This window comes from Triturus cristatus, chromosome 6 (assembly GCF_964204655.1).
Source record: "Triturus cristatus chromosome 6, aTriCri1.1, whole genome shotgun sequence".
NCBI lineage: Eukaryota > Metazoa > Chordata > Amphibia > Caudata > Salamandridae > Triturus > Triturus cristatus.
Genome location: NC_140589.1, coordinates 1,646,072,253 through 1,646,144,341, shown reverse-complemented (window position 1 = coordinate 1,646,144,341; position 72,089 = coordinate 1,646,072,253).

The window sequence follows — 72,089 nt, the reverse complement described above, 5'->3', positions numbered from 1 at the left end:
GTATGGAGCGTACCCCCACCCCAACAGTGTAAGTACGGACCGTACCCCCACCCGTGTATGCATGGAGCGTACCCAGACCCGCGTATGTTCGGAGCGTACCCCCACCCGTGTATGTACGGACCATACCCACACCCGCGTACGTATGGAGCGTACCCCCACCCCAACAGTGTATGTATGGAACATACCCCCACCCCAACAGTGTATGTATGGAGCGTACCCCCACCCCAACAGTGTATGTACGGACCGTACCCCCACCCGTGTATGAATGGAGCGTACCCAGACCCGCGTATGTTCGGAGCGTACCCCCACCCGTGTATGTACGGACGTACCCACACCCGCGTACGTATGGAGCATACCCCCACCCCAACAGTGTATGTACGGACCGTACCCCCACCCATGTATGCATGGAGCGTACCCAGACCCGCGTATGTTCGGAGCGTACCCCCACCCGTGTATGTACGATGCGTACCAACACCCCACCCGTGGATGTACGGACCGTACCCACACCCGTGTACGTATGGAGCGTACCCCCACCCCAACAGTGTATGTATGGAGCGTACCCCCACCCCAACAGTGTATGTATGGAGCGTACCCCCACCCCAACAGTGTATGTACGGACCGTACCCACACCCGCGTATGTATGGAGCGTACCCCCACCCCAACAGTGTAAGTACGGACCGTACCCCCACCCGTGTATGCATGGAGCGTACCCAGACCCACGTATGTTCGGAGCGTACCCCCACCCGTGTATGTACGGACCGTACCCACACCCGCGTACGTATGGAGCGTACCCCCACCCCAACAGTGTATGTATGGAGCGTACCCCCACCCCAACAGTGTATGTACGGACCGTACCCCCACCCATGTATGTATGGAGCGTACATGGCTAGACACAGGAGGGGTGTGTGCAGAGTCCTCCCAGCAGTGCCCAGACGCAGGCGGGGTGGGTGTAGAGTCCCCCCAGCAGTGCCCAGACACAGGAGGGGTGGGTACAGAGTCCTCTCAGCAGTGCCCAGATGCAGGAGGGGTGGGTGTAGAGTCCCCCCAGCAGTGCCCAGACACAGGAGGGGTGGGTGCCTATCACTCCCAGCAGTGCCCAGACACAGGAGGGGTGGGTGCCCATCACTCCCAGCAGTGCACAGACACAGGAGGGGTGGGTGTAGAGTCCCCCCAGCAGTGCCCAGACGCAGGAGGGGTGGGTGCCTATCACTCCCAGCAGTGCACAGACACAGGAGGGGTGGGTGTAGAGTCCTCCCAGCAGTGCCCAGACACAGGAGGGGTGGGTGCAGAGTCCCCCCAGCAGTGCCCAGACACAGGAGGGGTGGGTGCAGAGTCCTCCTAGCAGTGCCCAGACGCAGGAGGGGTGGGTGTAGAGTCCCCCTGCAGTGCCCAGACACAGGAGGGGTGGGTGCCTGTCACTCCCAGCAGTGCACAGACGCAGGAGGGGTGGGTGTAGAGTCCCCCCAGCAGTGCCCAGACGCAGGAGGGGTGGGTGCCTATCACTCCCAGCAGTGCACAGACACAGGAGGGGTGGGTGCCTATCACTCCCAGCAGTGCCCAGACACATGAGGGGTGGGTGCCCATTACTCCCAGCAGTGCACAGACACAGGAGGGGTGGGTGTAGAGTCCCCCCAGCAGTGCCCAGACACAGGAGGGGTGGGTGCCTATCACTCCCAGCAGTGCCCAGACACAGGAGGGGTGGGTGCAGAGTCCTCCCAGCAGTGCCCAGATGCAGGAGGGGTGTGTGCCTATCACTCCCAGCAGTGCCCAGACACAGGAGGGGTGGGTGCAGAGTCCTCCCAGCAGTGCCCAGACACAGGAGGGGTGGGTGCAGAGTCCTCCCAGCAGTGCCCAGACGCATGAGGGGTGGGTGTAGAGTCCCCCCAGCAGTGCCCAGACACAGGAGGGGTGGGTGCCTATCACTCCCAGCAGTGCACAGACGCAGGAGGGGTGGGTGTAGAGTCCCCCCAGCAGTGCCCAGACGCAGGAGGGGTGGGTGCCTATCACTCCCAGCAGTGCACAGACACAGGAGGAGTGGGTGCCTATCACTCCCAGCAGTGCCCAGACACAGGAGGGGTGGGTGCCCATCACTCCCAGCAGTGCACAGACACAGGAGGGGTGGGTGTAGAGTCCCCCCAGCAGTGCCCACACACAGGAGGGGTGGGTGCCTATCACTCCCAGCAGTGCACAGACACAGGAGGGGTGGATGCAGAGTCCTCCCAGCAGTGCCCAGACGCAGGAGGGGTGGGTGTAGAGTCCCCCCAGCAGTGCCCAGACACAGGAGGGGTGGGCGCAGAGTCCTCCCAGCAGTGCCCAGACGCAGGAGGGGTGGGTGTAGAGTCCCCCCAGCAGTGCCCAGACACAGGAGGGGTGGGTGCCTATCACTCCCAGCAGTGCACAGATGCAGGAGGGGTGGGTGTAGAGTCCTCCCAGCAGTGCCCAGATGCAGGAGGGGTGGGTGTAGAGTCCCCCCAGCAGTGCCCAGACACAGGAGGGGTGGGTGCCTATCACTCCCAGCAGTGCCCAGACACAGGAGGGGTGGGCGCCTATCACTCCCAGCAGTGCACAGACACAGGAGGGGTGGGTGCAGAGTCCTCCCAGCAGTGCCCAGACGCAGGAGGGGTGGGTGTAGAGTCCCCCCAGCAGTGCCCAGACACAGGAGGGGTGGGTGCCTATCACTCCCAGCAGTGCACAGACACAGGAGGGGTGGGTGCAGAGTCCTCCCAGCAGTGCCCAGACGCAGGAGGGGTGGGTGTAGAGTCCCCCCAGCAGTGCCCAGACACAGGAGGGGTGGGTGCAGAGTCCTCCCAGCAGTGCCCAGACGCAGGAGGGGTGTGTGCCTATCACTCCCAGCAGTGCCCAGACACAGGAGGGGTGGGTGCAGAGTCCTCCCAGCAGTGCCCAGACGCAGGAGGGGTGGGTGCCTATCACTCCCAGCAGTGCCCAGACACAGGAGGGGTGGGTGCCCATCACTACCAGCAGTGCACAGACACAGGAGGGGTGGGTGTAGAGTCCCCCCAGCAGTGCCCAGACGCAGGAGGGGTGGGTGCCTATCACTCCCAGCAGTGCACAGACACAGGAGGGGTGGGTGTAGAGTCCTCCCAGCAGTGCCCAGACGCAGGAGGGGTGGGTGTAGAGTCCCCCCAGCAGTGCCCAGACACTGGTGGGGTGGGGGTATGCTCCATTCATACACGGGTGGGGGTACGGTCTGTACATACATGGGTGGGGTGTTGGTACGCTCCATTCATACACGGGTGGGGGTACGGTCTGTACATACACGGGTGGGGTGGGGGTACGTTCCGTACATACACAAGTGGGGTGGGGGTACGGTCCGTACATACACGGGTGGGGTGTTGGTACGCTCCATTCATACACGGGTGGGGGTACGGTCTGTACTTACATGGGTGGGGTGTGGGTACGGTCCGTACATACACGGGTGGGGTGTTGGTACGCTCCATTCATACACGGGTGGGGGTACGGTCCGTACATACACGGGTGGGATGTTGGTTCGCTCCATTCATACACGGGTGGGGGTACAGTCCGTACATACATGGGTTGGGTGGGGGTACGGTCCGTACATACACGGGTGGGTTGGGGGTACGGTCCGTACATACACGGGTGGGGTGTTGGTACGCTCCATTCATACACGGGTGGGGGTACAGTCCGTACATACACGGGTGGGGTGGGGGTACAGTCTGTACATACACGGGTGGGGTGGGGGTACGGTCCGTACATACATGGGTGGGGTGTTGGTACGCTCCATTCATACACGGGTGGGGGTACGGTCCGTACATACACGGGTGGGGTGGGGGTATAGTCCGTACATACACGGGTGGGGTGGGGGTATGGTCCGTACATACACGGGTGGGGTGGGGGTACGGTCCGTACATACACGGGTGGGGTGTTGGTACTCTCCATTCATACACGGGTGGGGGTACGGTCCGTACATACACGGGTGGGGTGGGGGTACGGTCTGTACATACACGGGTGGGGTGTTGGTACGCTCCATTCATACATGGGTGGGGGTACGGTCCGTACATACATGGGTGGGGTGGGGGTACGGTCCGTACATACACAGGTGGGGTGGGGGTACGGTTTGTACATACACGGGTGGGGGTTCGGCGCGTACATCCGCGGCCGGGGGGCATTTTGCGCGTACATGCGGGGTCTGTGGTGGGGTGTTCGGCGCGTATGCGGGCACGTGTCTCCATGCTTGCTATGGGTGTTCGGTCCGTTCGGTGTTTTTTGCATACAGTTGTGAAATCGAAAGGACGGGAGTGATCGTACTTGCGCGGTCGGACTTCATTTTTCCGATTCGTACGGTAAATCGTCCGGGGATGTGTCGGACACAATTTCCGACCCGAGGACGTGTCGGGGACTTTTCCGGATGTGATTCGTATGGAGTTTTTCCCATGCGAATCGTACTTGGCAGTTTGTACGGTACTTGTGCGACTCGTACGTAAAGAAATACGGATGCGAGTCGTACGGTATTTTTTTTTACCGGATCGGAATCGGCACCTTAGTAGTAGTAAAGTTAGGAGTCCTAACTTTAGGACTCCTAAACTGAGAAAAATCCTAATTTTAAGACTTTCGGTATTCACAGAAGGCATTTAGGAGTCCTAAAGTTAGGACTCCTAACTTCTGTGAATACCGAAGTGAGTAAGTGTCTTCTGTGAATACCAAAATGAGTAAGTGCCTTCTGTGAATACCAAAATAGTAGTAAGTTTAGGATTTTGTCTTAAGTTAGTTCTGTGAATCGGGCCCATCCTTTCCCCGCTGGTATTCCATAGGGGTAGCTGACTCATCATACCACTGCTTCTTCACCTCCTGGCTGGCCTCTAAGTTCTTAGAAGCTGTCTTCCAGATCTTGACCATCTGGTTCCGGAGGGCTAGCATGTAGCTAACCACATTCTGCAGAGGTTTCTTGGGAGCTTGCTCCCACCCAACCCTAACCAGGCAGAGCGGTCCTCTTAGAGGGCGGCCATACAGAGGTTTAGAGGGGCAAAATCCAACTCCCTTCTGTGGTACCTGCCTGTAAGCAAAGAGCTGGCATGGTAAGAGGACGTCCCACTCCCACCTCAGCGGCTCAGGTAGGCCCATAAGCATGTCCTTCAAGGTCTTTTTGAATCTCTCAATAAACCCATTGGTTTGTGGATGGTAGGGTGTGGAAAACATGTAAGTAACTCCACACTCCTTCCACATTGAGTGCATATATACATACAAAAAATTTGGTGCCCCTGTTAGACACAACGTCCGTGGGGAAAAACAGTCTGGTAAAATCCCCATAAGGGCCATTGCCACTACAGGTGCTGGTGCCGTCCTCAGAGGTATAGCCTCTGGGCATCTTGGGGCCTGGTCCACCAATAACATGATAAACTTGTTGCCAGAGGTGGTCTGAGGGTCCAGTGGCCCTACAATGTTGATGTCTACCCTTTCAAAGGAGGTGCCAACAACAGGCAAAGGGTTCAGGGGAGGTTTTAGCTTCTGCCCTGATTTCCCACTGACCTGGCAGGTCAAGCAAGTTCTTCAGAGGGTTTCTGAGGAAATCTTAATTCGGAACCAGTAAAAGTGGGAGACAAGCCTGGCAAAGGTCTTGTCCTGCCCCAGATGTCCTTCCAGGCCAGCCATAGTAGGAAGTCCTGTAGTATTGGGGAAGTACCAGTGCCTTTGTTGCCCCATGTACAGGTGTCTTAGGCTCACTATACAGGAGGCCATCCTCCCAATAGGTGTGCTGGTCTCCAGAAGCATCAACAGCTGCCTGGACTTCAACCTGTTGCCTCATGCCCTCCAGGCTTGAGCACTCTTTCTCTGCCTTACAGAACTAATCCTTGATGGGGTCCTCTTTTCCTGTCATCCAGTAAGCTCAGGCAGGTCACCAAGGGAGGCAATGTCGTCCCAAGTGGGCTCCCATGGGGGCCTCCCCTGGTGCCTCATCCAAACCATCTGTGGGGCATTTAGGGCCTGGTTTTTCACTGAGAGTCCTTCCATAGGTCCAGTAGTGAACTTAAGAGTGGATCTGAAGGTCCTATTTTTATACCCTGGTGCCCTGTTTCTAGAAGGGTGGAGAAGTTTGTGGAAAGGTTCTTTGAAGTGTGTTGAATTTCTTGCCTCTCCTGCCCTGGCTCCAAGCTCACTGTAGTGATAATACAGGGTCTATTGTGATGAGACAGGACACAGCCTATTCAGGTGCAAATGGGGCTGTGCTCAGATCCGCCTCTCCATCCTGTCAGTGATTAAGGCACACCTATGCCCACTTTCGTGTGACTGTCTGGGAGGAATTCACAAAGTCTAATTGTCAGCAGCACCCAGTCATGTGACCCAAAAATGCCTGTATGCACAAAGGCCTGAGGGAAGCAAAATGCCACCTTTCTAAAAGTGGCATTTTCAAAATTGTAATGAAAAATCCGACTTTACCATTAAAGAGGGTGTGTCATTACAGTCTTAAACGTACCAAACATGACAAATCTCCCGCTGCTCAATTATGAACTACAGCTTATTAAATGTAACAAGGAATCCCCAATATTATCCTTAGGGTGGGGTAGGGCTCATAGAAGTGAAAAACGGATTTGGGAGTTTTTTAATACCAGGACATGTAAATCTTAAAAGTACATGTCCTACCTTTTAATTACACAGCTCACTGCCCTACAGGATACCTAGGCCTACTTTAGGTTCTTAGGGGTGACTTATATGTAATAAGAGGGGAGTTTGAGGCTTGGCAAGGGTTTTTAAAAGCCAAATCGACATTGCAGTGTGACACTGCAATGGCAGGCCTGGGGCAAGTTTTAGGGTGCTACCTTGGTGGGTGTCACCATAAGGTCTGCAGGCCCACTGGTAGCATTTAATTTACAGGTCCTGTGTATATAGTATATCACTCTACAAGGGCTTACAAGCAAAATAAATATGCAAATTAGGTATATGTCAGTCAAACCGATTTTTAGGGCATGAGCACTAGCATTTTAGCACTGGTTAGCAGTGGTAAAATGCTAAGCAAAATTGGAGGCAAGCAGGCAGAATGTTTGGCTGAACACCACCCTAAGGCTGACAGGTCTAACATCAGTCATGTCCCATTGCTTGTAAGCAACAGAAAAGCTGTATACAAAGGGCAGTCTAGAGACAACGAACTGTCAGGAAAAGCAAAGGAGGCTATGATTGAGTTATGTTTGATAACATTACAATCAAATTGAGTCACCAGCATTTGACATTGTAGAACACTTGCTCTCACTAAGGATTACGCTGGAGATACTGGAGTGTATATAACCAGAAAACTGTAAGGATGTGTGGCATATAAGGGATTACATATAAGTGATTACAATAGCACAAAGCTATTGCCATAGATGGGAAATTGTGGAGGGCTGTCTTTTTCAGTTAGTGAAAAATACCTAAAGGCATATATACCTACAATGTTTTTCTAATTTACCTTAGTCACTAATTACAAAATGGCCAATGAGTAGCCAAGAAGATGGATCAGCCCTCTCTGACAGGAATTTTTGTTTACATTTCTTTTATTAGTTTTCAACATGGAGAAAGGACGAACGAGCCATTGTGCTCTGCAGTCATCGGGGTACAACCCGGCAGTCGTAGTGCTATGTTCGACAATCAAAACAGAATGAAATAAAGAAGAAACATCCCCCTACCTCCCACCCCCTCAACCTCCCTGAAAAAGGACCCACCCCTATTAGATGGAAGAACAAGGAACAATCTAGGAGAGGATCGTCCAGAGCATACTAAATGGTGGAAGTGTTGGGTGTAGTCTGTTTAGGAGGGTCTGCGAGTCTCAGTAAGCGTAGGTATTTGGGGCAGGTAAGCTTCGTAAACTCTGATGTCAATAGCGTAAGAAAGGGAGCCCACAGGTCATGAAAGGAGGCACCCGGGTGAGTCAAAGAGAGAGAGATCCTTCCCATCCCCAAAATGGCCCACAACCTATGAAGCCATCCTAGGCGTGTAGGGACTGTCTTGGTACCCCAGTGCATCAGAACATTTTGGACTGCTACTCCCAGAGCTGTAAGAGCGGACCCAAAGCGAGGTCAGCATTCTAGTAGCTGACCCATCGCCTTGCAGCCACTTCCTCTCACCGGTATAAATTACCGGATGCTGAGACCATGCAACTGTTTAGATTACCTGCTGGCCATGCGCTGTGAGTGCAGGTCCGTTTTTGCTGTGCTTTTAAAATGTATGTATTGTAAATCTATGGTCTAATTCTGTCTTTTTAAACAGTGTGTGTAACTTTTTAAAATTAAATCTACTCGCCTTTTTGCATATCAGTTATTTCGGTGCCCGTCTTTCAGAGCGGACCCGAAGCGACGTCAGCATTCTAGTAGCTGACTCATCGCCTTGCAGCCACTTCCTCTCACCGGTATAAATTACCGAATGCTGAGACTGCGCACCAAAGGCAAGCCCGTCTGCGCCCATCGGCGCCCGGAGCGCGACCAGCGCCAGAACCCCTGTCCAATTAGTTGGGCGCTGTTATTCGCGAAGCAAACTGATGAGTCTAAATACTGGTGAGTGCTCTACTTATAAATGGAAGCTGGATACTGCGAATGGTAGACTCTTGCGGTGCAATCAATGTGGATTGAAGGCCCTAGATGGTAGTATAAACCTTATTGACAAGGTCAGGGTAGGTTCCAGCCAAAATAGCACTTATCTACCATCGGTAATCACTACTTCAATAGCCTCCAACAAAAACTCTAATATAATAAGCTGCATCCTATTTAATACTAGATCTATGGTCAAACACAAATATGACCTTCAGTGTCTGATTCAAACTGAAACCTGGGCCACAGAAACTAGCAAGCCAGATTGGAACATGGCGGTCCCAGCGGTCTATCTTGTTGCCAACTGCGACAGGGTGGGTCCGAAGGGGGGAGGGGAATAGCGTTGATCTACAGAGCCTGCTATGGGGTGAGGATTTAACCTGAGCCCACTTTGGAGGCTGAGGCGATCTCATTCAGTGTTAAAAAAAGCGACGTAGAACTTTTTCAGGGGCTACTTATTTATAGACCCTCAGGGTCACGTACATCTTTTACCAATTCCCTACAGACACATCTGGAATCCTGCCTGGACTCTACTTCTGTGACAATATTAGGTGATCATAATTATCATTCAGAGGCTAAGAACAATTATGATATGACATTTTTGATAGACACTTTAGCTAGTTTTGGTCTGAAACAGATCGTCTTAGAGCCCACCCATCAAGCTGGTCATACCCTTGATGCTATCTTTACCAACAATGAGAACATTGTAGTAAAGACTGTGTTGCCTTTACCCTGGTCTGATCATTTTTTAGTTAATTTTGAGGTTAAATTCCACCAACGAAGTTGGGTCGTAGAAGCAGACCTGGGGTAACTAGTTTTCATGCCTGGAAATCGGTTCAACAAAACGATCTGATCAGAACATTACAAGTGAAACCTCCAATATTGACCGCCACTAAGGAGGCAGCTACTAATTTCGATAAGTGGCTAAATCAGGTAGCCAACACTTTGGCACCAGAAAAAAGCAAATACTCTAGAGTGATGCAGGTATCTTCCCCTTGGTACACGTCTGATTTAAAGCTGATTAAAATTAAATGCAGGCATAAAGAGCGTATCTGGAGGACTGATTATAGCTCAGCCCTCAGGAAGAACTACTGCTTAGCCCTTGAGGAGTATAAGACTGCCATAATACAGGCCAAAACAGCATATTATACTCAAAAAATCCAGGAGGCCTCTAATTCCTCGAAGGAGTTATTTAAAACTGTTAATGCCCTGTCTAGCTGCCCGAGAGACGCTGTGTTTGCTCCGGATCGGAACTTTGTAAATGAGCTGGCTGTGTTCTTTCAAAGCAAAGTTCAGAACGTTTACAATGATTTCGCAAACACAGCTGTAGCAGGTGGCATTATTCATCAGGGGGATGTATTAGAGAATTCACCACAAGGAAGCTTCACACAATTTTCTGTGTTGGAGAAAGGAAATGTCCATGAGCTTTTGCTTCAAACAAAATCCGGGCCTCCTCTCGACCCTTGCCCCCCATTTATTCTATATCTGGCTGCAGAGGAGATTGCTCTCTCCCTGACGCCACTGATAAATCACGTTATTAGTACTGGAATCTTCCCATCTGACTGGAAAAGGGCTTGTATAAGTCCTATATTGAAAAAACCATCGCTTGATCCCCTGGAAGCCAAAAACTATCGCCCTATCTCGTGTCCTCCTCTGCCATCTAAGGGTCTGGAGAAAGCCATGAATGTCGAATTAACATCATATCTAGATCATAACAACTTACTAGATTCCGCTCAACATGGCTTTAGAGCCCGGCACTCCACTGAGTCTGCCTTGATTCTGGCGACAGAGGAAGTTCATAAAGCAATGGATGGGGATGGGTGGGCGGCCCTTATCCTGCTTGACCTTACAGCTGCCTTCGATATGGTAAATCACGAAGTGCTGATACATAGGCTCCAGAAGGTTGGCGTCAGTGGAAAAGCCCTAACCTTACTATCATCTTTTCTGTCAGATAGGGAACAGTTAATACATTGGAATGGACACCGGTTCACTCTACCGGGTGGAGTCCCTCAGGGCTCTGCTCTATCTCCCACCTTGTTCAACATCTATGTGACTCCTTTAGCCAGCTTAATAAAGAATCACGGTTTCTCGCTTGTGTCCTACGCTGACGACACTCAGTTAGTGGTGTCTGTAACATACAGCATAGACGCTACGGCGGAACGTTTTCGTAACTGCATCACAGACCTGATTATCTGGATGAACCACAACTTTTTAAAGCTAAATGCGGGTAAGTTGTGGAATTTGGCACAAAAGCATCTGTTTGGAGTGTACTATGGTGGCCCCCTGAAGCTGGAACGTGTCCGGTGCCGGCACCCAAAGCAAGAAATTTGGGTGTCCTGATAGACAAAAACCTTACTCTTGCCCCACAGATTAACCAGGTGTCCTCAGCCTGTTTCTACACCATAAAGGTTTTACGGAAAATCTTACCCTTCCAAACTCCAATCGTTACAAAACGCAGCCGTAAGAGTATTACTCAATCTTCCAAAGCATCATTCCACATCTGACGGGGTGAAGCAACTACACTGGCTTCCAGTCAAACGACTGGTGGATTTTAAGGCTCTGTGTATAGTCTACAAAGCCTTTTACGTTGGAGGGGCTTCTGACCTACAAGCACTGTTCCCTCACTATAACCCATCGCGCCATCTTAGATCTTCTAATGCGGGACTGGTGTTATGTCCTAAGATTAATAGAGTGAGGTGGGAAGGAAAGCGCTTCTCATATTTAGCCGCAAAATTGTGGAACTCACTTCCGACACCACTCCGACTTCAACCAAGCAGAACACTTTTTAGGAAGCAAATTAAAACCTGGCTTTACTCTCAATGCTAATCGATCTAGTCGCACTCGCAGGTACCTTATCTTAGCGCCAAGATGCCTCAGCATTAGTTGCCCTTTATAAATGTCTCAGTCAGTCAGTCAGTCAGAGCTAATGCCATGTGCTTACTCCGCCGAGGTTTAAGGGGGAAGGTGATGGCGTTGGGAAGGCCCAGGAGAACATAGACTGGGTATCTAGGAATCTGGGTGTCGAAGTGCGAATCTACATCATCAAGGATTTGCTGCCAATATGTCCCCAGAGATGAGCACTCCCACAGCAGGTGGGTAAGAGTGCCCAGTAAACCACAAGCTCACCAGCACTGCGGGCTTCGGGAAGGGTTACCCCTGTGGAGCCTCACTGGGGTTAGGTACCAGTAGGTGGCCACTTTAGTGGCAGTCTCAATAGAGGCAACATTACGTGCTGTGCGTCGTGCTTTACAATAGATAAAATTGTAAATTGATACTTGTATAGCGCACTACTCACCCGCAAGGGTCTCAAGGCACTTGTATGAATTCCGCTGTGGAACCCATCCTGGCTTTCCCTGTGAGGTGTCCACTCCTGGGCACCCCCAAGGTGGAGGCCAGGCATCCTTAGCGTTGTGGGGGCCGTTGTGGAGATTAAGCAAGCTATTGCCCAGAGTTGCAGAGTGGGACTTCATGATTGGAATGGCACCGAGGCGAGAATTATCAGGTCCGTGGAATTTTTGAGCCTAAGACCCGCCGAGGCGGGGAATTGAACCCTGGTCCCGAGCTAGACCTCTGCATCAGGGTCTGCCGCTCTAATCATTGAGCCACACTTCTCCAGGAGAACATAGACTGGGAATCTAGGAATCTGGGTGTCGAAGTGCGAATCTACATCATCAAGGATTTGCTGCCAATATGTCCCCAGAGATGAGCACTCCCACAGCAGGTAGGTAAGAGTGCCCAGTGAACCACAAGCTCGCTAGCACTGTGGAGCCTCACCGGGGTTAGGTACCGGTAGGTGGCCACTTTAGTGGCAGTCTCAATAGAGGCAACATTACGTGCTGTGCGTCGTGCCTTATAATAAATATCAGTCCATTCCTTCTGTGTAAGAGCCCTACCCAATTCCCCCTCCCAGCGCAGTTGGCCGGGGGACTTCCCGGTGTTAGAAGTGCATCGCGCAAATTTGTATAAGTCCGATGCCAATCGTGCGTCACTATGTCGTGTGCGTAACCACTTCTCGAATGGGATGAGATGCCTCTCAGCACCCCCTCTCATATCACTATGGAGAACCCAGTGTCTGACCTGCAAGTATCGATACCGCTCCGTTTTGGGGATGCCTTGTTCAGTTCAGAGAGCAGTAAAAGAGCGGGGTCCCGAAATGTCAAAGAGATGACCTATGGAGCGGCAGGCCTCTATTGTCCAATGGTGAAACTCCCCGGGGTCAAGACTTGGGGTGAAATCAAGGTTTTGTGCTATAGGCGGGATCGGGACGGGAACATCGTAAGTAGGCCTGGGCGGTAAATTTCGTTCCGTTCGCGGAATTTGCGATATTTTTTTTTTTTTTTAAACAATTTTTATTGTTTTCTCTCAACACATTACAATGCATCAACTGTTGATCACTCATTCGTTTTCCAGCATATAACAAAATCACAAATGGCTCAACCCCCAACCACCCAACATTACCCCCACTGATCCTCCCAACTCCGGCAGCCACACCCCACATGAGCGCCATAAAGTCTTGCACCTCAGTCCGCATCAAGGGTTTCATCATCAAGCGTTGGCGGTGGCTCACATATACCTCCTCGATGTTTATTCCATGCCCCCCACACTTTAGACCATTTTCGAGGACACCCCCTCCCGATGTACACTGATCGCTCGGCTAGCATAGCCGTATCCATGTACCTCCCCCATACGGACAGCAGCGGCACCTCTCCCACCCCCCATTTCTGCGCTATGTTCCGTTTAGCTAGCACGATTCCCACTGTAGCCCAGCTCTGAGCCTGCCGGCCAAGGTCATTAGGTTCCCATACGTTTAACAGGCAGCGCCTGGGCTCCGGTACCAGTGACACACCCCCCGCCTGGGACAGCGTCCGCATCACTCGCCTCCAGTATTCTTGGATTTTGGGGCACTCCTAGATGGTGTGATAGAAGGTACCCTCCTCCCCGCAGCCGCTAGGCAGAATGGATGGGGTGCTCTACCTATTTTGTGTAGCGTGTGCCTGGTGTAATATGACCGATGCAAAATCCGGAGCTGTACCAATCTAAGCCTAGAGGGTATCCCCGCCTCCCGGGGGGACGCCAGTGCCTCCCTCCACTCTGGGTCGTCAAATTCCCCTACATTACTGGACCACCTCTCCTGCAGGGTTCCCATAGGGTCCGGAAGGTTATTTATCAGCTTCCGATACGTGAATGATGTGGCCCTCTTGGGCATATAATCAGTGAGTAACCTGTCCTCCAGTGGCGATGCCTCCGGAACCGTGGCACCGGACTCCAAAGTGGGGAGTAGCACGTGTTTGATTTGTGTGTATCGGAACCATTCTGAGGACGCCAGCTCGTATTGTTGCTGTAGGCGCGCGAAGGCGATCACCTCACCTTTATGCCACATGTCGCCCACTGTGGAGATTCCGATGTCGTCCCATTTATCAAAGCCCTTGCTATGCCTAAGTCTCCTGAGCCGTTTCGTATCCCACAAGGGCGTGAGTTGGGTAAAAACTCCTCTCCACCCCAGCCAGGCCTGGGCCACATGCCACACGGCCACGGTTTGCCTCAGAGGGCCAATGAGGTCTGGGTTTAGCCTCCCATCGTACAAGGGCGATAGCATACCCATCGTGCCCAGTATGTCTCTGTCCGCTTTGAACGCCGGATCTGATTGTGGGGCGTGGAGCCATTGGTTGATGACCTTTAACTGTGTCGCCCAGTAGTAAAGTTGAATGTCAGGAAGGGCTATCCCCCCGTCGTACCAGCCGCGGGTGAGTTTGGACTGTGCAATACGCGCCGGTCCGTTGTGCCACAGAAGACTAGTCACCTGCGCCGCAATTGAACGGAAGTACGTCGGTGATACGTGGTATGGCGTGTTTTCCAGCACGTAGATGAAGCGAGGCAGGGCCATCATCTTAAAGAGCGCCGCCCTCCCCAGTAGGGTCAGCGGCAGCGTCCCCCAGTGACGGACATCCCGCCTAAGGCGGTCCAGTGGGGGCTGAAGATTCTTCTGATAGAATACCACCTGGTCCGCAGTGATGTGTATACCCAAATACTTAAATGACCCTTCCGCCACCCTGAGGGGACAATCCGCCGGTAATTGCGGTGGAGGGCCGCACAGCACGTACATGACAGATTTGGACCAATTTATCGTGTACCCCGACGCCTTGCCAAAGACCCTGCAGATATTGAGTAGCGTTAGGATGGAACGCCGCGGGGAGGCCAGATACAACAGGATATCATCCGCGTAGAGAGAAACCCTGTCCTCCCAGCCATCCGACCACCTGAGTCCCCTTATCGAGGGTTCCCAACGTATCCACGCCACCAGAGGTTCCAGCACAAGGGCAAATAATAATGGCGACAGGGGGCAACCCTGGCGCGTGCCCCGTGACAGGGGGAAATCGTCGGACATATGCCCGTTGGCTGCAACATGAGCCACCGGCTTGGTGTACAGGAGTCGAACCCAGGCACAGCATTTGGGCCCAAATCCCAGATGGCGAAGGACTGCAAACAGGAAGGGCCATTCAACCATGTCGAACGCCATCTGCGCGTCCAATGATAGAAGCACCGCTGGCTCCCCCACCCGATCCGTCCGGGCCAGCACGCCATGCAGACGCCTCAGATTATGGGACGTACTTCTGCCGGGCATAAAGCCAGACTGGTCTGGACGTATAATTTCGGATAGGTGCGGTGTCAGCCGAGTCGCCAGCAGCACGTACATGACAGATTTGGACCAATTTATCGTGTTAGATCCTTCTTCATTGTGTGGAATTCCTGCGTAAGTTCTGCGAAGAGAGACTCCAGGGCACTGCGCGTGACCGGCCCCACCAAATCGTCCGAACTCCGTCGCGTCATCGTGTCGCTCTGCGCTGGCATAGCCTCAGCAACCCTGGCTCCGCCCTTGAATAGGAGATCTTTAATGGATCTGTCCTTCCTGGATTTATTTGTAGCCATCATGAGGTAGTTACCTCTCCTCGCCAGTAGTTGATGGGTGGCTCATAGCGCGAAGAGGGCCCTCACCAAGTAAACAAGGGATTTCCCTGCTGGGCAGGCCTCCTACCAACCGCCAGTAGAAGCACCTCACTGTCACAGGGGCCAGCGCTAGTGTGTGCAGGCAAAGGGGTGGTTCCACAGTCCACTGATGAGGGCGAGCTGCACCGCCACCTCCGGGTAGTGTGCCGCCTCCCAATACTCCCAATATGGTGCAGGGGTTGCCGCTTGAAGATTCCCCTATAACCTCCAGTGCAGCAGTAGTGAAATCTATACTAACTTGATTGGAGGCGGTGCCTCCCCCTGCATGTCTGCTGTTGAGTCTCAGGTCCTCGACCAGACCCGCTCCACCACACAAGGCCTCCTGCTCGCGTACTGCTCAGCGCGCCGCTCCAGCAGTGAGGGACAGGGTGTGCCCGAGCAAGAATCAGCAGCCAGGGAGCAGGTGGGGAAGAAAGGCCAGCATCTCACAGCTCCCTCTGACGAGCTCACAGGTCCAGGCATATCAGCGGTAAGCCTCGGGGCCACAGCTGCGCTGGGCAAGGCTCACCTCGGTCAGGTGCAGGATCACTCCACCGGCGGGCTCAGATCCACGCCGCCATCTTGTCTCTGTGATGGGGATTGTGTTGTGAGTTCTCAGGCACTGTCCGGCAGCAGGACACCAAAGCCCCTCAATCCCTCTGTATCAGGAGCCAGTGATCAACGGGGGGTCAACTCCAGCAGACAGCAGCCTCAAGCTCACTCGCTCCCGCTCTCTCTCTCGCAGAGCGCACCCAGTCTGAGGCATTTTGATCCCCTGTGCCAGACGCCGTCACCGCACCGGAATCAGAGCAGAGGTGCTGAAGCAGGTTTTGGGCTCACACAGGGTCCCAATCAGCGGCTAGGGCCACGCTGGACGTAGCTATGCAGGCAGGGCCTAGGCCACGGATCAGAGCGACGAGCAGGCACATCCTACTCGGCCACCATCTTGGCCACGCCCCCCTCTGACAGGAATTTGTATGTGTTATAGAGAGGATGGGTTTTTACAGCTTTGCAAATCTATTTATTTTTTGTATTTTTCTTCACTACAAATTGATTGTACAATACAGGTTACTTTTCAGATATCTGTGTTAGGATTCATTTTGTAATTCTTTTTTGTTTTGAAAAAATGTATCTATTGTTGTTAGAAACAACAAACATTACCCCAGGCAGCCAAAATAAAAATAAAACGAAAACGAAAATTTGCAGCAGGGTGCAGTCATGCAAAACAAGTTGACATATCCAGGACACTGTATAACCACAATACTCACCATGCTACAGGGTCTCGTCTATTTGTGAAGGGCCAGTTTCAGTCGGCACAGGCGGCAGCTGTGGTGTTCATATGAGCTATAAACAATTGCAGAATCACCACTCCCTGTATCCAGGCAGTGCCATTTCTCTTTGATAACACATCTCCAGGTATGAGCCAAGGGGCTCCACATATAATGAAGGACGAGCTGTTCCTGGCATCAGGGCCCAATATTCATCCAGTCTCTCCTGAAAGTAGGTCAAGTCTTTCAGCCAGTCTCTCTCTCCCAATGCATTGCCACACTTCTCTTGGCCATTAGCAACATTATGGTGATAAGTTTGCAATATGCAGCTGGGACATCGCTTACGCATCCCAGCACCACAGCCAAAGGCTCCCTTCGGGCGGACAAGTCCATTGCGTCCTCCACACAATTGAAGACGGGACTCAAGAACTGAGCCACTCGGTCGCATACCCATGCCAGGTGTAGAAAGTCAGCATCCTCTTTCCCACAGCGGGTGCAGCGTAAATCATTTCGAAGTCCCTTTTTACAAAGCCCTATCTTAGTATGGTAATTTCCTGTATAGGTACGTGATCTGTATGAGTCTCATTCTGAAATTAGGGGAGAGTGCCGCCGTCTGTGTGCAATAATATTTCCAGCATTCGTCAGTCAGCGTGGGTCCCAGATCCCATTGCTAGCATCCAACCACCCCAGGAGTAGTCACAGGCACTCTGTCCTGCATCATGCTCTACAGTCTGGTGATCAATTGTTTTGGGGAAGGGAGAGGCAAGCATGTTCTCTGGGGGCAGTCAGGCCCAGGGGTTCTTGAAGTGATGTAGGGTGTAGCATTTTGCAAGCAGCTCGCACACGGTAATATAAGAAAGCGTTAAGTGGTGCGCTCCGTGCCGGATCCACCCTCCTGCTCTGCAATGAAGGTTCCTCCTTGATACAGGTCCCCCATCTCTTTGAGGCCCACAAGGGCCACCTGCCTTCCAGCCCGGCCCTCTAGGGTGAGGGGTAGCATTGCATTGCGCTCCAGTTTTAGTTTAGCCACATAGAGACAGTCCAGCAACTCCCAGGCCTACACAGTGCATCAAGCCGTGTCTGCTATGCCTTTTGGGCATCTCTGCAGAATGCAGATCACCATAGTTAAGGGGCATGGAGAAGCAATGTCTCTCTACCTCTATGTGCGGCAGGAACGGCATGGGAAGGAACTAATGATGAGTGTGTTGCGCCTGTGTGCAGTAGTACTATAGTTCAAAGTTGGGGACGCAAAGGCTGAAACTGGAAGATCAGCACATCCCATGCCAATCTGGGCTGTTTACCCGCACAAATCTATCAGGTCATCAATGATTGAATATGACTAAAGAAGGGACTGGTAAAGGTGATTGGGAGGTTGGTGAAGAGGTAGAAGAGTTTAGGCAGCACCACCATTTTGGCAATGGCTATCCTTACCGTTAGAGACAGTGGCAGGCCGACCCACATAGGAACCTTCTCCTCCTATCACTTAACCATGGTACCATACTTCTCCCACCACAGCTGGTCTAACTCAGTGCTGACCCAAATGCCCAGATATCACATGGATGCTCCAGCCCCCTCACGAGGAAACTCAGTCAGGTAGCGAGCAATCGCCTCTGCCAGAGGGAAGATGAAAGACTTGGACCAATTTAATCTTATGCCAGTGAGCTCTCAAAAGCGTATGAACTGAAGGAGGGCTGCCTGAAGGTAGGTGGCCAGCTTTTGGATGTAGAAGATCACATCATCTGCATACATGGATACTATTAGTCTCCGCTTTGTAAAGACCAGTCCTCGTTCAGCATTATGTTGCCACAAGTGGGATGCGAGTGGCTCCTTCGAAATGGCATATGGGATTGGGGAGTGTGGGCATCCTTGTCTTGGGCCTCTGTTAATGGTTATGGGGGGTAGACGACGATATGGAGGTGGAGCTTTGCCATGGGGAGTGCACAAAGGGTTTTGATCCACTGGAGGAATGATCACCTAAAGCCCATTCTCTGGAGCAAGGCGAATAGTAAGTACCACTCTAAGGAACCAAATGCTTTTTTTGCATCTAAGAACACAGCAGCTGTCAGAAGCTGAGGGTTGAGTTCATGAAAAAGCATGAAGAGAGTGCATGGGTTATGTGTGCTAGAGCATCTGGGAGCAATTCCAGACTGGTACAGCTGGATGATATCAGGCTATAGGGGCAGCAGCATGGAAGCGATCAGTTTTGCAAGTATTTTATTATCAACATTATTCAGAGATAGAGTTCTGTAGGAGTCGTAGTAATCAGGCTGCTTGTTAGGTTTAGGGATAGTGACTATTAAAGTTTCTCTCGGTGATGGGGATATAATGCTTTTGCTTTGATCATCCTCATACATCGCCAATAAGTGTAGGGCAAATATCTTTGCATATTCCTTATAAAACTGGGCAGTGATCCCGTCTAAGCGCGGGGCTTTGTCCCTGGGAAAACCACAATTAACCTATGTCCTCCACTATGACAGGGACATCCAGGTACATTCTGTGTGAGTTGTCCAGCCAGCGTAGTTGAATAGCATCAAGGTACTCAGTTTGCCAGTCTGAACTGTGCCTGTGGAATGCATGGTGGTATAGTACTGTCTGCATAATGCAATGCGTAGTCTGAGAGGTCGAACTGTTGCCAGTCACCAGTTCCATAATATAGGAGCTGTTCCATTTTTTAGTTAACAGTGTACCAGTGTCTTTCCAGCCCTGTCTTCCTTCCTGTATCTCCTGGAAATTGTATTCTTGTGGAAAAAGTTCGCCACTAGGCGCAGCCTGTCCATTTCAGGCCGGCTACTGATGTCTGGAGATCCCTGAGTATGCCAGCTTGCTTAGCTATACAAATACCTCTGATATAGGACTTAAAGGCCTCTCAAAGCACCCAGGAGGTTCTACAATACCATTGATAGTCTCAAAATAGTCCAGCACAGCAGTCTGGACACAGAATCTTGGAGAGCAGAGGGTGGCAGCCTCCACTCGAAGGCCGAGTCGCATGCATCTTCCTGAGACAGACGCAGAAACACATGCATATGATCAGATAGCGTTCATGGCAAATGTTCAACGGCAGTGAAATGCAAACCTTCATCTGCCATTAGTAGCCAATAATCAGTGCCTGACCAGGCCTTGCAGACCTCAGTGATGCATGTACCTTCTCTCCGCTGAGGATGCTGGACCCGCCAGATATAAACAAGGTCACATTTATAGAGCATGGAATTTAATTGTGCAACTGTGCAAGGATGGGATCGTCGATCGGACGGTGATTTATCAAGTTGGGGTCAAGCGCCACATTGAAATCTCTGCCCTAGATGACTGCAGCCATAAGCAGTAATTCTGTGCCAGATCTCCTGAAATATTTCTGGGGCATCTACATTTGGGCCATAAACGCAGGCTATGGTGGTTTTCTTACTCACAATCAACCCATTGAGGATCATGTGCCTCCCCTCCCTGTTGCATTGAGAGTGCAGGGTCCACCATGGCAATTCCCTCCTGGTAAGCACTGCAGCCCTACACACATAGGCAGAATAGGTCACCAGACGGACTCCCCTTGCCAGCCAGATCGCAGTCTATGTCTCGTGGTCTCAGTCAAATGAAGCTCCTGTAGAAATGCTATGTGTACTTAATGGCAATACGCAAAGACAAATCTCACTTTTCTGGGGTCATTTAAGTCTCTCAAATTCCATGTCAGCAGGGTTATTTCTGTCATGTTACCAGGAGAGTGTGAGGGCCTTGTACCTACCTATGTAGTTCATATGTGTTCATAGGTGTTGTAGTGTGTCTCTTGTCAAGCGCTCCAGGTGGGTGAGGTGCAGAGTGTATTATGCCCCGCTGCAATCATGCAAGAAAAACAAAAGCAAAACATTTAGTGCATCCCTCCCTCCACCCACTTCAACCACCCCAACTCATTGAAAAACATTTCCATACCAAAAAGCAAGTTAACAGAACTCCCACATAGAATACCGAAAAAATCAGCGACACCAGGTAATAAGAGAAAGATTTTTAATGTTGGCAGCACAGTAAAAAGTCAGTCAGCAAAACTAGTACAGTTCAGAAAATAGCTGCTATTCCAAATAGAACTTAGAAGCATGACATAAAATGCCTCAGTAGTTCATAGCCATAAAAGAACAATGCAACACATTTCCCCCCTTAAATGACTAAATGAAAAACTATAAAAACATAACTCTACTAAATAGCTAATAATCTTATCTTGCCGGCAGACGTTTGGTTCTATTGTTCTCTTTGACCCCTGAAGCCACAGTTTGATTACTCTCAGAATCAAACTCATCCGTTAATAAAGATTTACAACTATTTCCATTACATTCTTTCCCTTTCTTACACTTGACCACCCTTCTTACATTCCATACCCTACCATCCTAAGTGACCACACTGTTTTTACACACTTTCACCACTCTAATGGGATGTCCAAACTTCGACCCATCCTTCATCAAATATCCAGGTTTTTTGATTCTCACAATATCACCAATGGTAAATTCAGGAATTCTAACATTCAATTTACCATCAAAACTGATTGTCATCTTGATTTGCTTCTCTCTCACTCTCTCAGCCACTCTATGCAAATACACATCACCAACCTTCTTGCTAGATTTCTTTATCCACCATGAACATATGTTAGAGACAGGATCCCTTCCTTTCAACAGTCTAAAAGGACTCACCTCTGTAACAGAGTGAGGGGTAATATGGTACATCCAAAGTCTCTTCCTCAAAACATCCTTCAAATCTCCTCCTAATTTACATGCTAACTCAACACCATCCTTAAGGACCCAGTTGAACCGTTCAACTTGACCATTTTCTCTTTGCTCATAAAGTGCTGTGGTGACATGTTCGACACCACATCTTTGAAGGAATTCTTCCATCTCATGTGATGTGAGTTGTCCTCCATTGTCAGTTACCAACATTTCTGGACAACCTTCACGGGAAATAATCTCTTTAAAAAATGCAACGACAACCTGAGAGGTAGAATTTCCCACAAACTTAACTTCTGGCCATTTAGAATGATAGTCCACCAACACCAATGCAAATGTCACGTGGTAAACACTTGCAGGGACCTGAGATGTCAAATGCAACTTTTTGTCAAGGAGACCCAGGCCAAGATACAGGCTTGAGGGGAGCAGAGAACACTACAAGCATTTTGTCACTGTTGATACACTCTGCGCACTCCCTCACTGTTCTGTCAACCATTTTGTCTAGACCTGGCCACCAAAAATTGCCTCTAATGTGACATTTCATGGAAGGCATTCCCAAATGCGCCTCGTGGGCCGGTTGTATAATTTTCTCTTGCATGGCCCCTGGCAGAATAATTTTTCCAAGCTTTAACAGCAATTATCCCTCAATCTCAATCTCATCAGAGACCTAAATGTAAGGACCCAATTAGGAAGTAGCGAATCTCTCCTTCTCTCAAATATTTCATTATCAATGGACACACAGCATCACTGCTCATCTTCTTGTTCCACTGTTTACCAGTCACACCCAAAAATTCTGTTGAAATGAAATGTCTAATAGTTGCTACCATTTCACAATCATCCTCATGGTATGCATTCTCAGTGTTGGAACATGGTAATCTCGACAAGCAATCTGCAGTGATATTGCTCTTACCAGGTACTTATTCAACTTTAAAGTTGTATTCTTGTAACCTAGAAGTAAGTCTTGCTATGCACGCAGTAGAGTTCCATCCTTCCTCAGGAGATAGAATTCCTACCACTGGTTTGTGGTCAGTCCTCAACAAGAATCTATTTCCCCACACATAGTATTGAAAGTGTTCTATGGCCCAAATGCAGGCCAAGAGCTCTTTTTCAATAACTGCATATCTCCTCTCAGTGTCAAAGAGAGTCCTGGATGCGAATGCCACACACCACTCTTTCTTACCACTTCTCTGACTCAACACACTATCAGTGCCATACAAACTCACATCTACAGTGATCACACAAATTTTGTCCAAACAAAATGACGTGAGCGTTGGGGCACATGCAATCTCTTTCTTAATTTGTTGGAACGCTGCTTCTTGTTTTTCTGACTATACAAATTCTGAAGCATTCCTGGTCAGTTCTCTAAGAGGTTGCATTTTCGTAGAAAAATCTTTTATACATTTGCTGTAAAATTCACATAGTCCTGCAAATGGCAACAATTTTTCCTTATTATAAGGCGCAGGTGCCTTGATTATTGCATCTGCTAAAGACCTTTTTTTGGCACCATCCCCTGAAAGTGTGTGTCCAAGATTTCCACAGAATCACAAAGGAATTTGCACTTCCCTGACTTGAGTGTCACAACATACTTTTCAAATCTCTCGAACATAACCTTAACATGTTCAAGATGTTCTTCATTATTCCTTAAAAAGACAAGTATGTCATCTTGGAAACACTTCACAAATATATCCACATATTTGAAGATATGATACATTACCCTTTGAAACGCATATGCCGCCGAGGCTAACCCAATTGCATCAATTTAAATTGGAAGAATCCTTGTGGTGTTATACATGCCATAAACTTCTTTGAATTTTCCGTCAGTTCGATTTGATGATCTGCTGAACGTAGACCCAAAGTTGAAAACACACAGGCTCCTTCCAACATACATACCACTTCATTGATGTTAGGTAACGGATGACAATCAACCACTAAATTGGTGTTCAATGCTCCTAAGTTCACACAGAATCTGATACTTTTATCCTGCTTGCGAGTTAAAACAATGGGAGAAACGCATTCCGATGACTCTACCTCCTCGATGATACCCTCTTGCACCATTCCTTCAAACACATTCTTCAATTCTTCTCTCACAACAATTGGCACTTCCCTTAGCTTTTGTATCACTTGGACCGCTCCTTCTCTCACTTTTATTTTGTGACTGAACCCTGATAATTTTCCCAATGTCTCAGAAAAAACATTAGAAAATGATTTAGTCAGGACCTTTCCATCAACACCTTCCGCCATGGCTAACACAGGTTCTTTACTCCTGGGATTTAAAATAATGCTCAATTTGGCCTGATCACGCAAAAGCAACACATTCATTCCTTTGGTAGCTACATACATTTTAATGTGAGCTCTCCTATTCTTAAATGCAATCTCTAACTCTTCATAGCCTAATATGTCTATTCTGGAGCCATCAAAACTCTCAGTGATTATATCAGACTCTTTGAGAGCATCTAATTTTAACAAATCACCAAAACACTGATAGCAAGACTCTTTTGTAATGACAGTCCATGGTGAGCCAGAGTCTGCCATTAATTCAAGTTCCCTATTTAATATGCTCACACGACATTTGGGTGAAGCCATCACAGTTTGTTCTTCAGCGTTATCAGAAGAATCCTGAATGGACACGACTGTACCAATCTCCACTCTACCTTGTGTATCACCATACGAATCCTCATTCGCACAAGCTACTTTTCCCTTAGAATTACTGGCATTAGTGTTCCTTTTTCCATCCTTACACATCCTAGAGAAATGCCACCAATACGTTTAATAAAAAGTAATATGATTGTATTATGACAACTGTGCACTTTTTCTTCTAGGTAGAAAAACTAGATTTACAGACAGGAATCCCATTTGTCCTGACAAATGCCCCTGAACTGGTACTAGAGAGGGCAGAGACATGTTGGCTCAACACAGATAAATAAGTTATTAAGCCTAATCATCATCCATCCTTTTGTGGTTTTAAATATACCTGAGATACCCACCAATAAAGGCACACCCTAAGGTTTTCCTCAAGGTATTTTTTAACTCATCTGGATTCCTTCTTTCTCCATTATACTTTTTTTAACTCCTTTTAAATGAGGTTGAGTCCACCTTGGTAGCCTTGCGAGGGTGGAATGAGGTTGCCAAGTTGAAGCATGTCACAAAATGTATCTGAGATTTCCTCATCCGGTATGACTGGTATATCTAGGTATGTTATTGTTTAAGTGTAAGCATAGGTAGGGATATTCAGCAAACCCTAATTGTTCAGGTTTGTGCCTTAACATGGCATAACAACTATTACCATTGCATCCTTATGTGGTACCTGGTTTTCTGACTTAGATCCCTCTCGTGAGGTGATAATTTGCTGAATAAAATTCATCTACCTCTACAAGTAGTTTATTTACATGACACAGATGACGATGTAGATTACACAGAATATGGCAGTGACAAAGTTGAACCAGACAAATTACTCCAACCAGGGCCTCCAGAGAAGAGGTGGGAACCTTTTCTTAATGAAATGGAAGAGGCTTCTTGTTCAGTAAAATATTTCTTGACTTTTCAGGTCAACTAATGTTTGAGCAGACTCTGAGTTGTTACCCAAACTCCATATCAACATGTGTCAGAATATGTGTCACATGAACTTAGACAACTTCTAGATAAGGTATCTTGGATTTGGCTCCATTCCGAATGTCCATGCCTTTCTATACCTAATAACATCACCTCTACCCCTAATATAGACCCAAATATGCTTTTCAACTCTACCAAGTTTGGTAAGAACCCTAAAAAGGGGTAGATAGGATGTGGACAGGCTTTTTGATTTAACCATTCCTCTTACCAACTTGGCTGAAGAGTTAAGGATTGAGAGCACACAGGTTGGTTCTTTGACTTTATCGAATTGCCGAGAGATTGATATGTCTTTATGGCAACTCTAATTCCCCTATGGTGTGAAATCTTAACTCTTAAAGATTAATCCCAAACTGGGCTATTTGGCAGCTAATGAGGTGGGAAAGCAGCGGAAAGGTCTGTTCTTTGGTGCTACCTTTATTAAGCATCTAAGGAAATATGGGGCCACTTTTGCATCAATGGATTGGCGCAGCTGTCTTTGCAGAAGATTTCTGGGCCAAGGGTTTTTGACAAGGCGATCAAAGAAGGAGCTGCTTTGCTGAGTGTTATACCCAAGAGGTGGTTAAAGTTAAAGGCTTTTATAAATTCCAGCAAGATTGAAAGACAAAGTTCTACCCTCAGAGGAAATGAGAGTTCAGACACTGCGGTTACAGATATAGAGGCTCCCAAACCTAGGTAAATATTTTATTTTATGGTCATCTTCCAGTGGGATGTTGCTTCAGTTTGTTCCTACCTACATGGCAAATGTTATCAGTAGATTCCCGGGTACCACAGACTATTCAGGGTTAATGTACAAATCTTTCTGACCCAATAGTTCCAACCTCAATATCTCATCCTCTTTCCTTACCAAAGAGCACAAGTTGATAGTGTATTTTACAGACACAATCCATAGAGATATTTCGCTGCTATCCAACAAGCTTTGTAAGTACAATATCTCTGGTTCATAAGAATAATAAAAAATTCCGTCCTGTCACCAGTCTGAGACCATTCAACAAATAGGTGGTTTATCACGAATTCAAAATTGAAACAATAGTTCATATCAGGTATCCTCTGCAGGAGAGTGATTGGATGGTATGCTTAGACCTACCAGGAGCTTATCTAGCAATTCAGGTTCATCCTGCATACAGGAGGAAATCCCTGCAATTTCAGTGGGGAGACAACTTTTTTCAGTTCAAAAGCCTTCCATTTTGTTGTTCTTTGGCACCATGGTGTTTCACCAAGTTCACAAAACTTGTCATTACTCACATAAGAAAGCAAGTAGTAAGACTGATCTCTTATCTATGTGACTTTCATTACCTAGCTTGGGAAAAAAAAAATATGAGTCTGCTATAGCATCTAGAATTTATTACAAACAAGACAAGTTTATGTTAAGAGTCATGGAGTCATGGAGAAAGAGATCAACAGGCAACTCTCCTTCCACTTAGAACAGCACCACCTCATGGACATCAGTCAGTCAGGGTAAAAAACCGTCATCCGCATCCGTAACCCCGCATGCTGTTACAACGACCGCGTTGTGACAACGCATACCATTACCCCGCAAGTCGTTACAGCGACTTGCAGGGGGGGGGAGGTGTTGGATTTAAAATCCAACACCTTCCCTACAGTCCGCACAGACTGGAGTTGGAAAAGTAAATTTTTCTATTCCAACATCCAGCGCCCCACTCCACAAGTCATTGTTAAGACTTACGGGGTAATGGAATGCGTTGTTACAACGCGGTTGTTGTAACGACCGCGTTGTGACAACATGCGGGGTAATTGTATGCAGGGAAAAGCGGAATATTTGTCCGTCAGTATTCTGCAGCAACCACGGCATGGAAACTGAAAAATGCACTCCTGGAAGCAACAGAAGACATCAGGACCATCTTAGACCATCATGGACAGAGGGGATATTGCCGTTCTCTTCCTCCTTGACTTCTCAGCAGCCTTCAACACCGTATCCCACTGCACCCTCATTGCTAGACTCCATGACTCAGAAATTCAAGGACCCATCCTGAAATGGATCCCCTCTTTACTCTCCGACAGAGCATCACAGGTCAAACTCCTCCTTAAATAACCGAACCCAAGCTGCTCATCTGTGGAGTACCTCAAGGATTCTCTCTCAGCACAACCCTTTTCAACTTGTACATGGCACCCCTTGCCCTCATTATAGGAGCCCACAACATCAACATTGTGCCCCACGCCGAAGACACACTCCCCCTCACTGATGAGAACAACACCCCTACCCCAATTTCTCCTCCTGCATGACCAACATGGCCAACTGGATGGGGAAGACGTTTTTAAAACTGAATATGGACAAAATGGAGATCCTTATCTTCGCAATCCAGGGCTCCCATGGAATCATGCGGGTGACCAGCTGAGCTAGGACCCATGTCCACTCCACAGACCATGCCAGCAACCTTGGTATCACCCTAGTTACAAACACACAATGAATAAACAGGTGAACACAGTGACCTCATGCTGCTTCCTCATCCTCAGAATTCTCTGCAAAATTTTCAAATGGCATTCCATGTACCCCCCTCTGGAACCTGTGGACTCAGCCAGGAATCTTGGATTCCGGTTTAACAACGAGTTATCATGTAAATCGCAAATCGATCAGGTTTCTTCGGCCTGTTTCGGTAAATTGCACATGATTCGCAAAATTCTTCCTTTTCTCCCACGGGAATCTCGCCGGACCATTGTTTACACCCTGATCACCTCACATCTGGACTATGTTAATAGTCTGTACACTGGGGCTCCTGCTTACCTGATCAAACGCTTACAGATTGTTCAGAACGCGGCGGCCAGGTTGATCTATATCATTCCATACCACCAATCGATCTCTCTCTACCTGAAGAAGCTCCACTGGCTTCCAGTGACCCGGCGCATTCAGTTTAAGTCACTGGTTTTGGCTTTTAGAGCATTGCAGGGTCAGGGCTTGGCCTACCTTAGAGCTTGACATAAGCATGGTCAGTCTAACAGCTCACTCAGATCAAACCATCTTCGCCTCTTGGTTACTCCCCGTTTTCGCCGCTCCAGAATGGGTGGCAGAGCTTTCGCAGTGATCACGGCCAAAGCTTGGAACAGCCTGCTATTCTCCTTGCGGATGGCTGAATCTGAATCTATTTTTGACTTGAAGACCTGGCTGTTTTTCAACTCTTAGCCCTCTATGAGTACCCACATCTATCGTCTGTCCTAGCGCCGGGTCACCCCCGTAGGGTGTAGCTGTGCGCTTTACAAGCAAATAAAATAAAATAAATAAATGCACACAAGATGCACCATCATCAAAACCATCATAACCAGCATACTTGACTATGGCAAAGCGCTCTATGTTGGCATCTCAAACCAGCTCACTCAAAGACTCCAGACCATCCAAAAAACAGCCAACAGACTTATCCTAGACATCCCCGGTAGCGCTCACATGACTCCCTACCTCAACAAACTACACTGGCTACCCATCCAGAAATGATGCCAATTCAAGCGGTTCGTCCACACTTACAAAGCTCTCCACAACACTGGACCAGCATATCTTAACAAAGGTAAGAAGCTGAAGAGTTGGCTTTTCAACTTGGAGCCCTTCCCAACCTACTTTCTTGCTCCCGCAGCTTGATGCCCTCACGGTTGATAAGTCACACTATACAAATTAACCTAACATAACATGTTCAACTTCCAAGCAGATCGTTTTTTTGTGTTTCTGATAGATTTAGAGAAGGCAATCCTGCACCTTCCATGAGGATAATAGGCCTGCTAGCATCCTCGATTCAGACAACATTTCAAGGTCCCATTTACTACTGAGACTTACCAAGATTAAAAATGTGAACTCTCTGAAATGGGCTTCCCTATTCTGTCATTCAGAAATCCAAAGGTGGCTAGACCATTTGGAGGCATGGAGCAGCAAAGTTATTTTTTCTACCTTCCCGGGTCTTGTGTTAGAATATGGTGCAAGTCGGACTGGTTGTAGCGCGAGATGTAGTCATTGCTCAACTCGCGGCATATATTCACAAGAGGAGTCATCACTGCACATCAATTGTTTAGAGATGGTTGCAGGATACAGGAAATACAGACATTTGCAAAAAACTGAATAACTTGCTCCACACACCTTCATATGGTCAGTCTCTCAGTGCTAACACACTTAAACTACCTGGGAGGTGCAAAATCAAGACTTTTTGCCACATTAGCCAAAATATTTTAGGAGTTTTAACCTCAGAATAAGATTTCAATTCAGGTGGAATATTTGCCAGGAAATCTGAATACAATAGCAGATCGATACCCCCGATATTGGCATCTTCACCCTGCAGTATTCATTAAGATTTTTCCATGTTTGCGCCCTTCGCAATAGACCTTTGCGATTCTTGACTGAACACCCATGTTCCTTCCTACGATAGCTGGAGGCCAGATTCCCAGGACCCGACAACAGATGTTTTTCTGCATAATTGGTCTCTCCAGCTGAATTATGCTTTTCCTCCATTTGCCGTGATGTCTTGAGTTTTAGCCCAAATACTTTGCCAGAAGGCTACTGTATTACTAACTTCTTTTTGACACGGTTAACCCTGGTTTCCTATTGTCTTGCAGTTATTAATAGATCATCCTGTTCTGATTCATTTCTTTTCCACTTTACTTGTGAACCCACATAGCCAATTTCAAAAGTTGATATTCAACCAATCCCTCACTTTAACAGTGTGGATGGTTTTTTGTCTAAAACTTCAGGAATTTTGGCAGAAGCTCCTCAGCTCATACATTATTCCTTGCCTCAGGAACAACCAAATTGTACTGATCAAGCTGGGTGGCCTGGAATAGGTGGTGTCTGGATGGAGGTGCAGATTCCTTTTCAGCAGATGTTACTCTAGTAGTTAACTGTTTAGCTTCCCTAGCTTTTCAAGGAGTAGCTTACAGGGCCATCAATACGTATGGGTCAGCAATTTCAGCAGAGCATCAAAGAGTGAACAGTAGACCAATGGGAGCACACCTATAAAATGTTATCTGTTGAAGGGAGAATGATTACTAAACCTCCTTCACCAAAGTATAGCCAAATGTGGGATGTGAACTTTAATTCTGAATGTATTCCTAAAGTGGGCTTATAATTCCTCTCTATCACTCAAGTTTCTATCTGCAAAACTACTGTCTTTCTTTGTTTCGTCTCGTTATAGTGACTTTTAGATATCAAATCTTTAGCTGTCTCCTCAGTCCAACACACCCATTCGGGTGTATGTTTCCAAGTCCACAGGAAAACAAAAACAAATTTCATTAACTTTTTTCTATACATAAATTCCTTTTCAACCTAAGCTCTGTGTAGGACAGTGTTTATAAGAGTGTATTGTTAAAATGAAAGATTTAAGACTGCCCTCCTCTCTTGATTTCTTTTAGAACACCTCACAAACCAGCTGCATCCCCTACCTTAGCGCATTGGATCAAATGGGCCACGACTTTAGTAGGTATTGACATTTCTGTTTTTGGACCACATTCCACTAGGTGTGCCATGGCTTCAAAGGCTTTTTGGGATGGTGCAGGTTTGGATGACATTCTCAAATCTGTGGAGTGGTCCAATGTTTCAACTTTTAGAATGTTTTTTTGTAAACCCATTGCTCATGCTGCTAATTATGTGGGCCCTATGCTTTGAACTAGCATACTGATAGTCTCCTGTCTTGTGATAAAATGGAGCTTTCCTTCGCTTTACTGATAGAATGTCTTGATTTTATTAAGGCATGGAGGCAAGTATTATTCAACTGCAGTTCATGTGTTAGCCTTGTTTATTTTATTTTATATATCTGGTTTTCTATAGCGCAAACTTGACCCGAAGTTATCAGAGCGCTTTACAGTCATCACAGTGGTAATTACGCAAGTTACGCGAAGAGTAAACAAAAATGCATAGTAACAGTATAAGAAAGATGTATACAATATACAGTAGGATATATGAAAAAGATATAGCAGCAATTGCACCAGTAACATAATGAGTAAATAAAAATACACAGTAGCAGTATATAAAATAAGTATATAATAGGCAGTAGAAATGTACACCATATAGCACTGAGGTAGTTATGATACTGTGTTACAAGGGAGGGGGGAATAAGGACACAGTTTTTGCCCGAGGTAGTCATGCTCAAATTTACATGGAGGGTGTAGGGTAGGGGCATCAAGCCAACTGGAAGGTTTAGGGAAAGGGGTTTAGGTGTTCATTGAGAAGCAGAAGTTTAAGTTTCTTCCTGAAATGAGGGAATGAGTGATAGTCACTTAAAGCCTGAGGAAAAAAGTTCCAGATTCTGGAAGCGTTCCCAGAAAAGGAGCTGGTGCAAGATTTTTCATTCTTAAATTTTGGCGGAATTAGGAGTAGACTGTTCGAAGAGATCTCTTTTGTCCGGCTTTTGTTTCTTTAAATGGTAGATTGGTTTTTCCTTGTAGGGAGCTTTGTGGCTTATGCAGGCAGTTTTGAGTATACATCTTGCCTCAATGGGTAGCCAGTTGAGTTTCTTTACGAACTACTTATTTTATTTAGTGCTTGTGTAACATAGTGTGTGCGCCTATTTCTGCTTATGGCGTTTATTTCATCAAGGCACCCGGTTTACGAGCTACGCTATAAATTTTATTATGTGCGTCTATTTATCCCTGTGGTGTTTAATTCATCATGGTGCAGCCGTGCTCTAACTTTTATTTTGCTCCACGTCCAGACTGCTCACCCTCGTTCACGAGCAATAATGCACAAATAACTTTTATTTTACAAAGTCCAGGACCGCGCATGATCTTTCTTAAACCTTTTTTCCCTTCTTAGCACGAATGCGCAGGAGGTGCAGGTTTTTCCTACTACTGCAGTGTTGGTGCTGCAACTCCCCTGTTCTCTGCATCACTGGACAGAAAAGTGCAGGTTAGTAAAACGCCGCCATCTTCCGTTGGTGGACCCGAGAGGGTGCAGGGCTTCTTCGATGCTGACAATAACTTGTATTTTACAAGGGCTGAAAACATATCGTATTCCCTGTTTGTGGTGTAGTGGTCTAGTCTTTTGCGCACTAGGCGCGTGACGTAGGCGGAAGTCCAGTGGCGGCCATGGAATCGGCATTGGCGCCCGGACTCCGATCGGAATAGAGCACCGCTCCGGCGCTCCAGTGATAGCGATAAATAAATACAGAATTTGGCCCGTTCCTGGTTGTGTGAGCTTCCTTAGTGCACTGCACTCACACACAAAAGCACCAACTTTTCAATGGCGACGAGGTGGTGCAGGGTCCACCAGCACCCCTTTTGAAACCCACGTGGGAGCTCAGCAGTCCAGCCTTGCCATCACAGGGCCAGCACACAGGAGCGCGGCAGAGCAGCGGTGAGTGTGCCTTATACCCGGCGCCCAGCCCACGTGCTCCGGGATCCCAAGTCACTACGCCAGTGGTCCACCGCCTTCCTACAGCTGTCCCAGGGCATTGTTCCACACGGCCTACGGGGGGGGGAATAGGTCCACTAGCCAGTCGACCCCAAGAGGGGCACCCTGACCCTGGCGCAGCCAAGCGACAACCACGCGGACAGTGGGGATTCCAGCCAGGAGGAAGAGGAGTGTGGAAGGGACGCCCGAGGTGTAGAACTCCAGGACAACCCTGCTTCTACACAGAAACACGCGGCCGACAGAGAGGCAATGAGTGCTCAGACATTCTCGTTGACGAACCCGGTGCCGTTCTTGGCAAAAGGGGGAGAACCCGAGATGCCGTGGGACGACTGGAAACAGTACTTCTTGAATTACCTCTCGGCGCTAAAAGAGGAGGGGGAAACGGAGTTCTCGAATACCAGGCGGAAGAAAATCGTACTCCACAACTTGGGCCCGGCGGGACAGAGAGTATACCAAAACCTGGTAAAAGAGGAAAGAGCAGCAACGGATGATGACGTGTTCAAGCACGCGCTAGAAGACCTGGACGCACACTATCGTCCGGAAGTGTGCATGGCTATAGACAGGTACAATTTCTACCACAGGAAGCAAGAAAAAGGGGAATCGGTAGATGAATATGTGGCGGCCCTACAAAAGTTGGCCATAACGGGCAAGTTTGGAGTCTTGCAAGAAGAGTTGATAAGGGATCAGATCATCATGCACATGGTAATCTCCTCAATACAAGAAAAGCTGTGGGTCAACGGCGATGCACCTCTGAAGGAAGTGGTGGCATTAGTAAAAAAGGCGGAGTTGTCCAAGAGGTGTGCAGAAGCAGCCAAGCAAGAGGGTAGGAAGGGCAAGCAGTGTGCAAGTTGGCGGACAGGAAGACTGGCGACAATAAACAACCGCCAGGACAACAAGGAGCACGGAACTACAAAACGTACACTACTAGGACCCCAAGACCACAAGGACAACGGAATTGGAGCAGGACCGCCTGCTACAGATGCGGCACAAACACCCATGCCGCCAACGACAAGAGATGCCCCGCGTTCAGCGCCAAATGCTCGTACTGCGGACTGTTAGGAAACTATGAGAAAGTGTGCAGGAGGAAGTCCACTAGAGGCGAAGTGAAGTACGTGGCACAAGAAGGGCACAAGGAGCATGAAGAAGAGGAGGAGGAAGATGACGATGGAATCCTAATAGTTGCAGAGCAGGTCCTGGGCATAGAATGTGCCACCGACAAGAAGCCGAAATGCGAGATGACGATCGGAGGAGTACAAGTGACCATGGTGGCTGACTCGGGATCACCCTACACGATAATCCAGAGGAAGGTATGGGAGAAGGAGTTCGTCCCAAGAACGGATTACCATCTACAGCCCACCAGCATACACCCGGTGACATTCACGGGAGAGCCCATTCCCATGGTGGGGTTTTGCCCCTTGCTCTTCGAGTTCAGGGGGAGAAGGTGCGATGGGAAATTGTATGTGGCCGAAAAGGGGCCGTCGGTACTGGGCTGGAAGGATCAAGGAGCCCTGGGAATGAAGTTGAACCCAGGTGGACACACGCAAGTCCTCATGACGGAAGAGGGTCCGGAGTACGCAGCACAGAGATGGAAGGAAGAGTTTCCCGAGGTCTTCAGAGAGTCCATTGGATGCATGGCAAAGTTCACGCATAAAATCCAATTGAGAGAGGGGGCAAAACCGGTGTCACACAAAGCACGTAACATACCATTCAGGACCAGGACAGCTGTGCAAGAAGAGTTGCAGAGACTGGAAGATAACGGCGTGATAGAGGCTATAGACAATGCGGAATGGCTGGCGCCCTTGGTGGTGGCGCAGAAGCCAAATGGCAAGGTGAGGCTGTGCGTCGATTTGAGAGAACTAAACAAAAACATCGTGGTGGATAAGTTCCCACTCCCCAGAATCAACGAAATGCTGGCAAAAACCCAAGGAGCAAAATGGTTCTCCACTATCGACCTCACTTCGGCGTATCACCAAATTGCCCTGCATCGCTCCTGCAACCACCTGACGTCATTTATCACGCCATTCGGATGCTACAAATTCCTAAGAATGCCCTTAGGATTGGCATCCGCGGCCGCCGTATTCCAAAAACTGATGCACCGGCTGTTCCACAAGAAAGAAGGCATCCAATATTTCCAGGACAATATATTGGTGATGGAAACATCTAGGGAGGACCATAACATGAAGTTAAAGGAGGTGCTCACCACACTGATGCAAAATGGCCTCACCGCCCAATGGGACAAATGTAAGTTTGGAGTGAGCAGAGTCACGTATTTGGGGCACGAAATAAGCCAACAGGGGATTGAGCCCAAAGCATCCAACGTCACAGCTATCAGAGAGGCTCCCACACCCAGGAACAGGGAAGACATCAGGACCTTCCTGGGGATGGCCGAGTTTTATAGTAAATTTGTTCCACACTTTGCATCCAAGACCCATCACATGCGCTTACTTCTGAAGGACAAAGCGACGTTCCACTGGACGGAAAGGGAACAACAGGAGTTCGAAGACATGAAACGCAACATCAGTGACGCAGTACCCATACACGGATTCAACCCCGAGGCGCAGACCATACTCACCACTGATGCCAGTGACCGAGGCTTGGAGGCAGTACTCACGCAACAGTCCACCGCGGGAGAGATCACCACGATCAGCTTCGCTTCCAGAGCATTGGCCCCCAACGAACAAAAATTCTGTGTCATTGGAAAAGAGATGCTAGCAGCAGTGTGGGCAATGGAGCGATTCCGGCAGTTCCTGTGGGGAGGAAAGTTCCTTCTGCGCACGGACCACAAACCCTTGGTGAAGGTCCTCACGTCAAGCGGGCATGAACATGCCATTCCACGGATTGCTAAAATGACCCTGAGACTAGTAGGGCTGCATCCAAGGAGAGAGCGGACGACCAAGGAGAAGGAGGATGGGAGGAGTACGCAGTTGCTCTCACAGGGGACCCGGAAAGAGCCATAGGCGCCCAGGAATGGGAAAATGAATATGACAAAGACGTGAAACTAAGCGCGGTAAAGGCATATGTGACGAATGGGTGGCCGGACAAGAGATTGCTGGAAGAAGAATTGAAGCAGTATTGGGAGATTCGGGAAGAACTGTCGATAGGGGAAAAATCCTGGTTCTTGCTGAGGGGAACAAAGGTCGTTCCTCCCCACGCCCTGAGGAATTTCATTGTGGCCCTCACGCACGAGGGACACTTGGGCATCGTAAAGACCAAATGGAGGGCAAAGGAAGACTACTGGTGGCCCGGGATGGACGTGATGATAGAATGGCATGTGAGGGCGTGTGAGCAGTGTTGCAATGCGGACAAGACACAGAGATTATTACGCCCGCCCCTAGGCAGCTATGATGTTCCGGATAATCCATGGGAGGAGATTTCCATAGACATTCTGGGACCCATACAAGATGCACATGGCACTGAGAAATATATCACGGTCGTCATAGACCGGTACTCCAAGTGGCCGGAGATCGACGTGAATGAAAACACAGAAACAGAAACAATACTGGCCTTCCTAACTAACATCTTTACTAGAGAGGGAATACCCAAAGGTATCTTGAGTGACAATGGCCGGCAATTTACGTCATCGAAATGGGAGGCCTACATGGAGAGGAATGGCATCACGGTGCGACATACGCCGATATATCACCCGGCAGGAAATGGATTAGCGGAGAGATTTAACCGGGTGATCATGGGGTCGATCCAGGCGGCGATCAGCCAAGGCATGAATTGGGATAAAGAATTGAAAAGACTGATATGGGCTTATCGGATTACACCTACCACCACAGGATACAGTCCATTCAGAATACTGCGAGGAAGAGAACCGTTCACGAAGGACAATGTGGCCTGGAAACGTCTCACGGTGCAAAGTCACTGGTCTCCGGCAGTAGTGCGTAAGAACTTAGAGAGAGCACAGGCAGTGTACACAGAGCACTACGACACCAAGCATAACACCAAAGAGGTCACACTGGAGAAGGGTGAATGGGTGAGAATTAAGCTGCCAACACAGAAGACGACAGGAGATAGTAAATTTACACCCCCGCTTAAAGTGTTAGAACCATATTCCAGGTCGGCACTCCTCAGCGACGGGAAAATATGGTCTCAAGATCGAATGGCGAGGTGTAACTCAGCAGGCCTGAGTAGCACCATAGAGGAGACAGTCAACACCTCACCGAGGAGAAGGAACCCGGAGAGTCCGAAGGAGGAGGGGAGCAGCCCATCACTGAGAACAGAGCAAGAGGAGAGAGAGGACAGGAGAGAACCGACGATCGGCACCCAAGAGGGAACAGATCCGGAAAGCAGAAGGGAAGCAGGACACATGGACGATGGGGAAGCACCCCAGCAGGGACATACTGATGCCACTCCGAGCACGGGAGGTTTCAGTGGTCGCACACGATGCGGCAGAAGAGTCAATCTGCCCAGGAGGTTTGGAGAGTTCGTTATGGACAGCAAGTAAGACTGTATTGTTTCTTTGGGTTGTTGTAAAAGGGGGGAGATGTGGTGTAGCGGTCTAGTCTTTCGCGCACTAGGCGCGTGACGTAGGCAGAAGTCCGGTGGCGGCCATGGAATCGGCATTGGCGCCCGGACTCCGATCGGAATAGAGCACCGCTCCGGCGCTTCTGTGATAGCGATAAATAAATAAAGAATTTGGCCCGTTCCTGGTTGTGTGAGCTTCCTTAGTGCACTGCACTCACACACAAAAGCACCAACTTTACACTGTTGTCTCTGTAGGGGATCTGGCACATTCAAGATACAGGGGTCATGAAAGGAGCTAAGCAGAGCGGTGGCTTGCTCAATAAAAGAAAAGCCTGGTCTTAAGCAGCCCGGCTATCCTTAAAGTGGATGTACTTTGCCAAATTATTTGATGCCCCACGTCACTATTACGCAGGACGGAGCACATGACATGATCCACTTTCACTGCATTATTCACCTTTAACTGTGCAGCCATCACTGTGGCTCCAATGCTCTGCACCCCCTCCCCCCCCCCCCCCCACCGTGTTTACAGGTCTTACTCCGGTCAGTTCGTGCATGTCGTAATAAAGTTTGACCTTTTCAATTACGTGGTAAAAAAAATCGTAATCATGTACACTGTAATATATCACCGCGGATGTAACCTTGTGTGCCTCACAAAGTAAACTCTATTTATATTCGGTTGTTTTAACCCTTCTAAGATCTTTTCACATTTCAAAATTAAGAGTCTATGGTGCCTTATTTCTCCTGGGACACGTAAAAATACTTGCACAGTTTAAAATCGGATGGAAATAAATGTTTTTATTTACACAACGGTTCGAAATTCTTTGTCAAGCATACGCCTTTCTTTCAACACACTCGTGTATCCCCCAGTTGCATTAATGGATTTAGAATCAACAGTTCCTCGCTTAACAGGCAGAGAAAGGTCAATACAACAAAGGTCTCTATATTTAAATAGTTAGAGGTGGGTTGCAGAAGCTGCTTGATAGTTGACATCTGTTTATTTTAAAAATGCTGCCAGAAGATAAACAATTGAATGGCTACTTAATTTGTCATCGGCCATTAGAACTCTTTCAACGTTATCTGGGGGTGCTACAGCACCTCATGAACAAACCTTGAGTCAGTAAAATTGCATTTTTGTTGTTACTTTTATATAGCGCGAAGGTATCAGAGTTCTTTACGTTACAGACGGACACATTCATTTGGCTGAACCTACTAGACATTACATTCTACCCAAATGTGCTACCTCACAATTTGTTTTTATCACCCCCAAGTTGTTAAAACTCTGCGTGCTTTTCTAGTCAGTGCATGCTAACCAGTATGGCACTGCGGCACTGTAAAGGTACATACCTGGGTAGATCAGTTAGTCTTCCTATCAATCCCGCAAGAGCTTTAGGGTCAAGTGTGTATGGGCGGTCTTTGAACACCCCTGGTCGCGCAGTCCTTGACTGGGTACTTGGAACTCGCTATTATCAAAAAACATAACATATGATATTAATAGCCCAAACACTAAGTGAAATTTAAAAAAATGGGGGTATTAGTTGCTTACATACTTTTATACTGGGTTACAAGCGCTTGATTACAGATAACAGTAAAATGTCCTTGCCACTCAGAATAATGTTTAAAATTACTAGTTGGAATTATCGCTTAAACCTCATACAGTGTTTTTTTACTTTACACACGTTTGTGAAAGTTGACAAGAACAAGGCCTATTTCAAGAGATAGCAGGTCAAATTACGTCGGAGGTGAGGTAAGTTTTGTAGGCCTGCTTTTTTTATTTATTGATATGTCCATTCCATTTCCAAGCTTAATTTCGGTCATTATAGACCATAAAAGCAAAAGGTAAAATACATACATCAATGAATTTGGGCAGTAAAAACATCAGTAAAAATTACAAAATATAACCAAATACAAACGAGTTGATCAAATTTCATAGCAGTTAAAAAGATATTAAAATTTAAAAAGAGGTTAAAACAGTGATTTCAAGAGCTAATAGTGTTAAAACAGTAGGAAATAAAAAGGGACATTTAACTTGTGTGGGGGGAGTTTAAAAACTTGCGGCGCCTATGCCACATAGAGTTAAGGAAACGGGACACAGCAAAAACAGTTGGAGGATGAGTGTCAGTTCTCAAAACTCTAAAGGCCTCCAGGCACTGCCTGTACCCCTGGTTCCTGCATAATGGTAAGAGCCAATACCTCCTGCCTGCATTATAGCCAGGACAAAAGAAGAAAACATGAATGGCTGACTCATCTTGACTGTTACAAGCAGGACATCCAATAGGAGAAGCTTTTGGCCATTTGCTTGTAAATGCATGAACCAGCAGGCAACCCAATCTGAACGGAGTATAAAGTTTCCTGGCCATGAAAGGATGAACAACATCAAGGAAGGCCTCAAATAAATACTGGTCTTTAAAGATGAGGAAGTCAGAGGTTAGACGGCCTAGTTTTGTGCTCCTTTGGATTTCAGCCAATCTAAACAGTCTGTAAGCTTTAACTAATTCAAGCCGCGATATTGTTGGGGACACTTCCTCAGGGTGGGTCCATAGGTTTGGCCGACCTAATCTAAAGCACAGGTCTTTTATGTGTACCAACCAGGATAGTTTTCCCACCCCTGAGTGCTCCAAAATTGCCTTGAGTTCAGACTGGTAGGCTGTTAATTCAGGGGTCGCCCATAGTCTACGCCAAAAGGTAAAGGGGCGCAGTCCAATCTCCTCCTCTATGGGTCTGATCCCGAGGTCCATACGTAAGGGGATGAGAGGAGTGCTTAGCGGGAGACCCAAGAGCTGCCTCATAAACTTGTTCTCAGATTTAACCAGCCTACCTGCAGGAAGATGACCCCAGAGTTCTGCCCGATTCATTATAGCACTCCTGATTTGGACTTTATAAATCTCGGTCAGCGGACCTGGTTGTCTAGATTATGAGATCTTGTATACTTTTACTATTCCCCCGGCTATCTGTGCTAGTCTTAAGCCTGACTTTTCTTGCTGCGGGCCCCATCCAAAAGTTTCCGTCAGCGTAACACCCAGGTAGTCAAAGACAGCTACCCTATCTAGCTGGGTACCATTTAGGGAGCGATTTGGGCGAGATGTTTTGCTGGGATTAAAAACCATGTACTTGGTTTTTAATGTGTTGATCTCCAGCCCCCTGTCTTTGCAAAATAGAGAAAAGCTGTCAAGGAACCTTTGAATGCCCATGGGCGACTTGGATAGTAACAAGGTTTCATCCACAAACATCATTGCTGGCACCCTGTCACTGGCCAGCTTTGGGGCATCAATGTTGGCTACCTCATTTAATTGGTCCACCAAAGCGTTAATAAAAAGACAGAACAGTGTGGGAGCCAGAACACACCCCTGCCTTGCACCTCTATTCACTGGGAAGCATGGGGTTAATTCCCCATATTTCCCGTATCTCACCTGAACAAAATTTCCAGTGTGCAGGTGCTTAATCAAAGACAGCAAATAGGGTGGAATGCCCATTTGCTCTAGAACCACCCATAGTTTGTCGCGAGGTACCAAATCAAAGGCTGATTTAGGGTCAATGAAGATCAAATAGAGGCTCCCACCCTCTATTGTCACTGTCTTCCAATATAATAATTGGAGCCTGAAGTTTTGGTCAATAGTAGAAATATTTTTACGGAAACCAGCCTGGTACACACTCAGAATCTTGCGCTCGTCCACCCAGGACTAAAGGCGCTCCAGGACAATCCTGGTGAACAGCTTCTGAGTTACATCAATCAGGCTGATTGGCCTGAAATTAATGGGCAGGAGGGGTGAGCCCTTCTTGTATACTGGAAAAAGTTCTGCCCCTAGCCAGGTGTCCGGGATTTTCATGCCGTTTAATATGGCGTTAAATATTACACATAGAGAGGGGCCCTAGATGTTGGGTTGTCCCTGAAATAAATTCCCCGGGATCATGTCTAGTCCAGGGGCCTTTCCAAAGGGAAGCTTCCCAATTGCGCTATGCACTTCAATCAGAGTGAACCCTACATCAACTTCAAGGGGATTCCCTTGAACAGTTGGCAGAGTTCCCTAAATGAGCTCTATGGTGTCCTAAGTGGAATACAGTGATTGGAAATGAAGTTTCCTAGCGTCTGCAGCGATGTTCGGCTCAATGGGTGAGTTCTCTGGGGAACTAACTGTACGAACCAGGTTCCAAAACGCCCTCATATCCCTGTTGATGAGAGCCTGTTTGATCGCATCCTATCTTTCACACTCCCAGTTCTTTTTGGCTAGCTTTAAACTATCACAATATATAGAGCCCTCCTTGTTTTTATCAGGGATCTTTCTTTGGATTTTATGGCACCCTTTGCCATTCGGCAGGAATTATTAAACCAAGTAGATTAAGGGGTCCTCTTGCCTTTGGAGTGCATCAGGGGATTGAAGATGTTGGTCAGGCTAATGGTCAGATCCACATGAGTAGCCATGAGTTGAGCGATGGTATCAGGAGAATTAAGGGTCTGAGCAGCCTTCTCCGTTGCCAATAAGGGTGAAATAATTAAGGAATACAGGGCAGCAGCCTTGCCTGGTGACTGCTTCAGGGTTTTTCATCTAATTCTCCTTCTGTTATTGACTAGTGTTAAGTTAATACCAGGGAAGGAGCTAGTGTTTGGGGGACTTTGAAGTTCCGGAAGCTTAAGGTCGAGTACCAAAGCATTATGGTCACTGTCGTGTCTTGGCAAGACAGCGAAGTCGACTACCCAGTGCCATACGCTTGCTTCTACTAGAATGTAGTCCAATAGGGATGATTGCCCCGGTCTGTTCAAAGTAGGCTTCCCTGGTTGGTCTGACTTAGTACGGCTGTTGCATGCCCTCAGTGAATGTGTTAGTGTTACTGCACTGATCTGGAATACCAAGGGAGTCCAAGCCTTTACCGGAGGAATTTGTGGCTCAGGGATTAAACAAAGGGAATCCTCAACAGTGAGCGAAGAGTCAGTAGGAAGGGCTAGGGGCTCAAATTGACAATTAAAATCTCCTCCTATCACCATCCTAGTATTCGGGGGAATTAGCTCAATAAATGTGGTAAGCATGTCTATGGTCAGGGATTCCTGTGCAAAGGTTACCGGGCGTGAATAGATGTTAATAAAGGCAATTTTAGTCCTAGCAGAGAAAGTGAGGAGGGTACACTGGATATCATCTGATGAGGTGTTCAACTGTTCAACAGTACAGTCCAAATGTGTAGCAACCCACGTGCCTAAGCCTTCCGACGGTCTGCCTCTACCCACCATAGTTCCTAGCACATTGAAAGTTGCAAAGCCCCTCATAACAGTGTCCTCTCTAGCCCAGGTCTCCTGGAACATACACACATCATAATCTTGTACAAATTGTGTCCAATCAGGATTTTGGAGTTTATTTTTAATGCCAGCGATTTTCCACGTCAAGACCCTCAGTTTGAGGCCTATGTTTGAGGTGACATCATGTACTTTAAGATCAGAGGGGTTCGAAGTTTGTGTAGTCTCTGGCTCGGTCCCGGGGTCTAGGGCTTCCACTTCCACTAGGGAACTAGGGGTTAGATTGTTCAATACATTTAAGGTAGCACCATTGTAGCCTTGAGGTCCCTGATGAGATTCATGATGGAACTCCCCTGGTGCATCTTCTGTCACACCAGCTATACTTTGAGGCTGTATCCCAATGAATTTTGATTTAGGCTCTCTGTTGGCCCCCCTAACCCCTGGCTAAGAGTGAAATTGGATGGTGTCATGAGTCAATCCACCTCTTCAAGGGTCCCAAACCTGTTTGCTACTGCAACATTATACTGTATTCTAGAGGTGTGGCTGAATGTTGGATGGGGTTGAAACCAATGTGTTGGGACTCTAGTGCAAGGGGTCCAAGTTGGTGGATAGTTACAGGAATAGAAAAAGTCCAGGATGTGTGGTTGAATCCCTGTAGATGGTGCATAGGAGCAGGATTAGCCAAGATTTGGACTGTCCGGGGATTACTAACATTAATAACTATACAGTCTCCTTTGATTGTTTTGGGGTTCTTGCCAACCCAACCCACTCTTCGAACCTGTAACATCTCACCTGCCCTGTCATAGGGAAACTGTCCATGCCTGGTAAGCCAAAAGAGGTACTTGTTCCTCAATTCCAACTGAGTTTGTCTCTGGCCTGGTTTAATTTCAGGTTCACCAGTTAAGACTATAACATAGGGGAGTGAGGCTGGGGGTAGATCTATTATTGGCGTAGCCGATAGGCCTGGGCCTGGGTTCTCACTATCTACTGGGATAAGCGCTTCCCTGTCTATCATCTGGTCGAAATGGACGAGTCTGCTTCTACGTGGGCCTTTATTGTTGGGAGCAGGGTGGGAACTCACGTTCTGCGAGATAGGACCCCTGGGGCCAGGAGTATCCCTCCGAGCTTGGACCTGGTGTACGCCGGGTTCCTCACAGGGAGAGTGAGTGTTTCCCTCTTGTGCGTCGCTGTGAGCCCCTGTCTTGACAGCACTCATTAGAGCTGGACAAGATGGAACACTGGAAGGGCCACATCTAACTAGGGGGGGTTTCCCTGCTCTATCCCTCTGTGAGCTACAGTCTTTCTTCTCCACTACAGAGTGTAAAATATTAACCAGAGGATTGGCCTGTTTGCTCGAAGCAGGCATCTGGCCACTAACTCTATTCCCAAGGTGGAGCTCTAGTTCTTCCTTGACAGTGGCTCTCATTTGTGCCGTTAGTTCCACTATCAAATTCCTCACCCATGAAGGGCAGTCGGGTCTTTATAAGAGTTGGAGGAGGGTTCTACCACTCCCCCCTGGCTGACTGGTTCACCCTCACTGGGGCTAATTTCTGACCTAGTCCTTTTCTTTTATCCTGTCCCATTACCTGTTTTTCGCCTTACGGCTATAAGTAAAGCAGTAGTCGTTCTGCCTTTACAGGTTTTTGGTTTTACTGGGGCAGGTTGTAAGGGTGGTGGCAAAGTCTCACTTGGTCCAGGCAAGGATTCTAGTGGGCCAAAAATAGATCCGGGGCTAGATGGTTCGGAATTGGTGGCTCAGAAGATTGAAGAAAAATATCTGGGGTTAGGGATAACCGCCTCTCTGTAAGCTCGATTTCAGTCGAGACTTCCCCTATAGCTCTCTGGAGCATCCTATCAATTGAGGTTTGGGGGAGTGGGGCCGGTATTAACACCGGAGGATGTTTTTTAGGTACACAGCCACGCTTCCCCATGTCCAGAGCAGGAAAAAAAAAAAAAAAGAACAGTATCAGATTATTCCAGAGGTAGATCCAGGGAGATCAGGCAGCCCAATACGCACAATCATACAACACTACAAAAAGAAACTAAGTAAATACAGTCCCAAAAGTTGAATTAACAGATAACCGGTCAGCTGGATATTAGAGTTAATCAAAAACCACAAATTGTTCTAGGTGAATCGCCAGTTTGAATTAACCCTCGATCCACCAGCTGCTCCCAGTAAGGTTAGATAGTGCCCAGAAAGTTCTACCGGTTTTGTTGGCCTCGCAACTCAACCTCAAGGGGGGTGGCCCTGCCCTGCCTCTTCCTGGCAATGACGGGCAAGGACGGGCCCGCCCCACACACGCCCCGCGCCGCGGGGAGTGAGGCAGCGCTTTACAGCGCAATGTGGCACCTCCCCCTCGTTAGCGGGAGCAGGAAAGGATTGCAGGTGCACCCTGGGACTTGTGGTCCCGCCAGGGTGTGTGTGGGCTTAGCAGCGATGCAGGCGACAGCAATGATGGTACTCCTGGAGGCTGCGGTCCCTCTGGTGATGATACAAGTGCCCCCGATGTCAACCCAAGCCTGTTAAGGTCAACAGCAGCGTCCCCGAGATATGTGCATTATTCTGCTAATGTGTTTAATACAAAACTAAAATAAACGTCCCATGCTAGATGGAATAGGGAATTTGCATCACTGCAAAACACATGTGGAGCAGATACTTGCAAAACTGCACAACACCACCACCTCGCTGAACAAACAACAAGCTACTAAAAGTTTTGTCTTTTCACAGTGCTAATTATATATGCTTACAGTGCCATAAGTAAAAATAGAATACCTCTCCAAATGACTGTGCTTTTTTGTTAACTGCTTAGTTCGGGATAACCATATCGCAATAGGTCATTTAAATTTGATTTTGTGATTGCTCTTTTCTGGTGGCATCAAAGGCTTGTATTTTTCAACACAAAATAACGTCAGTACATTTATCTTGTTTCTGTGGTACCTCTTCTCAGTGCATTGTTTTTGCTGTGCTCCCTACGTGTATCTCAAGACTAGTAGGTAATCTTTACAGTCTGGCACTTGTTTAATAAGTTTAAGTTATATTAATTATCACTCACCTGAGATAGGTACTTGCAGTGGACCAATTGTAGGATTGTAATTATCAAAAGAGTGTCAGCTTATGTTTGTAGTATTCTATAAATGGATACTCTCCTGCAGGCGTAGGTTTTATCAGCACTCTTTATCAGTGCGGTGGGCCCTCCTATGCATTCTCAAATTTTTAGTTCACGGGAGCACACAACATTATTTTCTGTTTATGTACTTCCTGCACATAGTATTTGTTATACGGCAGCTTCTATAAGAACTTAATGTGTTGGAAAATGATCAAATTGAATATTGTAAGTTTTAGGCTTGCAGATTAGTGTTTGGAACTACTTTGTGGAGTTATCGCTTAAAACTCATACACTGTTTTCTTCTTCAGAAGGGTTTTTGAAAGTTGCCAAGAACAAGGCCTTTTTCAATAGGTACAAGTTTAAATTACATCAGAGGAGAGACACGTTTTGTACGGCTACATTTGTATTCATTTATATGTACATTTAGCAACCAAAACACATGGGTAAAGACATTGTTGTTTAGAACGCCTATAGCTCTAACTCTTGCACATGCGAGACCTATTGCATTGTAAATGCTTGTTATTTTTCTGATTGTTGAAGTTACCATTCCTATGTAGCAAAATTCTTGAGCTGCTGCTGCAAGAAAAGAGTAAACACAACAAGATGATTGACGGAGTGCTGAAACTTCCAACTACTCACACCCAGTCAAGAGATATGGGTTTAATTCAACATTCTTTTGCCTATCATGCCACCTCAATTTGGACCCAGCTAGATGCAGCTCAGTGTCGACCCTGGTCCTCATTGGAACAGCAATCCAAAAGAGGGAGAGAGCCCCCCCGTACCCCAAAGGGACAGGGCACCAACCCAACAATAAGTCAATAAAAAGTTTCACTTTGAGTTGACTCACAAACCCACTTTCATAAATATCCTGATTTCAGTCATTCATCCAAGAATCTAGCCAATATCACCAAGATAAAACCTTGAAAAGTATATGTAAACAGCTATTTATTTCATTTTAAAAGAACTTTGCATTAGTTAAAAAGACAATACAGTAATACATTCAATTGTATGTGATTCCCAGATATACAGTATCCTAAGTATAGGACCCAAATGCTCTTACAGAACAGTCCAGCCCGAAATGCCAGGCCAGGTCGTTCCTGGACCAGAAACAAGCATCTTGAGACCGGTTTCAGGGATCACCCCTCATCAGCCAGGTTATCTTGAATCCAGTGACACAGCGAGCCCAGGGCCCACGTCTGGGCATACCATTGGCCACTGAGGGCGACCATAGTAAACACAACAAGATGATGGACAGAGTGCTGAAACCTTTCAGCCACTCTCCCCCAGTCAAGAGATCTGGGTTTAAACCATTGTTCTTACCATGCAACCCTAGTTTGGACCCAGCCATTTGCAAATCAGTCTTGATACTGCTCCTCATAGGGACAGTCCAGCCCGAACTGCCAGGCCAGGTCATTCCTGGATCAGAAACAGGCATCCTGGGACTGGTTTCAGGGTATCACCCCTCATCAGCCAGGCTAGCTTGAATCCAGTGGCACAGTGAGTCCAGGACCCATGTTTGGGCAAACCTGGCGCACTTAGGACACCAAAGCAAAAGACACACAAATGATGCATGAAATTCAGAGCAAATCAAACATTCACTCCCTGTTAAGAGATCTGGGTTAAATCCATCATTTATTTGTTCAACATGCCACCCCAGTTTAGACCCAGCCATATGCAAATCATTCTTGACCCTGCTCCTCATGGAAATAGTGCAGTCCGAACTGCCAAGCCAGGTCCTCCCTGGAACAGAAACAAGCATCCTGGGACTGGTTTCGAGGTATCACCCCACATCAGCCAGGCTAACTTGAAGCCAGTCACATTTAGTAACGGGCTTTTAAAAGTGCTACAACAGCTTTTGCTGGCCTAGCGCTTGCGGTTACGCGTGTGTGCACACGCACAGCCGCCAGCTTTCAGCGCCCGATCAGGCGCCATCTGGAGCGCGATCACTTTCACTTTTGATGCTGCTGCGTGCGCACCACTCGCGTGCTTTTTAAAAAATTCCTTTTTGCGCACACGCACACAACTCGCTCACCACTCGCGTATTTTTGTTTAATTAGATTTTTGCGCGCGCACACATAACTCCCGGACTTGTTAAATTTCACGTCCGGCTACACTTCCTTTCTTGCAATACACAATGTGCAATAATTAACAAAACAGCCTTCGAGACCCTAACTGGAGCAGCGAGTTTTCTATTAAGTCATCGCCGCAGTGGAGCAGCAGAAGTTAAACGTTATTGGTGTATTTACATAAGCCGCACGACAGTTGTGCCAACCGTTATCAACAGAACATTCCAGTGGGTCTCCGGCGGTCAGTGGTGCTCTGTAGAAGAGGAACGTTTAGTGTTTCTGCCTCTATGCGACAGAAGCGGTGACACAGCTGCACATATTCGTTCCTTCGTGATATCTTCACCTCCTGCTGCCTCGAGCAAAGTTCCCATGACTGGCACCGTCGCACAAGCTAAATTGCCGCTCGTCGCTTTGCCTCAAATCACGAAGTGACTCACTACAAATCAATACGCCTCCTTTCGCATGCACAAAAGCGCTTTCTGTCACCTTCACCTCCCTATTCGGTTCTTCTGCAGGCTTGGCCTGACAGTGAACTCGTAAACGAGGCAGCGCTTAAATTAGGAATTAGCTAATACAGACCGTATGGAGTCAGGGTGTAATTCTCGGCTGATGAAATAGTTAAAGAGTTATGAAACATGCCTGCAAGTTGATACAAGCATTGGCATAGCCAATAGGTCTCGCTTTTGTGACCTTATAAGTATTTAGTTTTGCAGCACAATATCCTTTGTGAAACAACATTAGCTGTTGCATAGCTAAACCTTGTACCTTATAAGTGTTTAGCCATGCAACAGTTGATGTTGTTGCACCAACGATATTGTGCTGCATAACTAAATACTTATAAGGTCCCAAAAGCGAGACCTATTGGCAATGCCAATGCTTGTTATTTCAGCAGCGTTTGTGTGCCTCCTTTTGTAGTCCTATGTTTGTTCCTCTTTTCCCATTTCCAGCTCGGTGCATCCTCCCTTATGCCCTTTTCGTCTCCACATATTGCTTCCAGTAAGCAAAGAGGGCTGCAATTGCATAATGTTTCATTAAACAGACAACTGCACAGGAATTACATGGGGCCGTTATCAGTCCCACGCACCTCCAGATTATATCGTTATGCCATCACATACTCTGCCTCCCTGTCGGAAGGGTCAAGACTGATTTGCATATGGCTGGGTTCAAACTTGAATGGCCAGATGAGCAAAAAAACGATGGTTTTAACCCAGATCTTTTGAGTGGGGGAGAATGTTTGCATTGTCAGCATTCCGTCAATCATTTGTTTGCTGTAACACTTTTCGCCCAAAGTGGGATGGGTATGCCCAGACGCGGGTCCCTTGCTCACTGTGCCAGTGGATTCAAGCTAGCCTGGCTGAAGAAGGGTGGCATCCTGAAACCAGTCCCTGGATGCTTGTTTCTGGTCCAGGGAGGACCTGACCTGGCAGTTCGTTCTGGACTGATCCCATGGGGCACAGGGTCAAGACTGATTTGCATATGGCTGGGTCCAAACTGGGGTGGCGTATAGTGTGCAAAAGAACAATGGATTTAACCCAGATCTTTTGACTGGGGGAGAATGTTTGCATTATCAGCATTCCGTCCATCATTTGTTTGCTGTAACACTTTTCGCCCTAAGTGGGATGGGTATGCCCAGACGTGGGTCCCTTGCTCACTGCGCCACTGGATTCAAGTAAGCTTGGCTGAAGAAGGTTAAAATAGCCTGAAACCGGTCCCAGGATGCTTGTTTCCGGTCCAGGGAGGACCTGGTAGTTCTGTCTGGACTGTTCCCATGGGGCACAGAGTCAAGACTTATTTGCATATGGCTGGGTCCAAACTGGGGTGGAGTAGTGAGCAAAGGAACGATGGATTTAACCCAGATCTTTTGATGGATTTAACCCAGATCTTTTGACTGGGGGAGAATGTTTGCAAAGTCAGCATTCCGTCCATCATTTGTTTGCTGTAACACTTTTCACCCTAAGTGGGATGGGTATGCCCAGATGTGGGTCCCTTGCTCACTGCGCCACTGGATTCAAGCTAGCTTGGCTGAAGAAGGGTAACATAGCCTGAAACCGGTCCCAGGATGCTTGTTTCTGGTCCAGGGAAGACCTGGCAGTTCTGTCTGGACTGTTCCCATGGGGCACAGAGTCAAGACTTATTTGCATATGGCTGGGTCCAAACTGGGGTGGAGTAGTGAGCAAAGGAACGATGGATTTAACCCAGATCTTTTGACTGGGGGAGAATGTTTGCATTGTCAGCATTCCGTCCATCATTTGTTTGCTGTAACTCTTTTTCTGAGGAGGCATTCACTACAAAGTATTTTAACGGAACACAAATGGTGGAGTCTAACCTCCCAAAAAAAGAATTCAACAGGCATGCTTCTCCCAACTTTCCACTTAAAAAGTCCCACGTTAAACACACCGTCTAGCAAACAGGTATGTGAATTTCATCTCAACTTTTTAGAGTTTGATTTATATTATCCAAGTGGGAAGGTGTAGTACGGTATGTGGCTTCACCTGAGGACCCTTTGACTCCACCCAAGTCAATACCTACCTGGGAATGACCTGTTCCTTGAATAATAGTGCGTAAGTGTAGCAGCATAGGCTGTTGCCTTAGGCTTTAATGATTGTTCAGAATCCTGAGCCTGAGATATAGGCCCAGGTGACAGTCAAGGGTCTTGAATGAGGGTGAGGACCTTTATCTACTGATGGAGCCTGAGGCAGAAGGTCTGTAAAGTTATTAGAGCATTCTGCCCACTGGAGAAAGAATGTTATAAATTAAAAAAGGAGAAGCTGAAAGACAAACGTGGAATAGTGGTGCAGAAAGCATATACTAGCCATTGTGGGTCCTGAGGCACTTCATTGTCTTCGGAGGAGCTCTCAACATTCCCAGGCACCAATATAGTCATGTTGCCCATAGCCAAGAGCTATGCCGTTGTTAAAGGCCCTTCAACAAGGGAGAGGGGCTTTAACAACTGGCATAGCTGAGGCACAAGTGGTATAAAGCTATTAGAACATTCCACACACTGAGGGTAGAATTTTCTGAATTAAAAAGGGAGAAACTAAGATAATGTTAGAGCAGAAAGCTTATAGCAGCCATTATTGGCCCTGAGCCACTCCACTACCTTCAGTTGAACTCCCAACATCCCAGAGTGCTAATAATAATTAAACCCTGTGCCATGTTACTGATCAGTATATTCATAAAACTACTATATGACACAGAATGAAGCCCACGTCACCCCAATATTCCAAAGATTAAGGGCCGAGAATGGTTTAATCATTTTTTCCTCCACACCAAATAATAAGTTCCATAGAAACGTGTTATGGTTGAATATATCCAATTGCACCATATTTTTCTTTAAGAGAAAACGTGAAGAACTATCATTGTTGAATAGCTTTATTGGTTCATTAACTAACCTGCATTTCATTCCAGAATATGGTTCTATCACATTTGAAACGTCAGTATCCTCATATAGCAGGCATTCACCTTTCTTTACATGCTGCTCATAATTACGCTGTATCCCCAGTGTTGGCATTTTATCAAGCATTGCATGCTTCTTACCAGAGTCCTCTGAAGTGACTAACTTTGCAACTGAAATTTGCAATTTGCTGAGGATGGTACAGTTACTTCAAATATGTAGAATACGTGGTTTATCACGCATTTGTAGTTCCTCGAAACTCCAACAGATGGCGGAATCACTCCATCTATATTCATTAGTTAGATCACCAGCGATTTATTGTTTGTGTAATTCTCCTGTGTTTTATAGGACAGAGGAGGGTAGCATCTCAGTGGAACTTGAAATAAAAGAGGAGCAGGATGTTTTTACAAATCTTTATCCATTGGTTTACATCATGAATACATAATAAAGACCCTGTTGCACCGTATGCCAGTTCGCAAAAAGAATCACAAGTACACATCTTACAGATACGAACAATAAAGAATTAGAAGCTTAGACAGTGAATATCATTTAAGGCAGGTAACTGTAGACATCGAGGAGGCTAACTGGGAGAAATAGATCACTTCCAGCTGTACTGTTTGAAGTGACCGGCCGCGATAATTGCGTTAGTTCGTCAAACATTCATTCAACCCTCCTATAATTCGAGACACCGATATCCGGGCGTCTCTTGCAGCTGTCCATGGATCGGGGCAGCTAGTGACCAAATCCAGTTTGCACGATGTGTCCTTATACCAACGTGGCAATACTAATACTGCTATGGGGTACCACCAGGGGCGCTACTAGACCCGAACTTAGGGGGAGGGTCAGAGGTGGGGGTTCGAAGGGGGGGCTAACAATCCCAGCCAGGGCTGGCCTTGCTACTGGTCGCACACGGTGCAACAGTCTTTTTGGTGTCCCCTCCCCATTTCCTCCTTCTCCCTAACAGGCACATGCATCAACCTTTTTTGCGAGCTCAAACGGTGCGATTCGCAAAATTCGGCCATTTGAGCCCGCAAAAAGGGCTATTGCGATGCATTAAGGTGTAAGGCACTGACAATTTAAGAAATCGCAATTCATTGTGATTTATTAAATTGCAATTGCATTTAAGGAATCGCATTTTGCGATTCCTTAAATGCAATGCAAGAGCCACTTTTAAATAGCGATTTCGCTATTTGGGGCCGCAAATTACAGAGTAATTAAACTTGTCAGTAATTTGCAAAAACTTTGAAAAATGCAATAAAGTTCATTTTTCAAAGTTTCATGTTGCGCACACACATGTCCTTGGGGCATGTGTGTGCGCAACATGGGTGCACATCACAATTTCAGGGGTGCAACAGGATGTCCTTTTGACACCCTTGCACCCTTGAAATTGAATGCGTAATTTGCGAGTACCTATTGGTACTCGCAAATTGCGCATGCAATCTCCCATTCATTTCTATGGGCCTGTAGGCCCATAGGAATGAATGGGGAGCCATTCCTTAATTGCAACTCGCAAATTGCGATTCGCATTTAAGGATTGTTTAGGAATCGCTATTTTTATAGCGATTCCTACATGCATAGGCTTTTGAGAGTCGTTAATTGCGATTCCTTAATAATCGTAATTAAGGACTCGCAAAATCCTACCTTGATGCATGTGCCCCTAAATTCCCTCAGTACCACTCACCAACAATGTACTTCATCTCTCTATAGCACCTTTCTGATAAACATTACATTTTTTTTATGGAGCTACTCACAGTTTACTCACACTCAGTTCTGTGATCTGCATGGTACATATTCTTTGTAGCAGGCACATTAACCCTCTGCGCTGTGTTGGTGGCAGGAGTGCCCATGTGAGTTCATGATGAGCAATGCAAAAGTGTGAGAGTAGTGTAAGAGGAGTGACTGCAGGGGGAGTGAGGTGACCATATGAATTTGGGTGCTGATGTGAGTGCAGAGTGGGACAAATGAATGCATGGTTAGTGATGGGTAAACAGTGCAAGTGCATTGTGAGTTCAGAGTGATCACAGTGAGTGCAGGGTCAGCGGGTGAATAATGTGAGTGCATGGCGATCAGTGTGAGCGCATTGTAATTGCCCGCGAGTGCAGGGTGAGCGTGAAAGTGAAGGGCGAGAATGAGGGGTTAGTTGTCTGAATGCAGGGTGCATTCCCAGACACTTGAAGTAACTCAGCTTGTTATTGACGGCGGCATAGGGTTTTAGATATAAGTTAAACTATTACTATTGTGGCATTAATCAGGGATCGAGGGTGGCGGAAATAAATAATGTGCTGATCCTGCAACAAACTTCTAATCTTATGATTAGGGTTGCCAACTCATTATTTTGATGTCCCCGACGGTAAAAATATAAGCGATCTCTTAAAGCCATATTTACAGCACTTATCTGTGCATACTTTGAACAGCAAATATAAATAGAAAGCACTTTTAATTGGGTTGTAGGGCTGCCTGAATGATCCATGACTGATAATTAAAGGGAACAAAGACAGGAAGGTAACATTACAAATTAATACATAGATTTTCTTTTCATTTATAACCCTATTTAGTGTCAAGATGAGGTCTTTGCAGGCTCTTTAAACAACACATGGCTGGCATTTTTCTTTTGGCAACCCTACTTTATATTCCTTTTTATGTAATGCATTCTCACACTATGGCAGTTAATGTAAAATACAAATGTAAGGAATCGGCAGAGTGGGGGCCCAGGGGGTACGGGAACCAGCAAAAAAACCGAAGCCACGGTAACTAGTTTACAAAGGTATGTAAATATGCAAATGGTTTTTAAAGACCTGTGACAAACTCAGGCGTGCCGGAGATAAGACTCCAGACACTGCCCAGCCGAGCCCACAGCAGCTTTAACTGCATTAACCCAGGCTGAGACACACAACGGGGGTGGGTTGAAGCCCTTTTAGCCCAATAGGTGTTGCGCGCTTGGGTACCACTCTCCTATGAACCCCTCATTCACTCATCATCGTCAAGGAATGGCGACAAGGAGCTGTATCACCTAAAGTGCCCTGGGTGGGTAACATGAGTGTGCGTCTCCTTTCTGCACCCCGGGGAACTTTGGTATAACAGAAGGGGGAATTTCTGTAATGCAGATAGCAGTGGCACACGTGTAGCACCGGCATAATCCTTAAAGGGCATTCCCTGATTTGCTTGTGGCGTGGCTCCTTGGACATGAGGGAAGCACTTTGCCTCCTCACTTGCACTGTATTGTGGGCACAGAAGCAAAGGTGCTGTCAAAGGGGGTACTGACTGTTCACCCCCCTCAACAGTCCTCACTGAAATGGGTAAAAGAGGGACCCTTTGACCCCCATCAAGATATCCAACTGCAGGTGGGTGCAGACACTTACTGCAGCCACCTGCAAGGGGTCCCAGTCCCCCTTAGTAAAACAGACGGAGTGTATGTAGCCTGCACTGTAGAAGCCGAAGAGACTCCATCAAAGAGCTTCTCCCTTTCACTAATGTTCTATTTGCAGCACATTATCTTTAATAGGGCACACACTGGCACATGCATCAACAAAGACTTTTGCGATTCCTTAATAGCGATTTTTAAGGAATCGCAATTAAGGAATTGCAAAAGCCTATGCATGTAGGAATCGCTATAAAAATAGCGATTCCTGCAAATTCCTTAATTGCGACTCGCAAATTGCGAGTCGCAATTAAGGAATGCCGTCCCATTCATTCCTAGGGGCCTCCAGGCCCATAGGAATGAATTGGAGATTGCATGAGCAAATTGCGAGTACCAGTAGGTACTCGCAAATTGCTCATGCAATTTCAAGGGTGCAAGGGTGTCAAAATGACACCCTATTGCACCCCTGAAATTGATCTGTGCACATATGTTACACACACACATGCTCTAAGGGCATGTGTGTGCGCAACATGAAACTTTGAAAAATGCACAAAAGTGCATTTTTCAAAGTTTTTGCAAATTACCATGAAGTTCAACTTCATGGTAATTTGCTCCCCCTATTAGCGAAATCGCTAATTTTTTTACTTTAATGCATTGCATTTAAGGAATCTCAATTTGGGATTCCTTAAATGCAATCGTAATTTAAGGAATTGCTATTTAGAGATTCCTTAAATTGCGATTTTTGCATTTGGGATGATGCATCCCAAATGCAAAAATACCGGTCGCAAAGGGGCAGATTCTGCTAATCTGCCCGTTTGCGACCAGTTTTCTCGTTGATGCTTGTGGCCCACTGTACCCTGTTTGCCCCTCTGCGCTCTTTAAATAATGCGACTTCAGATCCTTTACAATATTTCAGTTCGGTCTTCCAAGCAGTAAATTATCTTTTTGTATGAGACGATCGGATGCATTTCCGTTAGCCATTTCTTGTGTTGGGGTAAGAGATAAGTGCCAGTGCCTTAGTGTGCACTTTGGCTATGGCCAGAGTTCTTGTCAACCATCTCTTCTGGTGGTAGGATATAGCTATAATGTCAACAGTGGCATGTGTAGTATACTTGTGTTCCTCACAAGATGGCCACTTGTGGTCATTAGTCCTTCCTTTGTGGTCCCACCTCCCCAGCCTCCAAGAATACCTGTGTGCATTCTACCTTGTACTGTTTGAAGGCTCCACTCTTGTCTGTTGATGGTCTGGTCAGCTGGCGAGGTGTGCGCTCTGCTGTATTCTTGATAAATCTATCTGGTAACTTAAAGGAAGTGTCCTGTTGCCTACATAACTATATTACAACAATTTGGCGATGATTTGGCTGACCAGACTAGAGATGCAGACCAGAGAGCAAGACCATAGAGGAAGCCTGCACATCCTCGAGCAACATCTCGCACTAAGAACCCATGGCGGGCCACCCAACTTCTGCTAATAATGTGTAACTAGTAACCAGAGTAACGCGAGTAAGATAACATGAGAAACATAAGACGAAACCTGTCAGCTGCTGCCAGAAACGAGAGAAACACAGAAAAGGAACTTAACCAGTAACAAGAAAAGAAAGGAAATGAGTAACTCACCGTGCTCTACGCAGCTGCAGCCATCCGTGGTCCTGATTCCAATTTGGGTGAAGAAATTGATCGCAACAAGAAGGAGAAATTGATCCGAAGCCCACTCCCGACGTCAATCTCCATAACCGTGAGTCAGCCTTAGGGTGCGCGCGCTCATCCCCGCATGCGCCATTTCTACACGGTGCATTGCTAGGAAGCAGCGTCTCAGAGAAGCCATTCCTTGTTGCCAGGGAGCTCTGTGTGGACACCGGAATTTGCTCAGTGCGGGTCATCTCGCAACGTAGAACGGCCATTTTAGATTTGGTTTGTTTCGCTTTGCCACTGCTAGAGTCAAGCCTGCGCTGAGCCACACACAGTCACTCTCACGTTGTCGGAGAATCAAAGGGAAAATCAAAGCGCAAGCTGTACCGATGTGATGCAGGTGTGTTTTGAGAAAAGAAGGATGGTTGCACGCTGGTGAACAGACACAGAGACAATAAGCATCGGAAGTGTCCGCCAGTTTAGTATCACGCTGCGCAAAGAAATGCCCTTTTCATCTAAATATCAACAAAATACACACCAATGTGCACAAATAAATGTTTTTGTTTCAAAAACAGTGTTACAAAACAAATTTTTTTTAAACGAGACCAGCGTTCTGCAGCGTTCTGCACATGTATAGTCAAAAGAACAGTCTTCTGATTCTGATCACATGCAAAAAGTGTTCACTCCGGGTATAAATCCTGCAACTGAATCTGGAGCGCTGTTGTAATATAATCTCTCAGACTGTTTATGAAAATTTTAAATTCCTCCAGGACAATAGTGTCTCATCTACTTTTAAAGATATAAAAGTAGTAAAGTGAAGTTTCTGAGAAGGATGTATTAGTTTAGCAGCAGTCATGTCAATACAAAATGCAAGTTTAAAAAACAAGAGCAGAAGCGGGACATAGACCCCAGCACAGGGTCAAAAAGTCCAAAACTTGAGTCAAAGAACCGGGACTAAGAGCCCAGAACCAGAACCGGGAGGGCACAAAGGTATCTGCCACATATCTGCGCGTCACTTCCAACAACCAGTCAAAGGACAGAGAGTCAAGAATCTTACCAGGTCAAAGAGCCCAGAACTAGCCCAGAGACCCTAGAACCAGTGAAAGGGTAAAGAGTCTGGAATCAAGACAGGGAAGCACAAACGGGTTAAAGAGCCCAATACCTTGACAACGAGTCCTGAATCAGGTCAAAGAGCTGTGAGGCTGTGAACTCATTGACAAGAGTGCCACCTTGTATATTCATTCACCTGCTGCCGTAAATCTGCGCGTCAACCACAAGAACAGCTAAGAACGTGTCCCAGAACTGGGTCGTCAAAGAGCCGAGTACTGGCACAGAGGACCACGAAGAACTAGAACCACGACAAAGAGTTCAGAACCAGGACAGAGAGTCCAGAACCGGGAAAGTACAGAACCGTGGCATGGAGAGTCTAGAGACTCCAAAAAGTGGAACAGAGAGCCCTGAAGCAGGTCAGAGGACCTAGGAGAGGACTAAGGTCCCAGAACCATGACAAAGAATCGTGACAGAGAGGTTCCCAGAAGAACCAGGACTAAGGTCCCAGAACCACGACAAAGAATCGTGACAGAGAGGTTCCCAGAAGAACCAGGACACATGTCCCAGAACCATGACAAAGAATCGTGACAGAGAGGTTCCCAGTAGAACAAGGATGCAGGTCCCGACACCACAACAAAAAAGCGTGACAGAGAGGTTCCCAGTAGATCCAGGACTAAGGTCCCAGCACCACGACAAAGAATTGTGACAGAGAGGTTCCCAGTAGAACCAGGACTAAGGTATCAGTGCCACAACAAAGAATCATGCCAGAGAGGTTCCAAGAAAGAACAAAGACTAAGGTGCCACAACCACGACAAAGAATCGTGACAGAGAGGTTCCCAGAAGAATCAGGACTAAGGTCCCAGAGCCACAACAGAGAATCGTGATAGAGAGGTTCCCAGAACGAGGACAAAGGTTCCTCCCAGAACCAGGAGGGGACAAAAGTCGTCCCGGACCAGGAGGGTACAAAGGTTGTCCCAGAATCAGGAGGGTACAAAGGTCGAACCAGGAGGGGACAAAAGTCGTTCCAGAACCAGGGGGGGGGACAAAGGTTCCTCCCAGAACCTAGAGGGGACAAATGTTGTCCCAAACCAGGACAAAGGCTCCTCCCAGAACCAGGAGGGGACAAAAGTCACCCCGGACCATGCGATGGGTAAATTTTGCTCAGAGGACACTGGTCATGCTTTGGAAGCTAAGAATAGGAGTTCACCCCACCAAAGTCTCCACGGATCCACAGTTCCCTTGTGGATGAAGGTGTAAAAAAAAAAAATGTGCAATCTCCAGCACCCCTTCCAGTGCCGCCCATCTTATTCAACAGTTTCTAATGTTTGGCAGGACAATGATCTATCTCCCAAAGCCAATATCTTCGGCACACACAAAGGACCTCAATGAAAACTCCATCAAATCTGAGGAAAATTTTGGTGGAAAATGGAACCTACAAATGGGAAGCACAGAGAAGAAGCGTGAGCACTAATTGAGTATTAAAAAAAAAAAGGGTGCCCCTGCAATTAGTTTATTTTGGAGAAACAAAGGTCCCATTCAACTTGGATGGGTAAAATATCACAATTCATACAATCAAAAATTGGAATTTTCCATGTCCATAAATAGAGAGATAATTGAAATTTAATAACAATAAGGCGAAAAACAAGAAATATGCGGTGGGATAAGTGAGCAAACCGTGAGTAGGTTAAAAGGAAATCAGCCGATTTCCTTACCGTAGGCAAGTGACTTAAAAAGTGACTTGATAGTGTTTGCAGAATCGAAATTATAGAAAGTCACAATCAGTATAACATCTCATACTCGATTATAAAATGCAACGTATAGTTAGGAGTTTGGAGACGTGAGTCGACGACGTTTCGATCCCCATGGAAGACATTAATAAAGTACACGGAGACTGAATGCAAGTCAGAATGAAAAGTAAAAATTTAAGTATGAGCAAGGATAGCACTCGAGACAAGGTGTAATAGTCAGGTATAGGGTGTAGAAATTAAGAGTAGAAAGGTATCAGATGAACGACGAGAATAGAGGGTGATGGCAAATTAATTGCAACGTGTAAGGGCCCGATTACACGATAGAGCAAGAGCTGTGAATAAGGGGAAGTGTAGCGATAAGAGGGACTGTCACTGTGAATTATGGGTCTGAGGGTGGTGCAGAAGGGGGTGAATTAAAAATGAGGGACCCACTGAAACCAATCAGAAGAAGACAATGCGTACTTAGGAAAGAGGATTAAGGTGCTGGAGTACGTGTAAGGGAATGGGGCAAGGCGAGGGAGGGATGAAGGAGACAGTCGGACTTACCGTGTGCGGACAGCGTGAGATCAAAACCGGCAATGCGTTCCTGATTTCTACACCAGTTCAGCCGAAGGGCAGCAGGGGTATGAAAACCGCGATGAAGGGTCCGGGAAGGGACTGGGGGTAGATCGTGTGTTGATGCAGAACACGGTTCCGGTTCTACGTGCGAATTATCCCAGCCGGGATCGGGAAGGAGACCAGCGTCCTCAGCATCGAGATTACAGCATCTGAGGAGGGGGAAGGGGAGAGGTTAGGCCGGCAAGTGGGGTAACTGGTCGAATCTACTGTAAAATATTGTTGGTGTCGTACTGTTTGTTATCTGCTTGCATACCTTATGAGAGTTCTCACATCTGCTCATGCTTGGCTGTCTCAGCCCTATTGTTTTTAAGCTTATATACAATTGACCATGCTTCCCTTGTCCCTTATTCCCTGCCTTTACCCTTTACCCTTCGGCTGAACTGGCTTAGAAATCAGGAACGCATTGCCGGTTTTGATCTCAGGCTGTCCCCGCACAATAAGTCCGACTGTCTCCTTCATCCCTCCCTGCCTTGCCCCATTCCCTGACACGTACTCCAGCACCTTGATCCTCTTTCCTAAGTACGCATTGTCTTCTTCTAATTGGTTTCAGTGGGTCCCTCATTTTTAATTCACCCCCTTCTGCACCACCCTCAGACCCATAATTCACTGTGACAGTCCCTCTTATCGCTACTCTTCCCCTTATTCACAGCTCTTGCTCTACCGTGTAATCGGACCCTCACACGTTGCAATTAATTTGCCATCACCCTCTATTCTCTTTGTTCATCTGATACCTTTCTACTCTTAATTTCTACACCCTATACCTGACTATTACACCTTGTCTCGAGTGCTATCCTTGCTCATACTTACATTTTTACTTTTCATTCTGACTTGCATTCAATCTCCATGTACTTTATTAATGTCTTCCCATTTCACCTGTTCCCCCTCTCCCTTCCATTCCCACCTTCCCTTCTCCCATATTCTTCTCTGATTTTTCACCTACACCTACCCAGGCAAACTTTCCCAGGCATTCGCTTCATCGTTTACTCCTGAAGAGATCCCACCACTCCCATGGGGATCGAAACGTCGTCGACTCACGTCTCTAAACTCCTAACTATACGTTGTATTTTATAATCGAGTATGAGATGTTATACTGATTGTGACTTTCTATAATTTCGATTTTGCAAACACTATAAAGTCACTTTTTAAGTCACTTGCCTGCGGTAAGGAAATCGGCTGATTTCCTTTTAACCTACACACGGTTTGCTCACTTATCCCACCGCATATTTCTTGTTTGTCGCCTTATTGTTATTAAATTTCAAGTATCTCTCTGTTTATGGACATGGAGAATTCCAATTTTTGATAGTATGAATTGTGATATTATACCCATCCCGGTTGAATGGGACGTTTGTTTCTCCAAAATATATATCTACCCTTGGTCCCGTCTGACCCGTAGGGTTTCCTTGTTTCTCTCCATACGCCCCTGCAATTAGGGCATGTCTGTGAATGATTCGCGTTTAGACAAAGAGCCCGAAAAAAAGAAAAAACTGTAACACAGATTTCAGAACCAGAGGTAGAGAACCAGAATCGGGACTAAGGGACCCACAAGTAAAACCGCCCAGAAACCGTATAAAGTTGAAGCATGCTGGACCAACGATTATTTCGTGTGACCACTGCAGACATCACTAGCGATTTTGCACCTGGAAATCTTCAAAAGTACATATGATTATAGTGTCTGTAGTTGAACCTTCTAAATTAAAGCATGGAGGCATCTGTTCAGCAATTTATCTACGATTGGCAACGGAAGGCAGTGGTGGACTAAGTCAGATTGACTGTGACTGTCTCTCCCTATTTTGTCAGTTGAAGGGGAGTAGGTGATTGTATCCCATAACGCTTCTTTACCTTCGTGATCTGAAAGTCCAAGAGGTCACCAACCTCCTACACGTCGTAATGATTATTGTTGTTGTTTCCCATGATTTAAGCTTTCCTTTTGTATTTTGTTTCCTTATTTCCTTTTGTCTGTAAAGGAGGAAGATGTGTAGTATACTTGTGTTCCTCACAACATGGCCACCTGTGGTCATTAGTCCTTTTTTTGTTTTCCCACCTTCCCAGCCTCCAAGAATACCTGCGTGCATTCTACATTGTACTGTTTGAAGGTTCCACTCTTGTCAGTTGATGGTCTGGTCAGCTGGCGAGGTGTGCGCTCTGCTGTATTCTTAATAAATCTATCTGGTAACTTAAAGGAAGTGTCCTGCTGCCTACATAACTATATTACAACAGCATGCAGTAGTGTCGGCCTAGCTTGTGGTCTGAATGTTAACTCGTTGATAATATTCATCGTCCTTCAAACCACGGAATGATACATCTCTAATCTAGGGGAGGACCAGAGGATATGTAGATAATCAAAGTTCATATGAGGGCATCTCCAGCACAAGGAGTTGGTGACAAGACCCACATTTAAATCAAATACTCATTTTTGGGGCCCAGTGTTAACAAATGTCCTAAGTGCAGTTGAGGGAGAAATCCCTGAGTCATGGCGACTGGCCACTCTCATCCCTATTTCCAAAAAGGGAGACAAATTAGCCCCAGCCTGCTATGGGCCAAACTCTTTAATTGATGCAACTACAAACATCATGGGACGGGAGATTCTGTCCAGACTAGAGACATGGGCGGAAGATAAAAAGATTCTAACACGTGTCCAGTTGGGGTTTAGGACTGGAATAGGCACTGTAGAACAAACACTGAATTTGCACTTTATCATTAGCAAATATGTGAAGGCAAAAGGGGGGGGGGGGCATTCATATGACTCTTATTGATATTTCAAGCTCTTTTGATCTAGTCAACAGGAACAAATTATGGGAACTGAGTCCCTGACAGGCATAAGACAGGGATGCATTTTAGCCCCTTTTTTCTTGGTTTATATTAATGGCCTTACAGAATACTCATTATGAGCAGCGTGGATGTCCCAAAGATAGGGGATCAATCTGTGCCACTACTCTTATAGACAGATGATGCAGGTTTGATTGCTCATACCCCAAATGCACTGCAGAAGCTGTTAGATTATTTTACATAGTATATGGAGGGCCTGGATTTGAAAGTGAATTATTCAAAATCATATACCATGACAAGTGGGCCATAATGCATGAAACTTAAGCACTTTAGAATGGGGGGTACGCTTTTAAAAAGAACAAATGATTTGAGCTTTTTAGGAATTGTTTTAGCTCATCCCTATAATTGAAATCAAATTTTCTGCTTTGCAAGGACTCTTAAACAGAAACCTTTGCCGGAGATGATAGCCTTCTATAGTTCTAAATGCATCTCTGCCGCCCTATACGGTGCAGAGGGATCGGGGTACCCAAAGTGGACATGATCCAACACATAGAAAACAGATTTACACGCAGGATGCCGGCAGTCCCAAAGAATACTGCTAATTTTATATGTCTCAGGGAATTGGGCCTCCTTATATAGGTGCCCAGAAAAATATCGCAGCACTCTTTTTATAGATCAAGTGTTGGCAAAATCCAGAGGCAGATTTGGTGAGAGCATAGATGTCTATCCCTAGAGAATGTGAGTAAGATAGCCTGGCTGATGTATGTAAAATCATGTCTCCAGAAACTGGGCCACATAGAAATGTTTAAGTTCCCTAATTATACTTCACCCAATGCTAAGACTATCGTGATATCTCACAACATGGATTACCGTTTGAAGGAGATGTTATGGGCTCTTTGAATATGAAAACAGTTAAGTTTTATTTGGAAATGTCAGCAGTTAAATCCACTGAACCGGATTTGGGATGGACTGAGAGTGTAAATTATTGGCTTTATTTAACATTTTTTATATTAAATATAATCAATTTTAAAGATGTTTATCCGACACAGTGTGCATGGCAACGTAACCTATCCCCAAGTCACTGTAAAAATGCCACAGAACAGAGCACATGTCACTTTATTCTATTGTGTCCGCTATATTCAGGCCCAAGAAGTACTTTCTTGCTTCCCTTCTTGCTTCAGGCAGGGATTAAGCAATACCGGTTAGCAATGGAATTTTTACAACAATTAACTACGACAGACATGTGCCACACAGTTTTAAATTTCATTAGAAATGCAATTGTGATTAGAAACCGCTATGAGTATGTAACATTTTAATAAATGTTTTGCCTTTATTGATAAATATGTTTTTTTTATTTCAAAACCATTTATTCTGGAAATTTTTAGATTTTCATTTAATGTAAGATTTTTTAATAGTTTTTAATCATCAAAATTGTCTTTTCATGCTCAAGTGTATTAATGCTTAGCAATATGATGTTTTTTATGACCCACTGCCGAAATAAATATGTCTTCACTGACTGACAAGACCCACATTCTTTAGTTTAGCTATAGTCCAACGCCACTTTGGAAGGATTGTGAAATAATATACTTTTAACCTGGTCTCTCAGAGACCTGCTTTATAGAACTCAATCAGGGTTGACCATTCCTTCCCTGTTTGTTCATTTTGGAAATCTCTGGCACATTAATGGTTAAAGAGGCTTGGAGAAGGCATTAACTACGATAGTTCTGTAGAGGCCTGATCCTACCCCTCTCTGAAATCTGGGATGAAACTAAGTCTAAGGGGACATCAAGCAAAACACTTTTGAAGCAGTGATTGTATGTCTAGATTTGGGCACGTGAAACAACCTTTACAACGTGGTTGTTACATCGCGTTAGCATTGTAGCGTGATGCCATTACATCGCAAGTCATTAGATCGACTTGCTCTAGATGGCTCTCCAACCTAAGGAATAGTATGATCAACTATTCCAACACCTTTACTATTGTTGCGCAGGGTGGACTTGGAATGGTAAATTGTACTATTCCTAAGGTTGGAGCGCCATCTGGTGCAAGTCGATCTAATGACTTGCGTTGTAAAGGTATCACGTTTCTAACAATGCAGTTGTAACAAAAGCATTGTAATGGAACGCGATGTAAAAACATGCGTTGTAGCATGCTATATTCTTTGGACACAATCCAAATGAAATTCCTTCCGTAGGGCATCAAATGTTGGATAAATCCGGGTGTGAGCACTTGTTCTATAATGGCTATGCCCTGTCCTTGCCATGTATCCTATTTAACACCCCTCCCACCTGTCTGGACTGCAGCTTTCTGATACAGGGGCAACCCTTTGTGAAAGGAAGGCAACTTTTTATTTCTTATGGACTGATTTGTTAATGGTCGATTGAATGATCGGGTTGTCAATTATTTTATGGGGAGCCTTTGTAAGACATAGATAGGTCAGGCTAGACAAATCTTCTATCACATGTTTTTCAAAATCAACCTATAAAGGAGGGAGCAGAACAGGTCCAGGAAAGGTGACAAAAGTTGGGAAAGGTCATGTAATAGCCGAAGGTCGCATGTGTCTGTATGGAATTTATAAGCCTTAAGATGTGGGTTGGTAGCATGCCAGATAAAGGCTGATATGACTTGATCAATTTGACATAGTGGTTTCCTTGTGATAGTGAGGGGGAACGTTCTAAATTGGTAATTAACCTACAGTGCAACCACGTCCTTACCATCTAGCGTACTCTAGGGATATTTTCAATATCAAGGGGTTCAAGTCTTCTTTAACCATGTGAATGAGGCCTTTTTAAACATGAACATCTGGATAGATACGTTTCAGTTGTTTCTACTGTAAATGGAAGGTCCTCAATGGCTTTTCTAGTGACAGTTCTAAACGTAGGGCAGGCCAGTTTACTTTATTGCCCAAAAAAGAGGAGAATTCAATAATAATGCAAGTCAGTGAAAGATATTTCTGATTAATAATAGGTCTGGGCAGTGAACTCTGCTCTGTTCGCAGGGTTTGCAGAGTTTTCTGCACTCCACGGAGCATGCAGAGTTCTGAAAAACTCAGCTTCTTAAAGCAGCATTTTTTCCTTGCTCTTGTTCGTCAACATTAAGTTGGTGAGCGTGAGCGAGGAAAATCTAACTCTAGACCACTTCCCGGCAAGTTTTCTCAATGCGGGCAGTCGCGGATGGTCGCGACTGCTCACGTTGAGAAACCATCGGTTTGCATTGAGAAAGCAGCAGATTGAGTAGAACATCTACTTGAGCGGCAGAAAGAAACAGCGCCCTCTTGCTCTGCACATGATGCCATTCACGCTGATTTTCCAGTGCAGGACAAACACTCTGTGCTGAAAATCAGCGCGAACGGCGTGACCTAATGTATTCTGCAACTTGTGGACCTCCGCGTAGCATGGCAGAGTTTTTGGGTCATTTACCAGAGTTCCACATTGTGGAACTCCCCGAGCTCCGCCTAGGCCTAGTTATTAAATAGTTTGTGCTTAACTTTATGAACATTTTGCATAGAAGTCAGAAACACTACACTTTACAAAAATACATTTTCCTTGCTTAGTTAAACTAGGCCCAAACGAGTTCTGACTTAATCTGGAATTTCTTTGTTGACATGTTTTTTTGAGGAACTCCAGTGGACCTTTTCCTTTCTTTTGTAACAATTCAAGATCCTTCCTGCTGTGCCACTGTAAGGCTGTCCATTACATGAGACTGTCATTGTTTTGAGTCTAACTTGATTTGGACTGTAACATCCAATGACATTAGGTGAAAAGGGGCTGCATACATATTCATTCAGGGGATGGTGTTAGGATAGCATTAGATGATGCTGTATTCCATTCTGCATTCTGATGTGTTAAACATGTGTAACAATTTAGTCACCTTATCCTGACACTACGATTTTCACTGTGTATTTTATTATAAAAAGTCTCCATTGAGGAGGTGAGCAAGTCTGGTTTGCCCAACTATGAGTGTGTCTCTTGCTTATAACTTAGAATGCTTTACTATGAGACTTGACTCTCGGTCAGACCTCTTTGTTGCATTTGATTGAGCCACAGGCTAATTCTCAATATTGGTTTACCGTGCATTTCGGCTAATTATTATTTTTGTCTTCTGAATTACATTTTTGATTATTTAATAATCCTTCAAAGTTTCTAGCTTTTACTCTCCTCAAGAAGGCTTATTTACTTGGCAATGCTGACTTATTTATTTACTGTCTATCTATTCTTTGTAGGGTCACATTGCCTCACATGTTCGACAGGGCAACATGTTCACCGATTCTGCGTAGTTATATTAGAGTATAGCTTTATAGCCCACTCTTGGCTCGGGCCTTTGGCAAGCGAGCGGGCCTTTAATGGCTGATATAGCCCAGCTTTGGTGGGCTAGGCTGTAAATCTATTAGAACATTCCGCCCCATCATGGCAGAATGCTCTAATTAGTAAAACAAAGGCCTAACGGAGCCAGAGGGTGTTGAAATCTACAGGGTTCTACAGCTGACAGCCGCAAACAGGGCCACACCTGTTGTCTTTTGCACGTTCACAGCAACAGCTGTGAAATGGTCTTAATTATCCCCTGGTTCTCCCAGCTTGGCTAAACTAAGCAAGGGAGACCCAGGAGTTCAGAAGCATTCCCCCCTCCTTCCGATTCTCAAGTGACTCTGAGCTAGGGAGGATGGAGGTGGAAGGCTCCGGTGTGCCCTGCAGCCGCGGCCCGTGGAGGGTGTTCCGTGGGGCGGTAAGGCGGGGCGGGGGAGGGGCAGGGTGGGATGTTCTAAAATCCGGAATATGGATAATTGCAGGTAAGTAAACAAATAAACAAAATAAAACGAATTTCTTAGCGCGCTGCATTGCAGCGCGCGCTACGAAATTCGTTCTATTTATTTATTTGAACCCCCCACCCTGCCCCTCCCCCGCCCCGCCTTACCGCCCCATGGAACTCCCTCCACGGGCCGCGGCTGGTGCCCTGCAGCACAGACTCTGCCTTTTGGTTTCTCCTGCCCACTCCATGTATTTTGGAGAGGCAGGCAAATAGAAAGGCAGAGGCTGTGCATTAGGACATTCAATTGTTGAGAGGAACAGGCTTATACCAGTTCATACAGGCCTCTGCTGCTTTATATTGTCTTCATTGGAGCTCTCAACATTTCACTGTTTTAACATCTGATAAACTAGCCTCAACTGTTTTGGATGAGAATGAGAGAAGATCAGATAACAAATTATATGAGATCGTGAATTAAATTTTCCCCCTTCCTGTAGTCTGTCTAAACTCCTGGGTCTTATGGTCTGCCCAAATTAAATTACTTGCAGTGTTTTGTGTTCCCGGCCTGCTCCCAAGCAAAGCAGCGAGTGTATCCATAGGGTGAAAGTATTGCATTGAAATTTGACTTAGACTAAGTGCATTTTGGTACTTGTAGTTTGGCGCGGTATAAGTGGTGTCATGAATTGGAGTGTGTGCGAACATTTTGGTTATGTTGTTTTGGTTTGTGGACTATTAGCGGTCTTAGTTAACTATTATTTTGATGATTTTGTTGTATTTTTTAGATGCATTGTTAGAACGTTATTGCATCTGTGCTGGTGTTATTGAACACTAAATATTGTCAACATTATTGAATTACTGTGATATTGTGTTAAGTTTTTTTTTTATCTGGTACGCTGATTCGACATTTTGTTGTGAACTGTCTGCTAAGTAGGCGTACGTATTGTGAGATGCCACATTCACACCAGAATAGGGAATTTTCTGAATTACTAAAGGTTAAGTTGAATGTGTTTTAACTGAGAATGGTATTTGTTTATTTTATGAGCCACATGAATAAACACACTAATCAAGGGTAGGTTTGCCTCTGGTCCAAAGTTCCTTAGCGTGATTGATAGTATCTCTATAGTACTACATCCTCTATAGTTAAAAATCCTTATTTCTTTTTTCATTTTAGGTCAAAGCAGACAAGATGGTTTGTTCTTAATTGTTTGTTTGGTGGTGGTTTCCGAGGCATGGTATTGCGTCATTGTGAGCTGCACGGTAATTGAGGAATAGCTTCTGTCAACCCTGCTGTGATAGATTGGCTGATGCTGCTTGCAGCAACATTGCATTTGTGATTGGTTAGTCCTTGCAGTAACTGTGCTGTGATTGGTTTATTATCTTTGTTGATATCACATGGTTTTGTTTAGATTTGGATTAAGCGAAAATGGGTGCTGCAGAGAAAAAGTCTAAAGTTCCTGTGATTCAGGGAGAGAAAATTCCTTCAGAAGATTCTCCTGCCTATGAAATGATGTTGGTTTTGGGATCCATACAAATACAGGGTTAAACGATCGCGATTAAATCTGATTCCAAAAGCATGTAATTTCCTTGAAAGGTACTTTCAATGTGAGAAAGGTTGGGTACTTGAGGCGTATGATGTATGAGGGAAAAACACATCCTAAATCGTTACAGTCCATAGCACTACATGAGTGAGATCGAATCGCAATTGAGAAAGAACAAATGAGAATGAAGAGCAAAGGTTAAAAAAGTTGTGAGTCACTGGCTAGATTCTACATGGGAATGCAGGAAAGCGCATGGAGACCCAGGAGCTGAACAGCACCCCTCCCTCCTTCTGATGCTCGAGTGACTCTGATCTACAATGACTGAACTGGGTGTGCTTCCCGCAATTGTCAATGGGGCTAACAAGTAGAAATCAGTAAATAGGAATGATTAAATGAAAAATGACAGAGAAAAAGAGAACAACATACAGAATGATTCAGATGAGGAGTTTAGATTTTTAGATGAATATTATGCTCAAAACGCCCACCGTATAATGTTTTAGAGGCACCCAGACTGCCTCAAACTATTGGAGCAGAAGAGACGAGTACAAGTTTATACACATTGGGAGTTCCTACTGCACAGCACAAGAACAAGCTGGTACTAGTGGGACTGCTACTACTAATGTTGTTATACCTACCACTAATACAGCTGCTTAAACATTTTTCTACGGTTACTAGTGTCACCAAGTGAACTTAAAATAAATGAAATTAATATTATCCAATCAATATCTGAAATTGCAGAAATGCTACAGGGTACAATTGGCATACAAAACCTTACTAGATAGAATGAGAATGTATTGAGATTCCTGAGTAAGAAAGCAGGTGTGTGTGTGTGTGTGAGTCAATCAATCAATCAAGACACTTGTAAAGCGCACTACATACCCGTGAGGGTCTCAAGGCGCTGGAGGGGGGGGCGCTGCTACTGATCGATTGAGGAGTCTTCTGAAGGCCAGTAGGTTTTGGGTCTGCCATAGGTTGGTGGGGAGGGTGTTCCAGCTCTTGGCTGCGAGATGAGAGAAGGATCTGCCGCCGGCGGTCGTTCTTCGGATGCCGGGGACTGTGGCGAGGGTGAGGCCGGTGGAGCGGAGCTGGCGGGTGGGGGTGTAGAAGCTGAGTCGTCGGTTGAGGTATGCTGGGCTGGTGTTGTGGAGAGCTTTGTGTGCGTGGATGAGGAGCTTGAAGGTTGTCCTCTTGTTGATGTATCAGTGAATTCAAATGTTCCAGTTTAGAGTCTATCCCCGAAATCAGTCCGGCAACTGTTTGTAGTATATTTATTTGAGTGTCCAGTTTATCTGCATGCATTATCGCGGCATTTGCCATTGAAATCAGAGCATCATTGATCAGTGCTAAATGGTTTTCAAATGTAGGGGGCTTCTGATCTATTTCCGCTCCCCTTCTGGGGGGACTGAGGGTCCAAGAGTCGTTTTCTTGTAAGGTACAGCTAAAGTTTGAGGAGTTGGGGTGTCGTTTAAATGTAGGGTGTTGGCTTGTAGACTCGGCTGATGCTGAAAGTGAGTCAATCAACTCTGTGATGGATCTTGTAGGAGTTCTAAGTGGCCCGTGTTCTGTCTTGGAACTGAAGAAGAGGCCCGCACAAGTCCTGATTTGGGGGGCAGGAAGGCAAGTTTAGTTGATTATATAGTGCTCTACTGTCTCTACTGTCTCCTGTTTGATTATTAGCGCTATCCGGTACTCTGTCGGGTGGGCAGGCGTCAGGGGGAGTTCGGCCGTCATGCTGTGCCTCTGTTAGATAAACCAATTGGACCTGACTAGTTTCGTTTGTGGCCCCGTTTATGCAATTTGACCATGTCGTAGTGGCAATTCGTCCAGTTCGACCTGGCAATAAAACACCGTTAAATACTATGGGGATAGCGTGATCGGATGGTCAATTGATTGTCTGTTTGTTATTAAACCCACATGGGCTTGCAAGGAAGTCGGTTTTGGATGGTGGATTGAATTTGTCCACTAGTGATGCCCTCCTTGGGTTCCGATGTTTCGCTTGTTATGAGAGTGTTAGCTCCATTAGCTCCTTTAGCTTTATTGACCACATAGCCCGTTTTCATATTCCCTGAGTTTCGACTTGCTGGGTTGTTGGGGCTGTTGAGGCTGGGCGTGCCTGATGCCGTTTTTGTTTCTGATACTCTATCCTCCCAAACGCTAATTGTTTCTGGTGAGAGTGCGATAGCTAAATGACTGGGTGAATGGGGTCCTAGGCTTCTGTCCCTGTAATCACTGGCATCTACTAATGTGCTGGCAATTCTGGTGGTTTTTCCTGAGCATGATGAGTGTGCTACTCCTCCAGATACACCAGATTCTCCAAGTTTGTTGTTTGAAATTGTATGGTATAGGAACGCTCTTCTGTCACTGTCACCATTTGTGGAGGTCGCTCTCTTTGTAGTGCTGAGTCTATTCCTAGTAACCGTGGACTCGTTTGGGTTTAGGGCCCTTCCCGATGGAGTTACGGGTACTATTAATGACTCGCCTGTTTACTGGTCCTCCGGTGCCCCTCCTTGGGGCTTGGCACTAATTTGGTGCTCCCTCTATCCAGAGGGTAGAGCAGCTTTGACTTTTGCCGCCTTGCTGATTTATGGGGACGATGTTTTTCTTGGTGTTTTTCTTGATGATGGACCAGGTTTGAGTTTCTTGTCCTCGTTCTTTTTTTTTTTTTACGCTTTGCTCAGAGATGTCGTTGAGGAGGGTTGATGTCTTGAGGAGATTAGGTAAGAGCCCTCCTGTTAAACTGTCGGACTATCGGACTGTCAGGCCACTAAACCACTAAACTGTTAAGCTGTTGCTGTTGCAATTGTAGTTAAGCTATTGAGCAGTAGGGCTGTCGGGCTGTCGGTCGGCTGCGCAGATCGAGTGTCTCTGTGTCACTCCTGGAATGGAGGGCTTGGGCTTAGGCTGAGCTGAACTGAGCTGAGCTGTCAGAGGTTCGTTGTGGTTTCGTTATGGCTTGCAGGCCTCAAGCTCTTCGTAGTAATAGTAGTATTGTTGGAAATGCTGCAGTACTTTTAAACTGCTTTTTTTTAAAAAGCCTCTAAGAAGAGAAACTACAATGTTTGTTGCCCAGTGTGCGCTCGCCGATCACCGCAACGCACCACACGCCTTGGCTCCTAAGTTATTGCTCTGGGTGTCTCTGGGTGTCTCTGGTGTCTCCGGAGGGTGTATGGATCAAGCTGTCAATCCACCAGGCCGCATAGTGGTTGCAGCAGGGCAGAGTGATTGGGGGATCACGCCACTTTCTCTGTACGAAGGGGCGGCAGTTTGCAGTTTCTCCTCACTCACTTTGTTGAATACTCCTGCTGCCCCCAGTTGCCCTCCAATGCCCCCTTCCCATCACTCAACTCAGGATATGTGGAGAGGGGTGGGGAGCAGAGTAGGGGGCTGCACTGCCGCTGGGACAGTCACTGGGTCACTGGGTTACTGGGGGCTGTTGCTGTAGTCGCCGGTGCCAGCTGTTTTGAAGCTTGGAGGCGGAAGGTAGAAGGTGTTGAGTGCCTGCCGCCTGATGCCTGGTACAGCCTGATGCCGCCACTGCCGCCCCGGTGGTCCCAGTGGTGGCGGTGACAGGGTTCAGTTGGGGCTTTTGCGGTTCTTCTGGTGCCCGGCGGCTCTTCTTTAAAACGCTGAAAACGCCGTGCATCTGCTCCGGTGCCTGCCTGTTTCGGCCTTGCAAAATTCATGAAAACACGGACTGGACTAGAAAACCTGCTTGGCGGAATAGCCACCACCAGGTTGGGCCCCGAAGTCTCATCTGCCCAGGTTTCTATAACGAACAATATGTCGAGGTTCTGCTCTTCAACAAAGTTAGCAAATTCACACTTATGTTTGACAAGTGTGCGTGCGTTGATAAGAGCACACTGAAGCCTTGACTGGGCCTTGTGAGAAATACTGGTGTGTGTGCTTTTGATGTTAGAGAGCTTTAAATTACATATATGGCATTTCTGAGGGGCTGAGCTTTA